Raw genomic sequence first — 72,089 nt, 5'->3', positions numbered from 1 at the left:
TAACTAATAATTCGAACATTTCAAACCATTACTACATTGGAAATGAACAACATGCAGAACAAACAAATGTGACAATAAAAAAATATCTACTGTGTCTCCCCCGAAAATAAGACCTAGCCGAACAATCAGCTCTAATGCATCTTTTGGAACAAAAATTAATATAAGACCCGGTCTTCTTTTACTATAATATAAGACCAGGTATAGTATAATATAATATAATTTATAATATAATTTATAATATAATACAGTAACCGAGTCTTATATTAATTTTTGCTCCAAAAGACGCATTAGAGCTGATTGTCCAGCTAGGGCTTATTTTCAGGGAAACACGGTAGTAGTTATTAAGAACTCGGTGTGTACTTTACATGCAGTTTCTCATTTCAACTGTCCCGCCATCTGGTGAAATAGATACTCCCATTCACATCTTCATTTTGCAGAAGAAGGAACAGAAAAGCGGTGAACTAGTTTGGCCAGGGTCATAGAGCCAACAGGGGCCAATCCTGGATCCCAGTCCAGACTCTGAACCACTGGTCCTGCTGCCTCTCTGGTGCTGGGAGATTCAAGCCAAGATGTGAACACAATTTTAGTGACCAAGCATTAAATGTCCTCCGTGAGTTTATTTTTGGCATTTTGGGTGAGACAGTTCTTTACTGTGCTGGACTGTTCTGCGCGGTAGCACCTGCAGGTCCAGCTCACCAACGGCCAGGTACTCCCCAGTCACTGTGACCACATAACAGGTGTACCCACATCTACTCCCCAGTGCCCAGCTGGCTAATATTGGTGGTAGGCTCCCAAGGCAGGACCTGAACCAATCAATCCTGGAAAGAAATCTGACCTTGGACAAGAGCTTGGGATAACCTGCTGACACTGGGCAAGTTTTTCAAGTTCGCCAAGCCTTAGTTTTCTTCATCAGGAGAACGCGATTGGTTTCCAGATGCCATAGGATTGTGGTGAGGAGCCAATAGCCTTCTCTGATTTTGAGCATGCTTCCAAATAATTAAAGTAGAATTTTGCATTAAGCGTAGAGATGAATGAGAAAGAGCTGCTGCCCACAAGGAACTCACGGTCTAGCAAGATGAGTGGGGCCTTCAGCCGACCCTCATACCCGATGAAGTGATGTAGAGCTTTGCTTTCCTCATTGTGGTCCATGGCCAAGACCAGGGCATCCCAGGGATGTTAAAAATATAGAATCTCAGGCCCCGTTCCAGCCCTAAAGCATCAGAATCTGTCACAGGATCCCAAGGTGGTTGGGATGCCCATGAAAGTTGGACGAGGTGTGCTTGTAGAGAACACAGGAGGGAAAAACTAAGTCCATTTCAATGTGATCAGGTACACCTTTCAGAGAGGGGGATACCAGACTTTGAAATAACAAGTAGGCTTTCAAGAGAGAAAAGAGTATAAGAACCTGTTAGGTAGCGTGGAATTATTCTCCTTGGAATTATTTCTTAGATTGAGACACTGCAGCTCCAAAAGGGATGAAAATTTATGTGTAATCAGGAAATAAGAGAGTCTTTGAATATCTAGGTTCATGTCTGATAATATTAATTCAGTTTAACAAACATTATTGGACATCAGTTATTGATTATCACATGTGTTTTCCAGGTATGTGACTGAAGGCTGAACAAAACAGGTGTGTCCTCTCTCTGAGTTCTGAACCCAGAAGAGCCCAGGTAAGAACCCTGGGAGAAACCATATACCAACTGTCTGGACATTTAGCGTATCTATTTCTCAGTTTCCACATCTGTAAATGGGATCGTAATGGTCCATCACTGGGTTCGTGTGAGGCTTACATGAGTAATACATCTAGAGCACTGAGAATAGTAAAAGGAACATAGAGAAGTTTATTATGCACTTTCTATAATTTGTGGTTAGTGGGGGCAGATTAACTGAAAATTTTGGAATAGGTTAAATGTTTCTGAAGAAATTTTGAGAGTCCCTGGATCGCCAAATTGCCTGTGTTTCCTGCCACCTGGCCTCAGAGAACATTAAACAAGAGGGTAGAAGATATTCAGCATGGTACTTAGTTATAAGCCTGTTTACTTTCCTTTTTGGCTGTTTCATCCTGGTTTGGTCCTTGGTAATCGTGCGACCATGAGCTAGTCATTTAACTCCCCATTCCTCAGTTTCCTAACGATGATAATCATTTTACTAGCACATAGGGTTGTTACCAGAATTAAATATATTACTCTAATTAAAGTACTTAGCACAGTGCCTGATCCATATTAAGCAGTTGCTGAGTCTTAGCTGTCATCATTACCATGCTCATCCTCTTTTAATTATTTCCCTCAAAGCTATCTGAAAATTAAGCCCCATCTAGGGCATCACTCCCAGGTCAAGTCAAGGCTGGCTTAAAGAGTACTAAGGGTCTTTCTTTCTTCTCAAATCCTTGGCTGTTCCACCTCTCTGGCTTGATAAGAATTTGACTGGGTTGGTTTTTAGGCCACATAGAGTACTGTTAGTCCATACCTGCCATGTGAGCAAAAAGGAAAGCAGGGTACACATCTTCAACATAGTCTATCATTAAGAATTCCCTTGCTATCACACACATTTTCTCTCCAGTTTGTGAACTTGGACATTCTTTTTAATGTTTCCATTCTTAGCCTTGGCAGTTTCTTTCAAGGGGAGATAGACTAAGTGCATCTATAGAGGTGTGTACCTACCCTTTAAAATACGGCAGCTGCTCTGAAACTGCCAATCAGCCAAGTCACATGATTTTTATCCTGCTAGGTTGGGTATTTCATTGTGTTACCTTTGTCATTCCCTTTTCATTGCTACACAATATGCTGTTTCACTCTGAGGAGAAAACAAAACACCTGTTGTAAATCTTCGAGGATTTTTGTTCTGTATTTTCCTGTGAAGCCGAACCAGAAACCCCCACTGGTAAAACCAGCTGTGTCTCACATTTGAACACAAACTATAACGTGTCGAGGGAAAGAAAAAGTGACTTAGCCAGTGAAAGCTGTACACAGGGGGCCAGAATCTGTTCTCAAGATTTATGAGCTGAAAACAAGTCACAGTTTAATGAATATTAAATGAAAGCCATCCCATTTGTGGAAGACAGGCTATATATCTTATGGACATTTACATGGAACGCCTCTTTTCTGAAACTTCAGTTGTGTCCTTAAAATGATATGCATGTCAGCATATTACAGTAAATCTTCTGAAAATTAAAATATATATGATGGTTTGGTCCTATGGAAATTATATATTTTTCCTCTATAATGTGTCAGGTTTTTATCTATGGGGACATGTTATGAGTGAAGAGTAGGGAAAGAAAGCAGGGTCTTACTTACATTTCAACTTATTTTACCCTTGGTTCGAGGGCCTTGTGATTTGAAAATGAGGCCCAGATTTGTTACAGGGAGTTGGATGCTGGCAACGTCTATCTTTGGTGTCTTTGGTACTTTTTTCCTATACTTCAAATTCTCCTTTAATCCTGGCTGCTACAAAGAACTCCACCCCCACTTCCCTACCACTCCCACCCTCAAATGTCACCAGAAAAAGACCAACTTAGTGAATATGACCTTTTAGAAGAGTATTTGCATTTAAAATGTTCTCAGTAAGTGAGGAAGGAAAGGCTGGTGCGTTTCGGGGCATTTGGGGTATGTAACGAATTAAGAGGGTTTTGCGAGGAGTCTTCCATCTGAGGGGCATCTGTCATACTCTCTGTGCTTCTGGCGATACACAGTGCAGAGGCCCTGGAGAAAACGATTGTTGCATTAGCTTCTCGGTGTTTCTAAAATCACGTTATAATGCCAGCTACCTAGGAGCCTACATTTGGGCTGGCTGTGTATGGGAGAGACAAATATAGAAAAATCCTAGAAGTGAGGCAAAGGCAGCCTGACAACGAATGAAGTATCTGTTAGAAATGCCTTCCCTCAGGCAAGGTGGAACCCTGTGCTAGAAAAGGGAGTGGGGTCAACTGTGTATGAAAGACACTTAAAGACCTCGACTGCTAGTGCTGTATTCAGATGGAGCAGAACCGGAACATAAGGTCTCAGACCTCTAGAGTGGCACTTCCAGTATGTATTCTGAATTTTCCAGAACTATGTACAAGAGCTTCCTTTTCCTTGTGAAGGGTGAGCATTTGGTATATCAGGCTCTAGTTTCCAGGTAAGTCAGTCAGGTTACGGGTTCTAGTCCAGGGTAAGGCATATTATACTATGCCAGGACAACTCTTTGTTCTCTAATTTAGGAGGCAATGTATTTAGTGGTTAAGAAATCAGGATTTGGGAGGTAGTAAAAAAAAAAAAAAAAAGAAATCAGGATTTGGTGTCAGAATGAAGACAAGTCCCTCTAGGGTAGGAAAGGCATCCATCTTGTTTGTTGATGTACCAAAACCTTGGTCTGTTCCTGGCAGAGTATATCCTCAATAACGGTGGGATGAATGTTGAGGAACTGAATTAATATGTTTGGGAAGGAATGAGCTAACCTGTTTGAAATCCCAGAGCTGCTATATTTTAGATTTATGGCCTTGGGCAGGCTACCTGAGCTCTCTGAGTCTCAGTTTTCTTATTTGCAAAATTGGAAAAATAATACTTACTTTACAATCGGAAGAAATAAAATGATCTAATATATCTATAGCCCTTAGCACGGTGCTTTAATAAAGATAAGCTATCAGTATAGCGGTAGCAGCAGGATTAACATCAATAGCTCCCTTTCTCACAGAACGGAGCTGTTTTCCAGTGGGGGAGGAAGTAGAATCTCAGTAGAGATTCTTGTGGAAGCCACTGAGAGAACTGACAGGGAAGAATTGTGCTGGAGGGGAGAGTCTGGACCGCAGGTATTTTAATAGGTTTAGATGAGAGGCGGTACAAGCTCTGGCCTTGATGAAGAAGGTAGAGATGGCTGGGGTTGAATCTTAGAAATATTGGGTCAGTTTGAACAGGAGATTGGCCTTTGGGAAGTCACAGATGTGTCTGGCCTCAAAGCTCAGGCCATTTCTACCATCCGGTGCCTCATATACTATAAATAAATACATATTTGTTTCTGTATAAAGAAGAGGGGGGATAGATCCAAGAATGCACGTGTGTGTGTGTGTGTGTGTGTGTGTGTGTGTGTGTGTGTGTGTGTGTAAGGGCTTGGAAGGCAATGGAGATGAAGAAAGTCATGGGAGAAGACTGGGAGAAAGCGAAGGGTGTGTGTTATTAAAATAAATTCCTGCCATTTTTCCATTCTGGTTGGGGTCGGTCTTACATATGGGATGAATGGCTGACATGCTCACACACTGGGTTTTCTAACCCTATGTGTGCTCATTCTTTCTGGTGAAAAACAATGATGTTTGCCGCCATGTGAGCTTATGCTTCTTTTGCAGGCAATTTTCATGGCCCTTCTAATTTACAAAGCACTTGCTCAAAGGGAATATATAAAATGCACAAAGGGAGAGGCAACAGAGAAAGCGGATGCCACGAATGTGTCTCATTAGGCACGGTCAACCAGGCATTGGGCTAGGTATTTTTACATGTGTTACGTCTAATTTTTACAACGCCTCTCCCCACTCTGTAGGTGAGACTTAGAGAGGTTAACGAACTTGGTTAGTAGGTTGTGAAGTCAGTTAGGATTCAAACTCAAGTGTTTCCGAATTCCAAGTGAAGGCTTTTTCCAATATTCTGTAACGCATGTGAGGATCCAAAGCGAAACACGCCCCTTACTCTCTGCCTTTGTCTTCTTCCCTCTACAGTAATCTTTCGAGATGTGGCTGGGCTAGCGCAGTGATGTGAATGGGTATGTTGATGGAAAATAATCACCTGCTGTTCCAGGGACAGTGGCTGTGTTTCATTCAGTAAGAGCAGTGAACACCGAGTCCTTAATACGTGCCAGACACTCGGCTAAGAACATCGCATTCAGGATCTGATTTCACCCTTACAACAAGCCCATGAGCTAAGCACTCTGCATGCAGTGGGCTGCGGTTAGTACAAACACCTTCCCGACTCCCTGCCAGGCCTCACCAGGGTGGGGTCCATTTCACTCACTTCCAGGCCGGATGTCTTAGGAAAATTACAGTGGGGACGCTGGTTACTCAGTTCGCAGCATTCTCCGCCAGACCACATACAATTTGTGTAGGCCCTTTCTTCCCCCAGAAACAAGTGAATTATGAGAACAGGTAAGGTTCCTTGCCAGCGTGACCCCTAAGCTGGGTGGCACAGTGGGTTTTGTGGAGTCACATCCCACCTTATTACCTGCTTCCCTGCAATAGCAGTAAAAATAGTAGCTAATATTTGTTGAGCTGTTGCTAAGTGCCGGGCACCATCCTACTCATGCTACATGTATTCGCTCATTTAATCCTCACAACTACTCTCAGAGGGTGGAACTGAGACAGAAAGGTCAAGGCCATTTGCCCAATGTCTCACAGTGAGCAAATGGAAAGGCTCTGATTCAAACACAGGATGTCTGTTTTTAGAAGCCAAATGCCTGACAAGGTCCACAGCTGACAATCTTTACCAAACTGTGCATTTTTTGAGGAGTATTGTGTTTTCATCACCGTCTTGTCTTAACGGTAGTAAGGACTTGATAACTCTTGGTACTCAGGAGGGCCACTGAAAGCTGATGCTTTAGGTGATTGAGAATGACCCGGAGCATAATGTATGTGCTAAGTGCTTTTTAAAAAACTTGGACTGAGGCCAGGGTTATTTTCCTTTTCTAGAGCTGACCTCAGTGTGTTCGCTTTGGCCAGTTGGCTTCAATTACGGTTGTTTCACACTCACCTTTCTCAGCAGTGTTAACTTCCTTGGCATTCTCCTCACATTTTCAGTTTTAACTAAGTTTCCCTGCTCAGACTTCTCGCCAGTGTGAATGAAGTTTGGATACAAAGGACATTTTCCAGTCAAAATACCATACGTGCTGCTTTCTGAGCTGTTTAGATTGACCTGCGTGGAGGAGGCATTATTTGCTCAGAAAAGGACTATGCTCGAAGCTCCTGATTCATCTCAGTGCCCAGCTCTCTCCACTCTTCTCTCTGCTGGTGCCGTTGTCAGTTGATGTGCTTCATTGGAGAGGTCCTGGGCTGGTTCTTAGGGGCTTCCTGTCGGCCAGCTGCTGTTGGGGGTTGGTAAGTACCAGGTGCGGCTGGCAAACCTACCTACCTCAGGGGCCAGGGCCTTTTGAAGTGCCGTAAGAATGTCACACTTCAAAGAAATCTACCTGCAGCTGTCACCTGGCTATCTAGCAGAGGTCAGAGAGTTAATATGCAACCACAAAACCCAGTTCTCCCACCTCCCACCAACACCTGGGCAGCTGAATCATATTTTCCTCTGGTGCAGAGGATTTGAAAGCACTGTTCCTAAATCCTCTCAGCAAGAGCTCAGTGCCCTGTGTCTTTAGATAAAGATCCATTGTACCTACTATCTGTGCAACAATAAAATAAGTAAATGAGCTGCATTTTTCTTTTCTGAATAGGAATTTGTAATGAAGTAAGTATTTGCAATTACTACTAGCAGGAGTTTAATTATAGCACTAATTTGTGAAAAAAAATAGGCTTTGTACAAATGTGGCACCTTTTATCTAAGGATCACAATGCATTGTATGCAAATTAATGAACTTGCCTGTAGGCTCAGTATGCACTCAGTTACTGTTTTAAAGTTTCCTTGGACATCCACCATTCTGGAGCTAGGGTGGGAAGCCAAAATATATTTATAAATTGCAGCAAGATGGATGTAGATTAGATCTAAAAAAGGACTTCCTGGTCATGATGTTATTAAATGCTGCCTGAATTACTGTGGCTGTTTTTAAAGACTTGTATGATGAAAGCTTCCTGTTGCTTTGACGGGCCTTTTCGCCACCAAAACAAACTCGCCTCCTCTAGTAGAACAAGCTAATTCTTCAACTTAAACACAAATAGTCAAGTATCAAAGAACTGCAAAACAAGATTCGAGTGGGTGACGAGTGGGTGACGTAGGAAAACTCAAATCCTGGGAGGCTCTGCCTTTTGACTCAGGACCCTGCTGAGACGAGGGCAGCAAGAAAGTGTTGCTGCCTCAGTAACATCATAAAGAACAAATTTTGCATGGAGTAGCCTTTGTTGCTGTTACTATTCACAAATTCAGACTTTAGTCCCTTCTACTCCACCCTTACCCTATATATTCTAATAAAGACTATAGACTTTTAAAAATAGTCTTTGCAAAATAGGATAGACAAATATCTGCATACATGTGTTTAGGGGGGAGTTTCACTTCTAATGTCTGTCTAGTGCTGACAGATAAATCAGCCATGATGTCTTAACATTCATCCTGCTCTTGGTTTATACAGGGTTTCTTCAAGTTTATATGTTTCTACTACCTACTTCTCCTTGGGCTGGGAAGAAATGATTTTGGAACATAACAGGTTCTTGGCAAATTGTCCACAGCTACCGTGTTTCCCCGAAAATAAGACCTAGCTGGACAATCAGCTCTAATGTGTTTTTTGGAGCAAAAATTAATAAAAGATCTGGTCTTTATAAGACCCAGTCTTATATTTATATTCTATTCTATTGTATTACATTAGATTATATACCGGGTCTTATAGTAAAATAAGACCGGTCTTATATTAATTTTTGCTCCAAAAGATGCATTAGAGCTGATTATCTGGCTAGGTCTTATTTTCGGGGAAATGGTATGATGGTAGAAACTTATTCACCTCTCACTCTCTTCCCCATCTTCTTTCTCTCCCAGGCTTCTGAGAACCATCAGTAGTTTCCATAGCTTTGATTCTAAACTTTGCATTTCCGTAGTTTTCTTCCACCGGGGGTTTAGTGAGCCCCTGGACTTACATCGGCTACAGCGGAATGAGTAAAGGGCCAGAGGAGTTGAAAAGAAGGGTTTGTAGAATTTGGCTGCTTAGTTCAAAATCTGGCTCTACTATACACTAGCCATGGGAACTTGAGCAATTTTTTAATCTCTCTGCCTCAGTTTCCTCATCTGTCAAAGGGGGACAGTAATAATCCCTAGCTTACTGAAAAGTTGAGTCTCAAATGATAAGCACATGCTAAGCACTTAAGAATGCTATGAACATAATAATCCTTACTTACTGTTCATTAATTGGACTTGAAAAACATAAGGACGAGTCTTCCAAGGGAAGACTTATACTATATCTCTTCTTAGATCCAGAGCATCTTCAATTATTAGGGCGTTGCTCCAGCTATGGGTTGGATCTTATTAATGGTTCATGAAATCCATTTAATTGGGTGTCAGCTAGCACCCAATAATAGCAGTGTACAGGCAGCTATTAAGGATAGTACTGTTTTATAAAACTTCTGTTTCTACTATACATGTATACTTATATGTTATGTATGTTTACTTACATACTTACATATGTATGTTTACATACATACTCACAGAAAGTGCATTGGATTACAATGTAAAATCTTATTTCAGTGGCAGAAAATGAAATGAAAGAAATGAAAAACACAAGACTAAAATATACAAATTGAAAAGGATTGCTTGTTGACACCCTGTGACTACTCTCCATCATGGGTTATGTATTCAGCTCTTTCAAGATGATATGGTCTTTTAGAAATATTGATGTAGAATCTGCTAGCAGTTTCTGAGTGTGGGCCAGGATCATGTCTTGTGAGACCGAAGAATGGACACACGGACCAGGGAGAGGCAAGGAGTTGTAAAGGAAGGTAATTTATTAGAGACAGGAGAAGAGGTTGCAGCTCCCAAGTGGGAGGGGGTCCCGAAAGGGGGTGCCCCATGACTGAGGCAAAAGCTCTTACTTTTATACCTTCCCTTGCCTGCTTGGGGAAGGGAGCTGGAGCTTTCTAATGGAATTCATCTATCAGGTTTGTCCTGTTTGCCCATCCTGAAGGGATTAATGAAATAACCCATTTCTATCTATCAGATCTGTTCCTTTGTCCGGCCAAAAGGGATTTGAGATAATTTATTAACCTCAAGGTGTGTTCTCATATCTTTGTCCTGGAGTGAAGGAGACATTCCACAACCTGGAGTTTCAGGATATGGCTGCTTTTTGTTTATTCCACCAGGGACCTTCCTGTCTACCTAACGATATACTAACTAACCTGTCTCAGTATGATTAGAAAGTCATAAATGCAGCCACTGAGGGAAGAACAAAAACATTTAAATGACTTACAGGGCAAAAAGGACAGAAATGATTAGGTGTACATAGTATGTAAATTATAAAAGCTTATTTTTTGCAAAGTAGACACATGCAAAGGATTAATATCCTTACTGTATAAAGAACACTTAGAAAGCATATGAATAGCTAATTCACACAAAAAAAGTGAATAGCAAACAAGTATTTAAAAAATATCTTCAGCCTCGTTGGTAGTAAAGGAATACAAAGGAAAGCAGTGAAATTATTTTTTCACATATCAAATTAGCAATTTTGTTTTATGGTAATACCCAATGTAGAGAGAGTTACAGGGAAGTAAATACCTCTATGCAAGACTAGTGAGAATAAAGATTCGTATAACTTCTCTGAGGGAAGAATTTGGTGATTTGATTGCAAAAGTCATAAAAATGTGGATATCCTTTGAGTTGACAATTCTACTTGAAAGAATTTGTCCTAAGGCCATAATACAAATGAACAAATGTTTAGCAACCAGATGTTCATTATAGGAATGTTACAGCAAAAAACTTGCAGGATAAAACATTTTTTTCCAAAGAAAGACAATTGATAAAATAAACCTTGACACATGGATAAAATGGAATGAGTTAGTCATTAAAAATGATGCTATGGTTGGTTTCTGGAATAATTCGCCTTTGTGTGGGCCCCGTGCCCTCAAGAAAATCCCAGTGTGAAAGGAGGCTTTCTTTCTTTGGGCACCAGACTTCTCTTAAATTATCTAAAGACTTAGACCTTAAGTTTTGCAACATTGCCAAGGTGCAACAAATTGAATTTAGGCATAAGTGTTAAGTTGAACAATAAGCATGTGATTGGCTTTCGGTAATATATAATGTAAAAGAAATTGCAGGTTACTCATGCATGGGCCAAGTAGCCCACGCCTACCCTGCTATTTTCCAGAAGAGCTCTGAACACACCCAGTTAAACTTTGGCCTCCATCCCGGGTAACCTGATGCAAGGTCAAGCATTCCGAACTGTGTGTTGTTGTTACACCCAGTGATGGAACTGCGGTCCCTCCTCTACCTGGACCAGGTGAACCCAGGCTATAAACCGTGGCCTGTAGGTACTGGCAGCTCTATGAATGCTGCCCACTTGCCTTCCTGCTGGCAACTGGGAACTGTGGGAGTTTAGCACTTACTCTCTCCTGGCTAAGTAGCCAGAGGCGGGGATGGTTTGGGGAGCCTTTTACTCTTTGTTTTCCTCATATCTATTGAGTCTAGCTCACTGGTTAGAGTAACAATAACAACAAAAATATTCCTACTCCTACTTTTGAAATGAGGAAATTAGCCTTCAATCAGACTGCAACATAAGAAAATATGGCTAACGATAGGGCAAAAAAAAAGCAGTTACGACACAATATTCTGTGCATTATAGTATTATATTATTCTGTGCATTATATTATTTTGGAAAAGAGTATGTACGTATGGATTTATACACGTTGAAAACAGATTGAAAATGAGAATATATATCCCATAAAGTTAACGGTATTTTTTTCTGATAAGAGGACTCGTGCCTTTTCTTTTCAGTTTATTTCCATTTTATAATTTTTATCTAATAAGCATATATCACTTTAATAAGAAAGATAAAACAAGCTTTTTGCCATTGTCTTGTTCACTGTGGCCTGGGTCCTAGAATGTTATCTAGCGTATAGCAGCCTCTTAATAACTATCTGTTGGATGAATGAATGCTGAAATTTAGGAATGGAGAGCAGTACAGAGGGCTTTTAATTTATTATTTCCGTCAAGTTCTTCCAATATCCTTGGCTTGCTAGGTTCACAGGTTAGAGCTTTGTTAGCATGTGTCAAAAAACATATTCTCTTCTTCAGAAACACATATGGCTTTGGAGCTCCCTGTTTGCTGTCTTTCCTCCAGGTCAGATGGTTGGTTCCTGGCTGCTAACCCAAGAAGGCTGGCTACTGCACCCCAGCTAACCCAGTCACCTTCCCCTGGGGGTAAAGGCCGTGGGTGTGACCAAGGTCCTTGGTGCTCAACGCAAGTCTGGTCGGAGGTTGGAGATGAAAAAAAACAATCTCTTCGTGAGCCTCAGCTGTCTGTGTATCAGTGCCCTTAGGCACTTGGGGGAGATGGGACTCACCATTCATCCTCTAAGAATGCTACCCAGCCCTTTACAGGTGTCATTTCCTGTGCGGTGAATTTCTGTCCCTACTAATGAGCTTGTAATGGGAGTCAAGTGCAAAGGAAGAGTTAAATCTGGTTTTATTCAAATTATATATTAATAATTAATTCTGGTCCTGTTTTACACGCTGCTTCGGTTTGTCACTTGAATTAAAGGTGAGGGTGGGGATTGACAAGGCAGTGTCTACTGGGTTCTTGTTCCCTCGTCTTCATGGAATTGATGTGAAGAATAAATTAGGGAAAGCACCAGGTGCAGGAAGATGGTCAGTGATCAGCGAATGAAAGTTCCTGTCCACTGCCCTCTCTCTGTCCCATCAGTATCCTACACTGGAGGCTTTCCTTTGGAGGCTGGGGTGGCTAATTATCCAAAGCTGGTGTGGGAATTGAGCTCTGGAGATTGACTCGTAGATCAAAACCTGGATTGTTTTGAGCAAAAGGATCATGGCTCTAGACCCCATGAAATGTCTTTGTGGCATTTTTGTCTTTCTCTTTCCTTCTGGCTACTCTTCTGCTCACACCCTTTCTGGACGCTGCCGCTGATGAATCTCAAGTTTTCAAAGTACATGGGGTTTCTGGGAACTGCATAAATTTCTTCAAGATCTAACATAACAATAAGTCCTGGACTCAAGCCTAAAAGAAGTCACTGGGAACCTAATCAGAGCTGGGCAGCTAGCCCAGGCTAATGAGAAATTTACATTCTAAGCCTTTCCTTTCAGTTTGGTCTTTACGGAATTCAAGTCCAGAGAGCGTGTGTGTACTGCAGGCTCAGGCCATGCTTAGCTTGGTGCCATGGGTTCCTACAGCAAAGCTGGAGCATTATTAAAACATCCAAAAATCCAACACATTCAACAAATGACAATTCCCTAGCCCAAAGCAATTAGGACTTATTTGCAATTGCTTGGTGTTTTTTATTTTTATTTCAATTCTCTTCTTAGTCTTTGCATCTTTCACCTATGTTCAATCGGTTTACTGCTAACGTCTAATCTTTCAGTCTAAGAGGCAGTGGGATTAGGCAAAAGAAATGTAATCTCATTTGTTTCAATATTTGTGGGACCACGTGATCCTGGGTTCCATTATTTATTGGAGCTTTAGGAGAGTGTTTCAGATTCAGGAAAATTTAAATGTGACCGCCAAGAAAATTGAGGATTGGAAAATAAGACCGAGGAGAAAGTTAAAGGTACAGTGATCATTTTGTTTGGAGAATAGTATTGGCTTTTCAATAAAACGAGAGTGATTACTAAGGAAGGTAGGCAACTGGTCATTAATGTACAGGGAAGACGAGAGAGTACAGACTTCCGTTTGCTTAAAAGAAGCAGTTTTCTCTCAGGTGAAAGCTGTTGGATGCCACTGTGGCAGAGTGTGGTATTTCTTCTAAATATAGGAATTCAGTTTATGTAATGCATGTCAGTGTGCAGAGGGGAAACCAGATGGCTTTGCCAGTAAACTTTCAGGTCTCTGTTAGAATAGGGAGAAACAAATGCGAGGCCCACACAGTGGCTCACGTGATAGAGAATCGTTGTTTCAAATCAGGGGTGAGAAGAAATAAAGTTAAAGTTCATTTCCAGAAATTTCGTGTTCCCAGATATGGGAATTCAATAATGACTCTTTTGACCTGTAGTACTAGAATCTCAGTTTTATTTTTTTTAAGCACAACTTCAGAGATGTCAAGAAAAGTAATCCTAAAGTTGGGAATAGGGAAAAAAGAGGATCACCTGTCCTATCAATATCACATTTGGCGAGGTGTTACGGAGGCCACAGAGGATTATATAATTACCCAATGGAAAGTACCTTTTTGTTTGATACATTACTTACTACCAACAAGGCCTAGACCCTGTGAAGTTATATGTTGATTTGTAGATTTATGTCTGGTAGAAAAGATAACCCCCAAAATTATGGTTTCATTGCCCTGTAGAGCATTAGCCAGTTTTGTACTTAATCTAGCAATTTTATTTATACATTCTATTTACCAAGTTTTGTAAATACCCAGGTCCCCATGTGTCCTTGAAACCACTTTTATCATTCTGCTGGCTCCCCCATCAATGAGTTGAATGTGAGTCAATGTGTATTTATTCTATATTTGTATGAGTCAGTTTTAACTACTTAAAAATTGCTCTTTGACAGTGGAATGTCATCTCTTATTGTTTGCTGAGTAATATTTCTCATAACTTCTCTTCTGCTCTTTGATTAATGATGAATGGAGTCATGATTTTACCAACATTTACTTTGGAAGCCTCATGTATAATCCCATCTATATTCTTCAAAAGCATTTGTAAACCACCAACAAAAGTATTTCCTGATGAAGGGTGGCCAGTTAGCTCAGTTGGTTGGAGTGCGGTGCTCTTAACAACAAGGTTGCCAGTTCGATCCCTGCATGGGCCACTGTGAGCTGCGCCTTCCACAACTAGATTGAAACAACTACTTGACTTGTAGCTGATGGGTCCTGGAAAAACACACTTAAAATAAATAAAAGTTAAAAGAAAAAAACTATTTCCTGATGAAAATCAGTGCACAAAATCTGTTCTTGTTCTTAAAGGAAGTTAGAGTGAAGGAGATTTCTTCACAGTAATTTTATCTTAATGGAAAAATCAGTGTTCACTGTAGTTCAATGCTGATTGTCAATGAACAGGTCTTGTATATATACAGTTCTTGCTGGCTTTTGTGTTAAAAGTTCTATCTACCCATATAAATTGTTTGGAGAAAAAAGACTGAGTTGATTTGAAAAAACTCAGCTCTTTAGAAAAGAAAAGAAACGGAACCATAAACAGTTGAATTCAGTCAGAATTGTTTGTTCATTGCCTGAATGAATTTGACCTCTTGTCCTTGAATAATGAGCCACTTGAATTCAGTTACTTTTGTGCGATTCAGTTGCATCTTCGAAATTTTGGAGATACAGAATGATCTCAAATAGTCTAAATTGTTCATAAGGAAAAACAGGCATGAGAAACTGCCACTTTAAAGCAAACAAATACACAGATCTGGGACTGTGGCAATTCTATCTGTCTCTTGCAATCAGACAGGTAAGATTCCTTTATAGAAATAAGTACCTGATACCCAGAAAGGAAATACATTTGTACTGGTTATACGAAACTATCTGGAAGCTGGAAATAAAACTCATGACAAATGAGCACCAAATGCTTGTCTTTTTGTTTCAATATGTAAAATCAGAATAAAAGTACTAATAATCTTTACAGACAGAGAAATAATTTACTTCTTTAGAATACCCATTATGTAGTTAAGTACTTAAATTCTTGCTTAGAAATGTGCATAAATGGACTATCAGGTAGCTTTTTTTGGTGGGTAATGATAGAAAATAACAAGTGGATTGTTTATTTTAGAAAGAAGTATTCATCACTTTTGCTCTCCAATCTATTTCATAAATAGCACTTAGCCGTTCTTTAAAAATTGGGGTAAGTGTGATGCTTCTCATTGTACTAGTTTCTTTAACAGATTGTTTCTAACATGGAGTATCAACTAATAGTTGACAGGAGGGAATGCTTAATTTTTTTTATGTTAAAATATTGAAAATTTAAGAGCAAGAGGGAAATTCTATACTCCTATGAATGACAAATTAGAGTTCGTTAAAAGTAAAATAGAATCGAGGTATAATATTTTTAACATGGTTTTACTAACAAATATGGCAATTACTGGTATTTTTAAGGCTGAATTCCTGACATTGTATGTTTGCAGGCATTTATATGATAATAATTAGAAATGGACAAACATATAAACTTCTCAGATTTACTTTTTTTTAAAGCACCCTAAAGATAAAGATGTTGATTATTTGTTTCTTTTTTGACTAGTTAGGAATTATAAATAAGATGATATTAATAACTTTGATCTCAAAATATCTTCAAATTTTAAAGAAATTGGGGTTTGAAATTGTTTCAACAATTGTTAAAATTGTTGACCAACTGATAAGTGCTCTTAAAACCTTTCTCTTCAGATTATTTTCTTCTGATGAACAAAATGACACTAAATTTTCAATAGAAAAATAATGATAAAGTTAAGTTATAGTTCTCATTTCTTTAGACATTTCAGCATTTTGTTCATGTAGTAGCATATGGCGTATAACTGTTATCTTACAAAATTTGCTTAAGCCACTTCAGCACACTGTGTCAGTTTCTAGAATCACTCCTACCCCCAAGCTACTCCTACTGTTTCTTTGTCTTTGTCAAACTGCATAAAACCAATTGATAAAGGACAATCGCTGGCTGCTCTACCAGTCTTCTGGTAGGGCTGCTTCTCTCTAGTGAAGGTTCTACGCGTTCTTTAGGGGTTATTTAATGTTAGCCCAGAGGTTGGACTATCTTTAACAAGCAATGTTTCTATAGTTCTGCACTGAGTGTGCTCATCGAGATTTGATCTACAGTATTTGGGAAAAATAGAAATGGCAATATGAGAACTGTCGACTCCTAGGCACAAGAAAGTTGGTCACGGTTTTCTTTTCAACAACTACAACTTGAAAAAAATAATTATAACAACAATATGTATTCCTAGCTGAATATACAGAAAAGAAATAAACACTCATAAGGACTCTAGTCAACCCACAAGCCTAGATGTTACCATCAGCCAAAGCAGCCCCTGCTTCTCTTTGTTCAGCAACTTTGAAGAGGAGTTTCTGTTATTTGCAGTCAAAAACAAACGGAGAAGTAATCTTAAAACGTTTCTCTTCAGATTGTTTTTTTCTAATGAATAGAAGGATGCTAAATTTTCAATAGAAAAATAAGGATAAAGTTACAGTTCTTGTTTCTTTAGACATTTCAGCATATGGTTTACAACTGGTACCTTACAAAGGTTTGTTCCATCTTTGCTCTATTTTCCTGTAGAGAGGCAGATAAATTTTCAACTTAGAATACTTTTTACTACAGAAAAAAAAATTTAAAAACCTTTCCTTGAAGTCATTCTTTTGAGTAGTACACATATTTTAAAATGGCTTTCTCACAGTGCAAACCAGTCAGTTTAATTTCTCCAAGTAAAGATATTTTGCCACTTCAGCAAACTCCGTGTCAGGAAACTGATGAATGTAATCATGGTCATCCTGAAGCAACAGTCCCCATGACCAAAATATTGCTTTTCTCTATGAAAGGATATAGGGATCCGCCAAAGGACATAACATGGCTTGAAGCATTTGGGGAGGAGTCTGGACAGTTCAGGCATTTTTAGCCTTCAGGATTTACCAGGTGGAACACACAATATCAGGCATGCCAAAAAAATGTACACATTTTAAGAGATGTTATCTATGTATTACTTTTCGAAGTTGAATTACGGTAAGCAATGTGTAGTATGTTCACTCAATAGATGGCGTTAATCAAATGACCGCTAGCGTCATTCATTGTATTACAATTTTAATACAGTTTTTTCCTTTCTTAAAATGTGTATACATTTTTTTGGCATCCTCTGTAGTTTGTGTTGCTTGGTGTACCTGTTAGAAAGTTTTGCAGTTTAGCTTCAGCCCATGCAGAACTGGCCTGAGCAGAACTGTGAGGCAAGGTTTTTTCCATCTTTGCCCTCATTTGGCTATAGCATTGCAGATAAGCTCATGGACTCAGGTCAGACTTCCTGAGCTCAAATCCTGACTACGTTTTTGTTAGCTGTGTGACTTTGGGCAAGTTGCTTAAACTGTCTGTGCCACAGTTAACACAGCTATAAAATAGATAACAGTAGACCCTACTATTGTGTGAATGAATTGACTCACAAAGAATTTAGAAAAAGTGCCTGCTGCAGAGTAAGCACTTAATAAATGTTAGCTGTTATTATTTTAATAATTCTGCCTCTGGTAGTCTAGGACTCTCTGTTAACCTTATTTCAGTTGTTCCTATGTATGTGCTTTTAAACTGATTTTGTGTGTGTAATAATCACGTATCTAGTCCTAACAGTATATTAAAAAACATTAGTGAGTAAGCCAGGCAGAATTTTAGGGATGGACAAGTCTTTCCCAATACTCTGAAATCTAATCACCTAAATGCAGTCTCCTTAAGTCAGGCTCACAAATTACCTGATAAACAAAGTGAGGGAAAATTCCTGATTAGAGAGCAAATACTAGGGTTTTCCTCATAAGGCATGAGGAGGACTCATTGATAAAATGCTAACAGAGAAAAATACCATGTTCATGTGTTTTGTTTCTTTTATGAAATGGATTGAAGGCATTCCAATTCCTCTGTATACCCATTCAAAGCTATCTCTTCTCCATATTTCCTTCCCTGATTCCTTTCTTTGCTGCCACTTATCCTTGAGATCTCAGCTTGGACCTTCTGAGCATTACAAGACTCTCTCCTTTCCTTGAACTCCCATAGAACCTGTTACATCTCCCACCTCCCCAATCGTAGTACATAGCATGCTGCACTGGAACCACCTGTCAACTTGTCAGCCTGTCCCGTTGGGCCATAGATCCACGAGAACGGAGAAATGATGTATTTTGCTTATTGTTGTAACCTTGGCACCTAGCATAGCACTTTATTTGTACATAGCAGATACTCAGTAAAATTCTGTTTGTTATGTAGGTCATCTCAAAGCTTTTAAACTTTGATGGTGATGGCTGCTCTTAGCTTTGAGCATTAGTAAATGTGACCCTGGAGGGACCGGGTGAGTCTGACATTTGCTGGACACATTTTCATGTGCAGTGTGTAGGAGCTCCTAAGGCATGAGAATGTGCTTCACTTTCTACTTACTTGCTTTCTTCACTCCTCAAATCAAATCTTTAACTTCTGAAAAATGAATCATCCCTTATAAATCTATCGCAGGGGCTGGACAAGACCCACAGGAGGCATTGGGATGGGAAAGAGGCCAGTCACCTTCTGGTTCACTTTTTGTACCATCCCAGAAAACACTATATTTGTTTTTCAGTGAAAGGTCAAGTCTCTGCACAGAACCCTCATCTGTGGATGAGGCTGTGGCTTGTGTCCTTTCCATTTTCTGGCCCTAGGCTATTCTGAGACTTGTGTAAAGGTTTATGAATATCTTTGCTGGAGTGGATAACTTGGGGTTAAACTTCCTTTTTGGAGGAGAGTCATTCAAAAGCTTCTTGTTATTCAGATTTCTTTGTAGGTGTCAGGTTAACCCAACTGGACCTCTGGCCTCCCTTCTATCATTTCATCTGCTTGTTTATCTCACTCGTTCATTTCCCTCTGCTGAATGAGAATATTAACTAGTCTAACTGTGTATACAGTATATGCAAAATGATGTTGCTGTTTTGTCAAAGGAGGAGCCCTTCACCTTCTTGCTATTTGAATGAGAAGAAAAGGTCTATTAAGAAGGTTTCTGCTGGCTAATGATTATGTGCCTCTATCTCTTTTAATTTCTGCTTGAAAAAGGAAGTGACTCATACTGTAGATAAACTGGACTTGAAAGAATGTCTGGCTTATGCAAAGCTCTTATTTACATACTAGTCTCTTTCATTTTCAGGCAAATAGGAACTCAAGGACTTTTGGACTGAAATTCCTCCCTTTTTATTCCTGTTCTTTGAAAGGCAGTGGCCTAAATGATCTCTGGGAGGTTTTTCTCTGCCCTTAACACATCCACCACCCAGGCTTTCCTTTCTCTGTTGAAAATAGGAATTCCATGAATGTAAGAGCAGAGACCAGAGAGATATTATAAAAAGTTCCTCTGTCTTACATTCCTGACTCCTCAGAAGCTCAGACCTTCCACCACTAGTATTTCATGTTATCTTGTCTGTCTGGATGAGGCTACACTCACACTGTACTATGTCCTTCATAGGGTTTAATAAAGCCCTTTAGAGCACAGGTTAAGAGCATATATGCTTTAGCATCAGCTAGACCTGGCTCAGTTTACTAGCTGTGTAGTCTCCGAAAAGTCATTTAATCTCGTAGCCTATTTCCTCACTTGTAAATGGGAACCCTAATAATAGCTGGGTCCCAGGACTGCGATAATGGTGACAGGAGAACTTACATAAAGCTCATGGCTTACTCTGGCTGGCCAGTGGTAAACTCACCCAATATTGGAGATTATCATTAATAAGAATTTTATTTGTAACTTTAGTCTCTAATTCTTTTTGGATTAAAAAGAATTGTATGCCTTTTCTAAATCATTTCTTCAATTTAAGTAATTTTATTTCTGAGTATTTGTTGAATAAATGAATCAACAATGAACGAATGGTTTATGTTCCTGATTATAAAAGCCTACCACATATACCATGTTTCCCCGAAAATAAGACCTAGCTGGACAATCAGCTCTAATGTGTCTTTTGGAGCAAAAATTAATATAAGACCCAGTATTATATTATATAATATGTTATAATGTTGCAGAAAAACGGCAAGGACGGAGAAACTCAAGTGGCACGCAGAGATTAGGGAGAACACAGCTTTATTAAACCGGCAGGCTCAGCGGGATCCTTCCCAAAAGACTGAGCCCCTAGCAAGGTTTTGAGCAGGATTTTATGGGTTGGGGACTTCCTTGAGTCAGGGAAGGGGTAGGTGTCATCTGGTGATTGGCTCAAGGTGTGGCTTGGAGGGGGTTATGTGGAAGTGGGCTGGGCTTAGGCTTGGGACTTCTCTCTCCACTGGGGTCACAATTTTAGCTCAGTTCCACGTGGCAGGGAACCATTTTAAGGTCAGTTTCCCCATCAATATTTATTATACTAATATTATATTATATTATATTATTATATAAGACCCAGTTCTATATTATAGTAAAATAGGAGCAGGTCTTATATTTTTGCTCCAAAAGACGCATTAGAGCTGATTATCTGGCTAGGTCTTATTTTTGGGGAAACACGGTATATATATATATATATATATTTAAATATATATATGTTTATATATATTTATATATGTTTATATATATATATGTATATATATTTATATATATATAATTTATTGGGGTGATAATGAAGAGCCTACTATATTCTTAAAAGTTCTACTTTGTTGCTGAAATTCCTGGCCCGGCAGACAGGCTTCAGGGTGAAGAGTTTATTTTATTCACAGAGTTACCGGGGCTCCTGGAAGCCATGATGCCTTGCCCTGCCCACTGGCTTCTGAACCACAGTTGACCTCAGGATGGTGTGATCCAGGACAACTCCCATTCAGGCCTGGCCCAGCCCTCTCAGCAACACAGCATCCGGGCAGGGCACTAGGCAAACAATCCTCTCTTGTTTTCCTCTCTTAAAATAACCCTTCGTATATTCAAAAACAGTTACCGTATTAACTTGGTGGCAGCTCACACATCAGTTCAGGTATAAATGACTAAGAAAGTGAACTCCTTTGAGTTTTTTTCTCATAGATTCTACTTTTTATTCCTTTAATATTTCTCTTGCCCCATGAATCTGCTTTGGGGCATATTCATTCATTTGTTCTCTCCATTCCTTTCTTCCACTCCCAACTTACCAGCTAACTGGTGGTGAATACAGGAACTTAAGATTTGAAGTTAAAGCTGTAGTGACATAGTCCTTCCTTTTAAGCATTTAAAACCAGTTAGAAACATCTTCTCTGTGCCAAACACTGTACTAGATGTGGAATGTATATTAATTTAAAAAAGAGAGAGAGAGACATAATCCTTGTCTTTATGGTACTTATAATCTATCCTCATCTTTATTGGAGATTTTAGGGTTCCTTGAGGACGCATCCAGCATCCTACCTCACAATTTCATAGTCGTCTTAACTCTATTTGACTTTCACCTCCATTCCACTTTAGCCATCCTTTTGCATAGGCACTTCATAGGCATTTACAATTACACTTAACCTTGTCATCGCTCAGAACTGAAGTCTTAAACTCCATAGACTGGCTTGCTAACCACAGCCTCCTATTCTTCTAGCTTTCTCACCCCCATTTTCCAGCTATGCATTTTCTTTGCATTCTCCAGTTCCATTTTCTCCTCGTCTACCAGTCTTTTCCATATTTTCACATGCCTCCCTAGACAGGAGGACGACTTAATGCTTTGCTTTTTCTCTAGTCAATGCCGTCATGTTCCTGGTACCTCTTCTGCTGTCATATCCTTCAAGATCCTTTCCCTGTACCAATGCAACTTCTTCACTTTCACATCAAGGCCTCTGAATGCTGCTAGGAAAAAAGTCATTTAACTTTGTCACAACAATGGACCCTGAGAAAATAAGATTCATTTGATGTGAACTCCAACAAGGAATTTTTCTGATGAGATGGGGACGCCCCATGGTCAACCAAGGTCCCAAATTTTATGACTAATCAGAGCCTGATGGCCATTTGCTGATAAGGACTTCACATGTATTATTCTGTGTACCGGGGAGAACTTCAGACTAAACTCTCAGTTTCCTGCACTGTGCCCTATGTGTTTATACCATCTGAGCTAGCCACTACAGGGAAACCGTGGTTTCCTTTTGTTTTTTTACCAACAGGATGAAGATCTGCCCCCTCCAAATTGTATCCTTTTTTGCCTCTATACTGACCAATCAGAACTGCACAATTTGGATACCGCACTTATATAAAATGGAGCTAGGCAGGAACTTTCACTATAAAGAGATAGACTCACTGTTCCACCCCGTCCTCCTTCATGTACTGATGCTTCTGCGATAAGTCGAGGTCCTGGCCAGGGCTCGTTTACAGGGCTCCCCAAGCCATGCTATGTTCCGGGTGGAAAGATCACCTCCTTATTTTGCAGATAAAGATTTGTCTTTTTCCGGTTTGCTGTCTTTAAAAAGGGAATCCAAACTTCTGTTTTGGCAATTCAAAAACTGTATACCAAGGACCGGTCACTGACAAGGCTCTTTGGGAGACATCTCGGGGGTGCATAGAAACCCCTCCCTCAGGTTGCTTAGTGAGGTAGAGGAGATAACATATCTACTCCCCTTTGGCTTGGCAGAACACAATTTATGTTGCTGCCTGAGTCTGTGTCTCTTGGAGTGCAGCTCGTTTTGCTCGAATAAATGCTTTTTATTCTTTATTACAGTCTAAAATTAATTTTGGTTTATACAACAAATTTATTGTCTTCAACTTTAGGTAGGCTTGCAGTGCTGCATAGTAATGTTTCTATGTGTCTTTGGTTATCTCTTTTTTTCATTCCCCATAATTGCCTTATTTTTTCTTCTGGCTTTAAAAAATATGTGTTTGTGGTTCAAAATATTTTATTATGGAAAATTTCAAACATACACAACAATGGAGACAGTAGTATCATAAACCTCCATATATCTATTACTTGGCACATCACCAATCTTGTTTCATCTAAAGCCTTTATCTCATCCTCAGATGATTTTAAAGCAAATCCTTGACATTATTTCACCTGTGAATACCAAATATACTCTAAAAGATAAGGACACTTTAAAAAATTAAGCACAATAGCATTATCTCAGTATAAAAGTTAATAGTAATTCTCTAATATCATTAGACATATAAGCAGTTTTCACATTTCACTGTTGCCCTTTGACTTTTTTAAAAGTTTTTTTCTTTTTTATGTATGAATTAGAATCCAAATAAGGTCAATATTATGTGATTGGTTGACACATTTGATAAGTCTCTCTCTTTTTTTAAATTTAGCTTTTTATTTTATTTTTTTAAATTGAAGTTTATTGGGGTGACAGTTGTTAGTAAAGTTACATAGATTTCAGGTGTACAATTCTGTATTACATTAAGTCTCTTTTACGGTAAAGGTTTTCTCTCCTTTTCTCTTTTTTCTTGCAATTTTTTATTTTTGGTTGAAGAAACCATGTCCTATGACTGCTTCTTAAATTTTTTTTTTGATCTATCTATCTAAATTTAGTGAGGTGACATTGATGAATAACATTGTATATTTTTTGGGTATATAAGATTATAATTCAACATCTGTGTACTCTATTGCATACTCCCCACTCAAAGTCTAGTTTGAACCCATTACCATGTTACTATGACCAACTCTCTCATTCCTGACAGCTGCGATTTGTAGTAAGAGTCCCTTACCTATCTGTCCTATTAGTTAAGAGTCCCTTAAATACCTCCTTTAATTACCTATAACCCTGTTAGCATTTGCATCTGTCATTCCCTTCACTGCTTGTCTCTGAGGAAAGTTGTCCTTTCTCCCTCCTATTTCAGGCTAATTCTTCCATCAGTGCCCTGGTTCCCTCTCCACTTGCTTCCTTAAGTAAAATGCCCTCCAGTTTTTATTCTCCCTCTCCTGGATCTTTAACCTCTCCCTGACTCTTTTCCTTTCAGGATATAAACATGTTCAAGGCTCTCTCAACTGTACAAACAAACTAAGCAACCAAATCTCTCTCTCTCTCTCTCCCCCTCTCTCCCTCTCTCCCTCTCTGTCTTTCTCTCTCTCTCTCTCTCTCTCTCTCTCTCTCTCTCTCTCTCTCTCTCTCTCTCTCTCTCTCTCTCTCTCTCTCTCATACATACACACACACACACACACACACACACACACACACACACACTCCAAAACTTCTCTCAGCCTTGTATCTTATTCTAATTTTGGGTCCCATCTCTTACCTTCCTTTCAAAACCAAGTTTCTGAAAAATTCTCTACATTCAGTGTTTTCCATACTTTCAACTTCCATTTACTCCCTAACTCACTGCCTAGTTTCAGTTTTTCTCACTGTTTGGAAATAGTGCTTTGCTTTCCAACGTCACGAAAACTTCCTGCTGGCTGAGTGCAACGGCCTTTGTCTGAGTCTTTATATCATTTAATATCTCTGCAGCATTTTACAGTGTTGGCCACTTGCTGCTTCTTGAAACATTTTTAGCTTCCATGAACTAGTCTCTTGGTTTTCTTCCTACCTCTTGGATTGCAATTTTTTCTTCCTCTGCACTTAAATGTAAGCATCTCATGAATTCTACATAATCTCCTGGATGATCTCATCTATTGCAGTGAATTCAGCCATCACTTTTCTGAGGATTCCCAAATGTGTATCTCTGCCTCTGCAATCTCTCTTCTGAGAGCTGGATCTATGTGACCAACTGCCTATGGGATAGACAATTTGATGTTGGTCAGAGGACTCAGACTCAGCACAGCTTAAACTTGATCCATTATCTTTCCACTTCCTCTACTTTCTACATTGTCTGTCTTGTCAATGAAATCACCACATACCCAGTTGTTCATGGTAGAAATTTGGTAATTATTTTTGACCCTTTCCTCTAGCTTTTTGCTCCCCTCCTGACCCCCCTTCTAATAAATCATCAACTGATATTAATATTACTCTTCATGTTCTCTTCTCTAAAGCTCCTCACACATTTTATATAAAATACTGCAGTGGCCATAATGGGTCATCGTGACCCTTGCTAGAGCCCTTCAATCCACTTCCTACACGGCTACCTGAGTGATCGTACTACTCTACGTGGAATCCTTCAATGGGTTTGCATTCCAGGAAAAGAAAGAACCTTGCAATAGTCTACGTATAGAGCCCTGCATGACTTGATTAGATTTTACCTCTTCATCCTCCTCTTCACTCATTCCGCATTTCCTATGCTATGCTTCAACTTCTTGCATTTCAAAAAAAGGTCTATTTTCTTACCTCTAGGCTGTGCCCATGCTGCCCACTCTGATTAGAATACCCTTCCTTCTCTTAGTTTAACCCAACCTTCCATTCTCACGTCAGGGGTCACCTCTGCTAGGAAGTCTTCTCTGATCTCTAGCCCAGGTCAGGCACCCGTCTCTTCTGTCTGCCTCAACAATGCCTCTTGATAGGCTCACTGCTCCACCCTGTCCTTCTTCATGTACTGATCTATCTGTGATAAGCTGACTGCCTTAGAGGTCCTGGCCAGGGCTCTGTTCCAGCTGGAAAGGATCACCTCCTCATTTTGCAGATAAAGATGTGTCTGTTTGCAGCTTGCTGTCTTTAAGAAGGGAATCTAACCTTTTGTTTTGGCAATTCAAAAACTGTGTACCAAGGACCTGTCATGGACAAGGCTCTGTGGGAGACATCTCCAGGGTGCCTAGAAACCCCTCCCTCAGGTTTTTCAGTGAGGTAGAGGAGATAACATATCTACTTAAATAAGTAGAATACAATCACTAAGGAGATACAGATAAAATGCTGTGAGACTTCATAAGAGGGTATGATAAAGACCCCTGAGGTCACCAGATGATAAAGGAAAGCCCTGTGGGGGCTCACAGTTGAGCTAAGATTTGAACATGAATGGGCAGGGAGTAAAATTGGGGGAAAGGCCTTGAGGGCAGAGAGGCCATGAGAGGAGAGGTAGAGACGATTTTGAATTTTGAACCACAGACATAATTTGCTATGTCGGAGAGTTAGGTCCTTCCACGGTCCTTTAAAAAAAAAAGTATATACATATATACTTTTTTCCATATATATAAAAAATATATATTTTATAATATATATTTAATATTTATATTTATATAATATTAATATCTATAGTTAATATTATAAATATATTTAATATTTATATTTATAATATATACATAAATATATTATATATATAATTTATATATATAATATATATTTTTATATATATAAAAAAGTATATATATACTATATATATATGAATTGTATAGCACCAAATCATGCATATTTTATAATTTGAAATATATTTATATAGCATGGCCATATTATCCTGCAGCATCATTTTACTTTGGCTGTCTGCTTTTTTCTAACGTTCAGAGAGGCAAAAATTGGGTAACATTTATTAATTTGTTCAATGAACAGTTACTGATCTTTGCTAAGGCCTAGGTGCATAATGGTATCTACAATGATAAATAAGACAAAATCACTGCTTCCAAGAAATCACAGTGTTGTAGGCATGGCAAGAAATACAAAGGTTATCAGATGGTTAAAACACAGCAAGGTGATACTGCAGCACAGGTTTGAATAAGCTGCTATAGGAAATGAGCCAAGGGAACCCCTCACTCTTGTTTGTGGGAAGAGTAGGAGAAACCATCAAAGAAGATACAAAACTGGTAAAGTAGAGCAGGCAGGGATGGAAAAGCGTCTGAACTTTAAAAGTATCTCTACAATATTTAAGAAGTGAATGGGAGGTGAGGAAATGGAACCAGGGTGGATAACTTTTTGTACTTTTGCAGATTTGCAGCAGGGCATCAGAAACATTTTCCCCCTGACCTATTTGTTTTTAAAAGAAGAGGAGAAATAGAACCAGGAGGAAGAGAAAGGAGAAGCCCTGGTTCCACAGATCAGACTCTGCAATTCATGTGCTGTGTAACTGAGGCAAGTTACTGAGTATCTCTGGGCATCTGTTGGTTTGGGCATGGGCCAGATGGTCTTCAGACTCTTCCAGCTGAAATGATGTAGGACCGTTTTCCATGACTCCCTCTGATGATGAAGCTGGACATGTGTATATTGATGGACACTGGATCAGGATCTTTGGCTCAGTATTTGCTCAGAAACAAAACCTGTTTTCAGACATTTTTTCCCCATGACTGAGCAGTGTTAGGTTTTTCGCTGTCAGCTGTGGCTGGTCATCAGCTATTTCCTTAGAGGGAGAGAGGGAGGGAAGGATTGATTTTTTTTTTTTTTAAACATTCTAACACCTTTCCTTGCCTCAATATCAGCACTGTTCATGAACTACATATAATATTGTGATAAGAACTGAAATTACTCATTGACATTATCATGGAGCTATTTTGAAAATGTTAATCTCATGTTCATTTCCTAGAATATCATCAAGTCTCTACAATATCAGTTCCTTAAAGAGCATGTTGTTTTTTGTTCCAACTGAAGCCAAAATATTTTCATGAATTTTGCCTTCAGTACTAATCTAACTTCCTTCTCTGATACTGTGGCCAAAAGCATGGATTTTAGTAAACTCTTTTGCCATAACAGAATCTGATATTGTTTGCTGAATTTGACTGTTTTCAGTAGTTTATCTTTACTCTTTATGTCGATTATTTGTATTGTAGATTACTTGGGGCATATTTCAAATCCTGGACTGAATTTCTTTCGTCATTACCCATAGTTTTGTCCTGTTTTCCCCCATCACCACCCTCCAGCTCGTCATCATGTCAAGAGAACTATTAATAATTATTCCTAATGTTAGACAAAACATCATTTCATAGCTGAATTCACCACAAACTGGTATTTTATATATTCCCAAAGGTAGAAAAAGAGTTTTCGTGTTATCTAAGAGTTTAGTTTGAATTGTTTCCATGAATATGGAAAAGTGGTCTACCAGACACTTCTCTTGTCTAAATTTGAATCCTTATTTCTGAGACCAGATGAAATGAGCTTTCATTAGAGTTTCTATGGAAGGATTCTTTTAAAAACTTTAAAGAGTTCCAGTTTTATTTACCTTTTCTGGTATATTAATATTTTCATGTATTCACTTATTCAAAATATTTAATTCATTTTTTTATTGTCCTGTCAATCACTATACACAAAGCTAATTTTAGGCAGCATCCTTAAATAAGTTTGCAGCAATAATATTTAAGCAGGAAGAGTGTCAGCAGCATTTTATGATGTCCAGAGGCAGCAGCACACACAATAAGAAAATTTGGAGCTTCTGGGAGGCCCAGGGGCTTGATGGCTTAGGTTTCAACCATCAGAACTGTGTCAGCAACAGTCTTGCCTCCTATATGAGTAAGAAACATTAGAATAGGTAATCCCTTCAGCTAGATGCAATGAAAAAGAGTTTGTTAATAGGGAAAATATGGGGTGGCTGTATAACATACAGGACTCCCAGAACTGAGTCTTTTTGGCTTGCTAATTACTTTTTAAGTGAATTAATGTATATGAGTAAACGAAGGTTAGGGTGTTGCTAGAGCATTATTAGCCAGTGAACAGGATTCATTGCAAGACAGATTGAAACAGACTGAAATTCATCAGCTACGGTAGCTGATGCATTTATTTACAGGATCATTTATGAAGCTGCTACACAGAGAATTTAGCAATGAACAAATATGCTAACTATTGTCCTTTTACGCTACAACCATTTTTCTGTCTTTCTTTGGCATAACACCTGATAGGCAGTGATCAAGATTTTGCTTATCACTTAATATAGCACTTTCTGAAAGTACCTTTGCATATCAAACAGTGCTTTTAAAGCTTATGTGAAGACAGTGCCTCAGATGCCACACTTCTTTGTTACTTTTCAGATCATCTGCGTAGAAGAGGGGTGGGAATAAATGCAGAGATTTTTATTGAACACTGACTTGTGTCTAGGTAGTTTTATATTTAATGTATTGTATTTCCTCATTTAGGAGGAAAAAGTATTCTTTGTATTTGTCTTTAGTGTAGGTTTTTATACTTGCCGTTTTCTGGATCTAGAGTGTACAAAAAAACTGATAAAATAGGTAATAGCAATGGATGTGATTGTGATGTGGGGAAATACAAATAAAAGTTCCTCCCATCTTTCTAAGTTCTTTTGGCTTGGCGAATGATAAAATTAACACGAGACATATTAACAGGAGAACATAGCCAAATTAATTATGTACGTACATGAAGGGGACCAAAATTTTGCCACCCTAAAACTGCCTTATGGGATATTGATTTTTAAGCTGGTTATTAAGAAACAGCAGATTCAGAAAGAATATTTGACCCTCCCTCTTTCCTGCCTAAGAAGTGCAGATAGAAAGACCTGTTCCAGGAAGGAAATCTTAGCATATTAACCTAATTTGAATTCAGAATGGTAGATAGGAAAGCTCCAGGCAGGGGCCTGTTAACGGTATCACCCCTGGTATCCGACTGTTTCTGGGTTGCCTCGCAAGAGCTGGCCTGCCTTGTGTGTTCTACTGTTTCTCAACTACCTGTAAATTATGTATTTCCTTTGAAATCTCAGATCCCTGCCCTTTTTTCCTTTGTCCATAATGACATGTAAACCTCAATTGCCCAATGTCTGTTGGGGGCTCATATCTTATGATAACCTCCCAGCGTGTACATTTATAATCCTTAGGACATTTTTCTCTGGTTCATCTGTCTCTATTAATTTGAATATTAGCCCAGCTAGAAAAATGTAGAAGGTGGGAGGAAAAGTACTTTTTTAGCCCTACGTACGTAATGGGGATTCCACAAGAATATGGGACTTGAGGACAGATCAGACAGTTAAGGCTTATATGATATCTCGAACTAAGGAGAAGCGGGGTTGTGGTTTGGGATCTCAAAGGGCAGGAATACAATCCACATGCAGATGGGAAAGCAAGTGTTTGTTTGGTCACCTCTATTCAAAGCTGATTTCCGAGTTACCTGCTACATGCTGAGACTGGTAATATTTATTAACCGGTAGTCTCAATATCTCCATCTGAATAATGGCGCTAAGAAGACTTAGGCCATAGGGTTGTTTTGAGTATAAGACAATTTATATAAAAGCTCCTGCCACAGTGCAAGGCAGATAATATCACTCAATAACTGTTGGTTGAATCTGAATCAGCAGCCTCACAGAGCACTGGCTTGGTCTTTTCACGTGGACATTCATGACAAGCTTAGGAGGAACCAGTGGTTGCCTCTGCTGTATGATTTCACAATGGCTTCCCTCCCCAAGTCTCTCGACCTTTGCCTGCCAAGGTACATATTTGAGATACATTTTTACAGCCATAGGCAGATCTCTATTAAATATTAATTCTCCCCAACTCAGGGACGGGTGGGCGTGGGAATGGGTGGTGGTAGAAACTGTGTGGATTGCATAAACATAGCTATTACAACTGTGGCTTTCTGCCTTGTGGTCCCACAATCTACCCCTTTAGAGATTAGTTACCCTGGAGCTTACTTTCAACCATCAACCACACACCTGAGACACTTCAGACAACGAGTGTTCTGAGTATAATTAAACATAAACCCAGTTACCTCCACGAATGAGGGATGGCAAATTAAGAACAGGTTTGCTCTTTCTGTGTTTAGGGACCATGTAGCTTTCCTTTCAGAAAAGTGCAGGAAAAGTCTGCCTTTGTCTTGCTTATTTTACTTTTCTTGCTAGTTTTCCTCAAATATTTCCTGCAACCATTTCCTTGCTAAGATACATAGTAGAGAGCCATTCCTTAGTGTTCAGAAGGTGAGGCTCCTGGGGGCAGATGGAGAAGTAGCTTCAACTTGCCAATTAGCTGTAGGTGTTGGATTGCCCTGCATATCATGTTGGGAAGAATTTGAAGGCCTACCAGGCTGGGTGTGGAATGGTGTTCCAACCCGTTAGTGATGTATTCCATAGTCCCATAAGGAAGGAGTAGAACTACCTGCTAATCCTGTACCTAGAAAATCATTTAATATTGATTTGGGAACGAGGAAAGGGAAATACATTTGCCTATATCTGAACCTGAGTTTGTTATTCACATGTTAAAAACTAATGGGCAGAGGCCATATTTTTAGTGGACTTTACTACACACTTCCATGTCATTTTCAACAAGTATAATGAATCTTCATTTTTTAAGTCATTAATAAGGTGATTATTCCTTGTCCTCTATAAATATTGCTGCTTCTTCCATTTCCCTTCCTTTGCTGTCATTATTCTTCCTTAACTTCCATGTGTAGAAAAGGAGTGATGTTTCATCTAGCTAAGTAAGTCCATGTTGTAGATAAAGTGCAGGTTTTGTCTGTGAAGATTATTGAAACATAAAAAGATCTGGAACTTTGGGTTCCACGTTCCTCATGGTATTTCTGGTGACACTTTGCAGAAAGCCAGTCTTGGTCTGTATAGATCACATACACTTTTCTGAGATAAATTCAAAATCATCCCATGATAGAGATAACTGGGGTGGAAACTTGAAAAGATTCTAGGGGTCAGGCAGAGTGTAAAGGGGGCTTGCTATGGGAAGGCAGTAGCCCAGATGGGATACTAAATGGCACCTGCTCCTGGACTGGACCTTGTGGAGAGCTCGAGGGCAGATGTCCATTTACACTCAGCTCCTGTTGATCACTGCAGTGAACTTGGGGCCCAGAGCTTCAAGAGCAGACATTTGAACATGTCTGTGGATATTCAAGCATGGTGGGGGCAGGTATTATATGTCTGTAGACTGGATTTAGCCTCAGGGCCTTCAATTCCTGATATCTGAGCTAAATTAGGAAGTGATATTACAAGCAGATTGTCTGTGATCTTTACTTGTGGAACAAGAAGTATGTATGTGTTGGAGGGTAGGAGTGGGTAGGCAGTGCAGAGAAGTGAAGTGTTAGACTCAGTCAGTGCAGTATCTTGAGCCAAGCCCACTGCAAGAAAGCTTCCTAGAAGAGAATATACGGAGGGTGCCCAAAATATGTATACACATTTTAAGAAAGGAAAACTGTATTAAAATTGTAATACTCAATATATACCAATAACAAAACATGAATACAAGTCACGTTTGACTTCTGCAATTACAAGAGGTGCTCAAAGTGGTTACCATCAGCGTCCAGACACTTCTGATTATGGCGAACTATTGCTTGAGCAACATTGACCAAAGTGTCCACTTGTATACATTTTTTTGCCAGCCCCGGTATATGCAGGGACCCAGTATCAGCAAGCTTAACACTATGCATGGCATGCATAAATGCAGGGGAAACATACAAAAGATAAAAGAAAGCAGATAGGAAAAGAAGAGCATGGGGAAAAGGAAGAGAGCTTATAAAAGTTTGCACCTAGCATAGTAGAGGCTTTTTAGAAAGCTACTGTAGAATGCAGTGTCGTTGAATGCCCTTTAGGATATACAAGGACACGACTGACAGTGAACCAGGAAAGAGAAAGGACAGGACTGAGAAACAGACTACCCCAAATTGACTAGAGCATTAACTCGCTTCTAAGAAGGGATGGATAGTCAGAACCAAAACTGTAGGTAAAGTATGCCTATAATTTGTTGTTTAGGATAGTATACATACATATTTGTTGATTATAAGTAATTCTCTAGAAGATTCCTTAGTATTAAAAGCCCCAGGTTGGTGTACCAGTGGACTTGGCTACGCCAAACATCCAGATCACGAGATAGGGCTGGAAGGAACCTTAGAGATCACACAGTACCTCGTTTTTGCAGATGAGGGTTCTGTACCCTGAGGAGTAAAGACTTAAGCGATGTCACAAAGCTTGTTATCTACAACCTACTCTCCTGCTTTGGACCCAGTTCTGAGCTCTGAGCTCAGATCCTGACTACAGTTACTGTCCCCAGTAGGTCTCCCTGGCCCCTACCTACCCACCCAGTAGAGGGAAAATTTATGTAGAGCAGAGAGAGTAGAGTTGGAATTACAAGCTAGCATTTGAAAGAAGACCAGGCATAATTTGTCATTTCTTCTTTTTTTCATTCTTCACTTAGTGATGTCCCGTAAATAGAGTCTTTGCTGGCATTCTTCCTGATGAATAAAGCAAAGTTCTTCTGTGTAGGTGGAGTCTAGCAAAAAAAAAAAAAAAAAAAGGTGTTTTTATTCATGATATAAATTCTTGGCTCCTTGAATGCAGGAGCCAGTATTCCCTGCATTTAAGGATCTAACCAGAGCATAGTCATCGTATTAGAACATAATTATTATGCTATGTTTGTGTGGTTTTAACTTAATATCTAGACTTAATTTTAATTAAAGTATTTTGGTTAGGATAAGTAGTGAGATCCATGAAGAGGCATTGCTAACTTATTTTCATTCTCTACCTTTGTATTGTGGCTAATTATCTTCTAGTATAGGGATTCTTAACCTGTGATTCCATGCTGGCATACTTCACCTAACTTCTAGGCTTCACCTAAAAGCCTAGAATCATGGCCTAAATTAGTATTACTAAGGAATTAAAAAGATTGTTCCCAAACTCCTGGTCAAAGAAATATCTTATGGATGCTTTATGAGTTAGAACGATAGTGTGTGTCTGTGTGTGTGTGTAAGGGAAGGAGTTAGGGGAAGAATACCCTAAAGTAGCCAAGGACTCCAAGAGCAGTCGGCACAGGTAACGGGGGAGTTTTCCTCCTCTGGTTGTGAGCCTCCGTGGTTTACTAGCTGCTCACCCGGCTTTCAGAAGCACCTTGGGTCTTATTTAGCTACTCTCTGGTTCCTTAAGGGTTGAGAGGTTAGTTTATAAAGAAGGAAACAGATTAATCAAACATCCTAAAGATTAAGTGGTGGTTTTGTATTTTGATTATCAGTGCTATAGGCAAATTTCATCTGTTGCAAAAATAAAGTAAGCCCTCCATGTCCCTGGTTCTACCTCTGCAGATTTAACTAGCCACAGATTAAAAACATTCACAATAAAAAGTTACATCAATGCTGATGTGTCCTATGTAGTTAGCTTTAGAAAGGTTGCTTGCGTCTGTACTGAACATGTACTCGTATAGAGGTGTTTTTTTTCTTGTTATTGTCCCCTAAACAATGCAGTATAACAACTGTTAGCATTTACATCCTATTCGGCATTATAAGTTATCCAGAGATTCCTAGTTTATAGGCGGATGTGCGTAGGTTATTTGCAAATGCTACATCGTTTCATATAAAGGACTTGAACATCCACAGATTTTGGTAGCAGAGTGGGGTCTTGGAACCAATCCCCCATGGATACTGAGGGATGAGTGTAAGTACAGTAATGTGTCAGTGTAGGTTCATCACTTGTAACAAATGTGCCGCTCTTGTGAGGATGTCGATCGTGGGGGAGGCTGTGCATTTGGGGGCAGGGAGTGTGGGAATCCTCTGGACTTTCCTCTCAATTTGGCTGTGAACCTAAAACTGCTTTAAAAAATTAAGTCTATTTTTTAAAAAATGAGTACACCTTCTCCTAGTGTCCTATAACTTTGTAGATATTTATGGTGAGAAAGAGTTGGGACCCTTGTGCTGGAAGGGGTATGCTGACACATTCCTTTTCTCTTTCTTCCCTACTCTGCCCACCATCTCCCACCTCCTTATAGAGCTGCTGGCTTTAAAATCTTTTGCCCTCTCACTGAGGTTCACTGACGCTCAAGAGAATTCCTGGTATGTAGCAGATGGTCCATCCGTTTTATTGACTGTCTGAATAAAGGAAGGAAAGAGTGAGCCTGGCTTGGAAGTTATGAGCCTTGGTGTGACATTAACCTCCAAACTCAAGGTGCATATTTTATGTGTTAGGGGAATTCGGGCAATCTGGGAACTTTTTACCCATATATATTTGTTAGGAGTTAAAATGATTCCTATTTTTAGGATGTTATAAATGGAAAATGATTTTACAGATTATCTGATCAAGTACTGGCATTTCTTAGATGAGATTTCATGTATCTGTGCTCCTGTGTGCCGGAGGAAACAAGCCAAGAGACGTTTACGGATGTGTTCAAAGTCCCAAAGCTAGTAGAGGGCAAAGCTGGTGTTTGGAAGCCCAGTTCTTCTGACTTGTAGTAGCACATTTGGGACATAGCTATTCTCAGAGAAAACCTAACCTAGAGAAGTGCTCTGGGAAGTGAAAAATGTCACATTGGTGGTAGCCTGCTTCTACGGGAACATGGATGTAACTTGTAATTTTTCTTTATCATCAAGCTCATTTTTATTTCAGAGAATACTTTAACTTCTAGGGAGGACTATGTGGCTTCATTTTGATCCTGAGCTTTTAATGAACTTCTAATGCACATGCACACACACTTTTTTTTTTTTCCCCACTTAGTTTGCTGGCATCAAGGAATTCTGGACATGATCTTGTGGGAATTCAGATTCCTGCTGAGAGAAGAAAATCCCCTAAATTGCAACCTGCTGATAAACTATCAAACATTACTTTTTATCTGCATGATTGAAATGTGGCGTAAGTGCAACCCTTGTCTTAGATTCACCTCAAGTTAAGCACTTTCCTCATGATTGGCTCGAAAACATTGCATGCCTGGTGGTGAGAGTCTGCTAGCACATATGTTGGCAACAGAAACAGAGCAGACAATCAGCTTGATGCTTCAAAAGCATCAAGATGTCATTAAAAGGAAACTTGAAGGCCTTTGGAATTAAATGGAGAGAGGGTGAGATCACGTTAGGTCTAATTCGCTAGAAAATATTTTTAGTCTTGGCTTGCCATCCTTGCTACATCACTGTTTTCCTGGTTGCCTACTGCCCCCCACCCAACCAACATCATAAAGTGGTTTTACAAAGGAAATAATTAACTCTAATGTCACTTGTGGATGCTTTTGGATGTTTGGATTGATTGAAAGAAGAGGCAAAAATTGAGCCAATGGGGTGTCTGACCCATGAAAATGATTTAAAAAGTAGGAAATCCATTGGGGCTGTATTAGACAAAATGGTAATGGTCGGGTGGTCTTCATACCTTTTATTAATTACTCCTTATCACTTCTAGAAAGACATTGAGGATGCACTTTACACTTTAGTATAAGTTAGTTTCACCTTATTTTTTGCATTTTAAAAAAGAACTAGCTAAGAGTCCAAATATGTTTTGGTCGCATGTAGCTTTGTAAGATCCACTGTAAAAGTACAAGAAAAATTTTTCTGGGTTTAATTGAATTGAGATCTGATTAGATCCTAGATTTACTATTTTCCTTTTCCTTCCTTCTTTTTCCCCTTCCTTCTTTCTTTCCTTCCTTTCTTCCTTCCTTCCTTCCTTCCTTCCTTCCTTCCTTCCTTCCTTCCTTCCTTCCTTCCTTCCTTCTTTCCTTCCTTCCTGTGTATAGCCTATTCCTTCTAGTAGGCTACAAGCCTGTACAACATGTTACTGTACAATACAGCAGGAGATTAAATTAAGCATAAGAGAAAACTGTGCAATCAAAAGATGTGGTAATAGGAGATGTAAGAGGCTGCTGCTGGTGTAACATGGCATACTGCTTTACAGCAAACACTTTTTATAAGTAGAAAGAGTATACTCTAAAATAATGATAAAAAAGCATAGTATAAAGTAAGTATATAAGCCAGTAACAGTCACTTACCATTATCAAGTATTCTGTACTGTACACAGTTGTATGTGCTATACTTGTATACGAATAGCAGTGCAGTAGGTTTGTTTACATGAGCATCATCACAAACATTTAATTACGTAAAGGGTGGTGCACTGCACCATGGTGTTATGATGTTACCACTTTACAACATCACTAGGTGATAGGAATTTTTCAGCTCCATCCTTGACTAAAACGTTGTAATGAGGCGCATGACTGGGGTGGGTTTCAACTTGCAGCAGCATTTTTTTTTTTTAAAGGAAAATATTGAATAGAAAATATTCAGGGTGAGTACTGTTTTGTGAAGCTTCTGTTTCTGTTACACGTCCATGTGAGAGCATGTACTGGGGTGTGATATGTAGTGTGTTTCTTATAGTGGTCCACAGAGTTTGAAGCTATTGATTTAAGGAATTCATGCTTATTTGGGTCAATGTAAAGTAGTAAATCCTGTCTTTACAAGATCTTAAATCACTGAGCTTACAATTCCAGAGAAACTACTTCACTTGATCAAAAGTAAAAACTTTGTAGATAAAAGCGCTAAAGTAAGTAGTTTAAATATCTATTTGTACCAACTGTATTAACACTGAGCCAGTGGGTTTATATGGTCAGTTCTCCACTGCTCCAAATTAAGAGTTAGCTGATCACATTTTGCAAAAATGTCATCTGCCTATTAAAAAAATCCATCTGTATTGTATTGGGAAGATGTGAGGACATACTAATATGGTTGTCAGTGGACACGGAAGGGTCTTTTTACTTACCCAGGAGAGCCCTGGAACAAAGTTTTATCTGGACCAGTGTATTCAATTATTGGATACATGTGTTAGGAGGCAGAATAGAATTTGAGAGTATAAGAGTCAGCCTGCTGGTGACATCCTCTGTTCCTTTTGCAGCGGCTCAGCTGACTTGTTTGCAGGGCCCAGGACAGGTGACCCCCTGACGTGCTTATCTGGTCAGCTTGTTATCTGAATGGGGTCTCTCCAGAGCTCCTAGAACTCGTGGAGTGGGGTTCTGTCCTAGGAAATGCATGCTGGGCTGGTGTTCACAGCTAGAGAGGAGGGTGGCAGAGGTGTGCCTGGCTCTGCTGGAAAGCTCATCTCAGGTTGCTGCTGACGCATGAAGCTGCGCTGGAATGGTTGGAAAGGCTGTAAAAGCACCACACATGGCTGCCCCCTTTCTAGTGTGCGGTGCCCAGACCCAAGCTGCTATTTGGTCTGACAAGGATGGCGGTTTGTTTCCCCTTTGGGCAGTCTGCCCTGTATTGTACAGAGGAAGGCACAAAGAAGCCGATTGATTTACAGACTCCTTTTAGGGAAAACACAACAAAGCAAAATAAAACAAAATAACCCAATGAAATTTCAGCTATTTTACATCTGAACCTAGGGTTTGCCTTTTCTGGAAAGAGTGTTTCTTGTCTGGATTCATAGCTTTGGAAATTCCTCCTGTCATCCAAGGGCCTGTCTTTAGGCAGGTCAGTGAGTAAAGATCGTTGAAGCTGTTTGTATTTTTATTCTGTCCAAGAACCAGGCCATTTGCTCTCTCAGACAACAGAATGGATCCCCAGACTCAGGAGTCGGCAGACGGTTTATGACAATATGTTGAAGTCCCATTCAGAAATTGACTTTTTAATTTCGTCCTTGTTCTCCCTCTTACCCTCCTCTTCCCCCAATCTGTCATTTGAGAGGGAAGGGACAAAGAAAAGCAAGAAGAACGCCATGGCTTGTTGGTGATCTCCGCCACCTCCTGCAAGTGACAGGGCACCCCTCTGTGCCTAGTCTAGAGCCTTCAAATACCCTGTCTGCCGGTCCAGCTCCTTTTTTATGTGCAGATCTTAAAAAATAAATACATAAACTGACATCTCGTTATGGGAGGAATTCACCTCAAGTATGGACTTCAGAGACAAGGCTGTGACAGGAAAATGCCTCTTATCTTCTCTCCCCAGGATCCCAGCCTTCATTCCGGGACCTTAGAACTCTCATTGTTGCTGACTGTGGTTAGTGAGAAAGTGGGAAGAGAAGCGGCACATGAAATGCTATGGATGGTCCCATAGTACTTTTCATTTGGTAGAAAAAAACTGGACCCTCACGAAGGAGAAGGGGATGGATCAGTTTTGCTTTGATCGTGAAGTTGCTGGAATAACTAGGCCTTTGTTTTTTGCCATCCTGTATTTTGGTCATTAATCCCACTACTCGGGAATTGAGTGGGGGAAGAACAAGGGGATAAAATTAAAACAAGTGAGGGCAAAATGGGTGAAAAGACATGAACTTCCAGTTATAAGGTAAATAAGTCCTGGGAATGTAATGTACTATAAACTATAAAAAAAAAAAAAACCCAAAAAAACAACCACAAGTGGACATTTCCATTGGAGAGTAGATAAATCTGATTCTGCTTAATGAAAGAGAGGTTGGTCCATCTTTGTCCTTCACATACTATAAGGAGGAGGCATCCCTTTATTGTGTTCTTTTCTTTCTAGCCAGTGCATTCTAGTGATCTGACTTCTCAGGGTATTTGACTAGTCAAGCATGTTCTGCTGCCAGTTACTGAGGCTAATTGAGAGTTAATTGTACTGCTCATTATTTTGCTTACTTCCTATTCTAAAAGCAAGAGCAGTTGTTTACACTCCAAACTTGGGCCAGGAAGTAGCATCAGAGGGTGCGATTCAAGGTATGAGGAAGGCTCCCTCCTCGCTATCTTTCCCAACACTCAGTCGCATCACCTGAAATTGTATTAGGTTGGTGCAAAAGTAATTGTGGTTTTTGCAGTTATTTTTAACCTTTCAAAAGTTATTAATTTGGGCTAAAACAGAGCTTTATTTTTCCCAGTAGGAGTTGTAATAGCATATTTTTTGTAAAAAAAGTTTTTCATTTTTCTACATTTTTGAAATTGGTATACAAGTGATAAATATAGTGTTTTTTCCCCCGGCAAAGTTTTATTAAATTAATAATGCATTTTCTGTGGATGGTAGTTTAGAATGTTATAAATATGATACATTGAGCCATTCTTAATTAATCATATCTGGGTATAAAGTATTTCAGATTTTTTGTTTCTGGAAAGTCACCTGAGAAAAGTGCTTTGTGGAATTAGGAATGCTAATATAGTTTTTAAGTTAGTGTTTGTTGAACAGCTTACAATGTGTCAGGCTCTACTTTTATTAATATGATTTTACTTGATCTTTAAAACAATCCTATGAGGCAGATATTATCACTTATTATTACTGCTAGTATTGTTATTACAGAACTTCGGCTCAAATAATTTGAATGGCTTTCATTTATTTACGTAACCACTATTTATTGAGTATCTACTTAGTACCAGGCAGCCTTTTAACCAAAGATTCAGAGATGAATAAGGCAGGCACAGTTTCTGTTCTCAGGACACCAACTGTGATAAACAAAAAGCACACGAATAATTGAGTTAATTTCAAATATTAAGTGCTATGAAGAAAATAAAATGCAACGCACCTGGGAATCACTGACTGTTGTGTGTGTGGGGTTGGTCATAGTTATATAGGTGGAGGGAAGAGCAGGTGCAAAGCACAGAAGCTTTGCTTAAGGCTTTGTGACTTTTCAAGGTCAGCCAACTAGTGAGTGGCTCTGGGTTTTAATTCATTTCTGGAATAGCAAGTGGCACTGGCGTGCATGGAAAGTTTTGCTTATTCAAGGTGAAGCCATGTGAGTTATCAGAGCGTGTTATTTGCAGATATTTGCAGAGCTGGATTGGTGCCAGGACACCTGGGCTGCAAGGTCCACCCCCCCATACTGGGAACACTAGGGACTTCAGAGGAAGTACTTAATCATTTCTGGAAATGGGATTGTGCTTTGATGTTTTCTCATTCTGTTTGCCTGACGACCACACCAGAATCAGATTTTTTAAAGGCCTCTCTTGCCTAATGAACTAGATGCTTTGGAAAAATCTGCCAAATAATAGAAATATTTCTCTTTCAGTTTAACTGCTGACCCAGACTAGTCAGAGAACTGGCCTTTCAAAGGATAAATCTATGAAATTCCATTCCTGGGGGCAAGTGCCTTGATTTGCATTGTTGTAAATGTCAGCTGTCCAGCTCCCACTGTCAGCTTGAATGGCTGGCAGTGTTTATCCTCCCAAGAAAATTGCACCGACTTATTCAGCACATGGTTGGAGGCTGTGAGGCCATACTGTTTCTTGTTCATCTCAATCATGCCCCTTTTATCTGTCCTTCCTTTTCTCCTGTGAGCCACCTCCAAATTTTCCAAAGTTATGATGAGATGCTGACTTCTTTAGTTAGCTGGGCTGTTAGTTTTCCTGGGTTGCTCTGCTGAGCCGGCATTCCTATGGCAGATCCTACAGATGGGCTGGGGAAGGGAGGTGGCAGAAGGGAGGGTAGGATAATGTGAGCTGATGGGAGAATGTGAAGCAGTTGAAGAGACTGAACAACGGGACAAGCTGTGGCAATTTCCTTTCCTTGCAACTGGAAGTAGATGTGAGGAACCCAGGGCACAAAATTATTCCAAATGAAAAATACCAGAATGTATGTGCTGTCTTGTTTACCACTGTACCCACAAGACCTAGAACATAGTAGGTGTTGAATAAATACTTCAAGAATGGCTGTCATGGCAACTTGTGTCTCCTAGCTTACCAATACCTGCCATGGCCTCCTGGGTTCCTTTCTCATTGCACGCTGCTGGGCTTTGGCCAGTGGTTTGTGCTTGAGGAAGGGGTTGAGACCAGAAAGAGAAAAATGGCTGGTCCTATAGCTGGACTGGATTGGCTGCAGCTATCATGACTCTTTTTCCAGCAGCAGAGCACTTTGTGTGTGATAAATGATACAGAAACATGCCCCTGGCAGCCAACTGGCCCCTTACCAGTTCTTTGTAAATACCAGCCAGAGGCGGCTCTGGTCTTGTGCCAGGCTAGAGATGGCAAGAGCAAATCTCGGAAGTTCTTAATCCTCACGGGGGCTCATCATACCTCTACAGCTGTTGTCTCAGCTCCAGGTCCTGGTTGATGAATTCTTTGCAATGTTCCTTCAGAGAATCTACGAAGGAAATGTCATTCTTTCACTTCCCTTTGCCTGTGTGTTTGCCTTGGCAGAGAATTGCTTTGCGTTCCTCTCTCTCCACTTTCATCTCTTTGATTCAAAATTTTCTCTCCCGCTGGTTACTTCTTGTTCCTGGAAGTACAGAACATAAGCTTGGTTTGATAGAAACATCAGTAGGATGTGTTAGGTCGCTTGAGGGGTCTAGATTAACAATTCTGGGTGTCTTAAAGTCTGTTTTACCTATCCTTCCACCAAGCTGCGATATACTGAGCCAGTCTAGAAAAGAGAATTTATATAAATAAAATGCTTAGTTCAGTGACTGAGGGGGTGTGCTATCATGTTTTGTGGCTTTTGAGACTCAGACACTGTCACACTTGAACACCTCATATTTTGTGAAGTATCTTTCTTAAAATGTAGGCGCACATTAATTGGCCGGTTTTTTCTTTTCTAGTGGTAGATAAAATAATGGTGCCTCTTACAATAATGAAATATTAGATTTGATTAAATAAAGTAGTTAATTTGGGCCAGAAATGTCTCAATTTTTGATAAGACTGTTTTTTTAAGAGCAGTTTTAGGTTTCTAACAAACTCAAGAGGGAGGTACAGAGATTTCCTATGTGCCCCCGGCCCCCACACAAGCATAGCTTTCCCTCATTATCAATATCACTCACCAGAATGGCACATTTTTTACCAAGAATGAAGCTATATTGACACATAATTCACTCAAAGTCCATAGTTTCCCTTAGGGTTCTTGGTGGTGTACATTCTATGGGTTTAGACAGATGTATAATGACATACATCCATCACTATAATATCGTACAGAGTATTTTCACTACCCTATTCATCTCCCCCCCTCCCCCCAGGCAACCACTGATCTTTTTATTTTCTCCATAGTTTTGCCTTTTCCAGAATGTCATATAATTGGAACCATACAGATTGGCTTCTTTCACTTAGCAATATGCATTTAAGTTTCCTCCATGTCTTTTCATGTCTTGATAGCTGAATAAAATTCTATTGTCTGGATGTAGCACAGTGTATTTATTCATTCACCTACTGAAGGACATCTGGTTGCTTCCAGATCTTCTTTGGCACTTATAAAGCTGATATGCATATCAACGTGCAGGTTTTTGTGTGGACATAAGTTTTCAACTCCTTTGGGCAAATAGCAAGGAATGTGATTGTGGTATCATACGGTAAAGATTATATGTAGTTTTATAAGAAACCACCAAACTGTCTTCCAAAGTGGTGGTACCACTTTGCATGCCCACCAGCAATGTAAGCGAGTTTTTGTTCCACGTTCTCGCTAGCCTTCGGTGTTCCAGATTTTAGCCAGTTTAATAGGTAGGTAGTGGTATCTCATTGTTTTAATTTGCATTCCCTGATGACAAATGATATGGAGCATCTTTTCATATGCTTCTTTGCCATCTGTATATGTTCTTTGGTGAGGTGTCTGTGTAGGTCTTTGGCCCACTTTCTAATCACATTATTTGTTTTCTTATTGTTGAGTTTTAAGAGTTCTTTGTATATTATAGAGAACACTCCTTTATCAAATGTTTGTTTTGCAAACATTTCCTTCCAGTCCGTGGCTTGTCTTCTAATTGTCTTGGTCATATCTTCTGCAGAGCAGAAGTTTTCAATTTTAATGAAGTCAGCGTGTCAGTTATTTCTTTCATGGTTAATGTCTTGGATGTTGTATCTAGGAAGGCATCACCATACTCAAGGTCATCTTGGTTTTGTCCTACATTATCTTCCAGGAGTTTTATAGCTTTGTGTTTTACTTTTAGGACTATTACTTATTTTGAGTTAATTTTTGTGAAGTGTGTCTGTATTTATGTTCATTTTTTTTTACATCCAGTTGTTACACACAATTTATTGAAGACACTATCTTTGCTTCACTGTATAGCCTTTGCTCCTTTGTCAAACATTAATTGCCTATTTATGGATCAATTTGTTGTTCCAGTCAAAATTTTTCATCTGGAGTTAACCAGTCAGACTAATTTATGAGCAAAATTTCTATAATCAACCTATTTTTGAATGTGTCCATGATCATAATTATTATTTTAAATATATAGATAGAGTTATATAAAGGAGGAAAGGCACGAAGAGTGAGAAAGCCTGAGTTCTAGTCCAGCTTTTCCTTTAATTAATTATAAGACCTCAAAGCAGTCATCGCCTTTTAGCCTCTTTTTTTTTATTGGCTGTAAAATAATGGGTTTGCAATGATGGCAAAAGCTTTGATTTCATAGCTGCCTTTTCTCCCCATGGGCCATTACTCAGAGTCAAAGGCATGGGGGGGGGGCACAGAAACTCTGATTAATATCTCCCCAGAGACAGGTTATGTATGTCATAGTGACTTGCAAGAACCTGTCATGCTAGACCAAATTAGTTTTCTGTGTAAGATGGGATCCCATAATGTGGATATGTAAGAAGAGCTAAGAGTTATAGAGTGCCAGCAGAATGCTGGCACTATGCCATCTGCTTATTGGGGGTTGAATTGTGTCTTCCCCAAAAATGCTGAAGTCCTAACCCCCGATACTTATGGATGTAACCTTATTTGGAAATAGAATCTTTGCAGATGATCAAGTTAAGATGAGGTCATTGGAGTGGGCCCTCATCCAATATGACTGTGTCCTTATCTGAAGTGGGGAAATTTGGACACAGAGACCAACACACATCCAGGGAGAACAGCATGTACAGATGAAGGCCGAGACTGGGGTAATGCATCTGCAAGCCAAGGGATCCCGGTGATTGCGAGAAAAGCACTAGAAACTAGGACAGAGGCATGTAACGGAGTCTCCCTCACAACCCTGCAGAGGAACCAATCCTGCCACCACCTTGTGCTTCTAGGTTCTAGAACTGTGAGACAATAAATTTCTGTTAAGTCAATCAGTTTATGGTTTGTTATGGCAACCCTAGGAAACTAATACATTTCTATAGACACGTTGAAACATTCAGTCTTCACAGTGACCCTATTTACTTATTCCCCAAGGCGCTAGCATGAAAGTGCAGAATAAAAGAAAAAGTCCTACTCTTTTGTGAGAGTAGGCCAAATGAAAAATAAACAAATCCATCAGATAATGAGACCTAATGGAAAGAAGTTAGGCATGGAAAGGGAGATAGTGTATTTGGAGGAGAGCAGCATGAAGTTAATGTTTCATACAGGAGAGTCCACAAATCTTGTGTAGAAAGAATACTGCAACTTCTCAACAACTCACATGAAGGCCACACCTGGTGTACTCATTGAGCAAGTGCCTTTATCAGTCTGTTTAACATCTGGTGATGCTAACACCCATATGGAGGTATTTGCCCAAGGTTATACAGACAGCAACTGGGAGAGTTAGGATTTAAAACCAAGATCTCTAACTGCAAGAGCTTACCCTCTTATTCACCACCAGGGTCTACTTAAAAAAAAAAAAATTATTGGGGAACAGTGTGTTTCTCCAGGGCCCCATCAGCTCCAAGTCATTGTCCTTCAGTCTAGTTGTGGAGGGCGCAGCTCAGCTCCAAGTCCAGTCACCGTTTTCAATCTTTAGTTGCAGGGGGCGCAGCCCACCATCCCATGTGGGAATTGAACCTGCAACCTTGTTGTTGAGAGCTCGCGCTCTAACCAACTGAGCCATCTGGCCACCCCACCACCAGGGTCTTCTGGTCACTCTTATCTCTATTGATTTCAGTGTGATTTTACGTCTCTTCTGACAAGATTATCAGCCAGAGTCTAATTTCAGGTTTCTACAATTAGGTAGAAAATTTATTAGGGTGGTGCAAAAGTAATTGTGGTTTAAAAGTTTAAAAATAATTGCGAAAATTATTTTTTGCAATTACTTTTTACCAACCTAATACTTGACAGTCCTCACCTAAGGAGTTTTCAATGATCTGGCGTCTGTGTGAGGGTCGTATGTCAAGTGGTCTTAGCATCCTTGAAGTCACTGATATCTCACCAAGACACTGAGGATGTGCTTATTTAGCCTGTAGATGATGCTACATCCAACAAAACAATCAATAATATTAAATAGGAAGCACAGTCATAGACAAGCAGGACAAAACACAATTATACAAGGGTGACAGTAGGCACTAAGGAAGCCAAAACCATAAAAATCATTACAAGATTGGCTAGTGGCAGTCATTATATTAAGAGACCTGTGGCTCGGAGCTGGTCATTAGATGACTCAGCAATGTCACGTCATGGTGGGAGTAGAGCTAAGACCAGCCAGGACAGATGTAATTCTTTCACTATTCTCTGAGTACCTCAAACACTTACCAGTGTGTTACAGATAATACTGCCCCCCACCCCGAACCTAAAAAGGAGAAGATTTAAACATTAGTATTTTAGTTTAGACAATAAAATTGGAAGAGTTAAAAAATAAGAGTCAGTGTTAATGCTTGTTTGAAAATAGGGAAGTTTTCATGTACTTCTGTTGGGACTCTGAATGATACTACCTTTGTACAGGGCAATTTGATAGCATGCCTTAAAAGCCTTCAACTGTGCATATTCTTGGAGCAATCTAACTACAGGATTTTTTTTTTTTCCCTAAAGAAATCATTGAAAAGATTTAGTTATACAAGTGTTTATTGCAGTATAATTTATAACAGTAAGATTGGTTAACATGGTGGAATATTATGTGGCCATTAAAAATATTGTTGCTAAATGATATTTTTAGAACTATTTTTGGGACATCCTTTTGGGAATCTGATGTAAGCAGCCAACTCCCTACTTGGGAAGAAAGCACATATGCACCTATATAAACTTTTGTAGATAATTTCACAGAATTCATGGACTATGTGAAGTCTTTGGACAGACTTAAAGGCTAGTACTCTGTAGTAAAAAGGAGTAATTAGTGACATGGGAAATCAGTCCCCAAAGCACATATGTGTTGGCATATGAGACTGTAAACATACATATCAAAATAGCTGTTTGCTCTGAAGAGTGAGATAATGAGTTTTAAAACATTTCTTCTTTGGGCTTTTCAGTATTTCTCTAATTTCCCACCACAAAAATGTATTATTTCAATATTATTTTAAAACATTATTGAATATGGACTAAAAAAAAATTACACAAGAGCCTTACAGAAGTCCCCAAGAAATGTAGCAAAAATGAAAATTGATGAAAAGTACAGAGGAATAATATGTTGCCAAAGGTAATAGGCACCCCTCTGAGGAGGGCACAAAACAGTTCTCTGTGCTCATGAAACAGTCAAGGGAAATGGATTTATTTAAACTAAAGGTTATGCTTGGGCAGAAAATAGAATTGCTTTTCTATCGGGGCTGTAAACTACTTAGATGGGTCACCCAAGGACAAGGTGAAAACTCTGTTCATGGAAATGTCAAAAGTGTAGCAAAAAATTATTGGTGTTGTTGATTTAAGCATCCATCTCTCTGAAGGTATGCAGCAGAATCAGGTGATTTATCTAGAGCCCTTCTGCTCAATGTGTTTTGGAAGCAGGGATACTGGTCACAGGAGGGTTGCCAGTACTCAGCGATCTGCTCCATCCCCACCTGCTTCTCTGACGCCCCTTGAGTAGTGCTTCCCTAATACGGGAAGATTTGGATCTCCTAGTAATAAATATTGGCTACCAGGGAAATTGGTGACCCAATTTCCATAAAGTTGAAATTCATTTTTGTGCCTTGGTCCAATCCACATCACTAAATGAATTACACAGTAGAGAGACTGGTCAAGTAAAATTATCCTGCATGCTCACAGTTATTAATGTCAATAAGTCCTCTGGAGGAAAGTATTCTGTTTATCGGGCAGATTGAATCCTCCGGAGATCTGCTGAATCTCTAATCCACTCTGTGGCCTGGCAATCCTTTGACCTTGTTATTTCTTGTTTCTGATCTTGCTTGCCGTTCTTTTGATGACCCCAAAGTGCTGCTGCTAAAAGTATATACCTTAGAACCATTCACTTTCTGTGGATTGAATATAATTGTACTATACACACATGCACACACAAACATACACGCATATGTACTGCATGTATAGATGTAGAAATGTGTAATACAATGTCATGCATGAGAGCATGGGTCTGTGGACAGACTTTCTGAGTTGTGCACCGCAGCTTTGTGCACAACTTCGAGCAACTTACTTAAACTTGGTAAACTTTTTAATCACAAAGGGGATAATAATGGTTACCTTCTGGATAGGCTAGCAGTGATGATTAAATGTATTAATACAAGTACAATGGTTATACTACTGCCTGTGTATAGCGCCGATTACTGGCAATGTAACACTTGGTGAGTGTCAAAAGGTTTGTGAGTGGCTATCTAATTTATTGTCCCTCCCAGCCCCAGATCATGCAACTCTTGCTTATTTCCAAGGCCACAGGAACCAGGATCTCCTTTGGATATTATATCCTTTCCAGCATTAGCTTCTCCAGAATAGATATGTCCCATTTGCCCCTACTAGTGCTAGGTTATTATGTAGACAAGATTATCCAAAGGAGGTTCATGATGTAGATTGAGCTCTCTCAGTTTTGGGCGCCTGTGGAAATGGAATCCTGCCAGTTATCCCTAAGTTAACCTACTTGCAACCTGAGGAAGAGGTGCCATCTCACTTAGTCCCTTGTATTTTTACTGGTCTTCAAGGCTGAGTACCACAGACAATGTTGGTTTATAGACTGTCCTTTCTAATCCATAACTTCAGTCTAGTTGATTATCTCTTTACGTGTTCTCTGCCTTCCAATAGTAGGAAACCTGAATTCTTCTGGGATTCTTGTTTCCTGGGATCCCAAACTTTCTGACTCTTCCAGCTGAGACAGAACTAAGTATATTGAGATGGTGAGAAGGACAGCTCACAGAATCGTGGATAGGTATATCTACCTTCACACAGAAGGAAAATTTCTAAAGTTGTATATAAATAAAAAAATCTGTAGCAACTACAAACTTCTTGGAAAGTTCTTTTTTGGGTAAAGATTTAGCCCTATTCTCAAATTCTCAGTACTGTCTATTGCGTAAAACAGTGTCAGAAATCCTGGAAGTTATCAAAGAAATAGAAATTTTATTTGTCTTTGTAGAGTCCATATTTTAATTGAGAGTCAGGGCAAATATAAATTATGTTCCCCCCGCCCAATGTCTATGATTCTGTTTTGATTGCTCTATCATCACGGGAACTAGAAACAGTTTCTACTAAACTTTACAGTTCAGACTTCAGAGAGGCAAATCTGAAATATTTTCACTATTTTGATTTCCTAAAGGCTTGTGCTCGATTTACTGGACTTCATGTTATCTACTTCATGTGATTTCATTCTGTTCAATACAAGTGATTTATTCAGTCCACAACCAGTGAAACTTAGTTAGCCTTCCAGAACTTTCATGCAAATCAAAAGCAAAACAACACACCTTTGATGGACCTCTAGTTCTGACGTTTGGTTCTGAAAATATGGTCTTTTGGGCTTAGAGCCCTTTCAATTTCATGGGCTTCTCAAAAGTGTTCCTTAGAAAAGGAGGCCAGCATAGTCTGAGAATCTGACAGTCTCCTTTGAGGTGAAGACAATGCTTTACTATTCACGCAGGGCATCTCGGATTGAACGGAGCCTTTGGCACAGTCCATCGGGGTGCATTGTGACCTCCTAACATGATTGTTGGCCTGTCAGCTTTTCCATCTGTCAGAGAGAACTGGGAACAAAGTTTGAGTGATCCTTCCATTGTTTACCCCTGGCTCCTGCTTCCTCTTTTCTTTGCTTCCCACAGCTGCTCCATTGTCCTCCACTGGTCAGCTTCCTCACCTGGGACACTGAAAACTGGATAGTCCAAGGATGGGGCGAGTCATTATTGAATGTCTGCCTCTAGTCAAAGGAAGATGCTAGACAGCCTCTGCTCTTTTTCCTTTTAAAGGAGATGGAGAGGACATTGCTGTTCATTGTGTCACAATGTAGGTTTGGCCTGTTGTGCCCCAGTTGTCTAATCTGAGAGGCAGAGAGTTCATTGTTTGTATTCTTTGTGTCTTTGGGCTGACAATTCTTTAGCTGGCCATTTATGTATGTATGTATTTATATATATGGTTCTGATTTGGGGCCAGAAAGTATATGTTACATATAAAGCTCAAAAGAATTTTCCTGCTTAGAATTGAATAGTGAAAATAATAACTTGACTGCCACATAGAAAGGACAATTCGATGGCTGAAAGAAAAGCTTTAGGGCCGACTTGATCCCTGAAGTTAGAAGAGATGGGGAGAAGGAGCAGGTCAAGTGTTTTTAATCTCTCCAGATCAGAGTTCAAGGTCTGTGAACTCTTTTATGGTTCACAAGCTGTATCTGCTCTGAAACATTTTAGAAATCTTACCACAAATTCTCTAACAGGCTTCAGAGTCATCTAGAAATAATTTCCCTTAATTAGATATAATGGATTGTCTGATGAACTGTGTGACTTTCTATTTGGTCTGGAAGAGGTAATTGGCCATGAACAATTGCACTTGGCCGTTTTTTATTATGCCCGTGTGAGAATTATGCATTTATTTTTTACAGTTGCCATGTGAAGAAACCTAAAGACTTTACTAAATCGTGTATTTATTTTTCTTTTAAAGCAAATGTCTAAAATCAGAACACCTTCATCTGAGATCTACCACATCTTCCCACTTCCAGCCCCAGCACTCACTGACTGGATGATCCTGACAAATCACTCACACAAGACTGTTTTCTCAGCTATACCTTGGGGTTAATGATATTCACAGGGTTAAGGAAAATAGCATCACGATTGCACTTAATAAATAATGATGTTATTTTGTTTATAAAAAATAATAATGAGACTTGTCAGAGGCTTGAATAAGCAATGTTTTTCAAACAGTGGGTTGCAACCCATTACTGGGTCCTGAAACCAGGACAAACAGTTAAAAATAGAGTGAAACAGAATGGGATAAAAAAACGTAAGTATGTTAACAAGTAGTGAGGGCAAGTGTTCTGTCACTGAAGGCTGTGAAGTGTATGTGTATGCATAAGGTTGTGATATGTAATGTGTTTCTTACTGTGGATCAAGGACAATGTTTGAGAGCCTTATAAAATGGCGTGCTTTATAAAACGGAAACAACCCTGACTTTTGAGCAAAGCAGTTTTATCCACTCGATAAGTTTCATATAATTTTTCTAGCTGCTCTCCTCTGACTTTGTACTGAAGATAAAAATAATGTTCTGAAGTCTTAGACCCACAGAATCTTAATCAGATGCATTAAATAACAATTTTGGAAGCACACTATTTTCCCTCTTTAGCGGACACTATCGCTCACCTAATTGCCAGGCTTTTACATCTCTTTCTTCTTTACTGCCATCTCTGGTGCTCTCCCATAAAACTCAGGAAAGGCTGGCCTTATCTTCGGTTCCAGGGGTCAATCCTGACAGGTTTAAGCCAATCATAATGGTTTAATTTTCCTTGAGAGTGTTTAGTTTGGGAACGGACATGTGTCATAATTCCCGCCCATGAAAGGTGAGGAGAGTTCTCCTGAGGTGCTTCTGGAATGGCTTCCTTGCTGATAAAAGTGAGTCACAGGAAAAGATTCCCCATTCTCTTTCTTCCTCTAGCTGTATCATTCACTGATGCCTTGTTCTGTGGCAGAGATCTTTTAACTCTGAGAGGAACCATCTGAGGATGTCCCAGGGGTTGGCAGAGCTGACAGAAGGAAATAGCTTGGGGTCTTTGATGATGGTGCTGAGTCCCAAATACCCACCCTGAAGCTGTCTACCTCTACTCTGACTTCTTTCTGAGATAACACATATTCTTTGTTGTCTAAGCTATTTTATATCAGAGTTTTCTGTTGCTTACAACTGGAAATATCATAGCTCATGTACCCAGAATAACATCTTGATTATGTTTCTAAATGTAACCCCTGTCACTAAATATCCTTGGAATATTTTGAGCTCTAACACATGGCTGTTTCGAACCTGAGAGCCAGATGTGTGTCAGAAGGTTCTATATCATCCTGTTCTAAATCATTATGCCTCATATTTTTTGAGTCATCTCTCTACAGAGGTTGTTGGTAAAGGTGTGTAAGGGAAAGAGATTCTTAAGGCCTCATATATGCATAGATATTATGCTTTGTACTTTTGGAAATAATTTGACATGTATTTTTATTGAGCATTCACTAATTGAAAATCATTTATTGAACACTTACAAATGCCAGAGTGTTAGGCATTTGGAAATACAGTGGTTACAATGATCAACATAGTTTTCTTCACTGCGAGCCTAAAACCAAGTTATTCTCAGTAACTTTGTAAAGTAGGGCAACTATTATGAAATTTATTATTTTGTGCATTTATTTATTAATTTGCCATGTTTTTGAAGAGATTGTGCTATATACAGGGCACTGTGCCAGGGAATGCAATGGTAAACGAAACAGACATGAGTCTTGCCTACTCCACTTGGAGCCTAAAACCTAGCTCTTCATGATCATCTTACAAGGTAGTATTATTAATTCATTCACTCAACAAATATTTATAAAACATCCTCTATGTGCCAAGTACTCATGAGAAAACTAAAGCTGGAGAGGTGAAATGACTTAACTAACATAATACAAGTTGGTGAGTAAGCTCAATCTAGAACACAAAATCTTTGGTGATCTAAATGACCTTCTCACTTGATCACATTTTTTTTTTTTGTCTGTTGAGAATTGCTTTATTAATAGATACACGCAAACTGTGAAGCACTAAGAAACTTAAATATCTAAGTCATAACAAATAGGTGCCAATTCAATATCCAGTGTGGACAGATTGCTTGAGGGAGACTGCAACAGACTGGACTCCCACGGTGGAGAGAGCATCTTCAGAGGAGAAGAGGGGCCTATGTGTAACAGCTTTTCAAATTCCCATCCTCCTCATCGAGGAGGATGAGGGGGGCATTCCACTTAAGGGAAGCTGTGCTCTTCAGGCAGATCGAAACTTTCAATATCTAGAGGATTGAAGGGAAATAATTTTTCTATTTTTGGATAGGTGTCATCCAAGACAGGAACCTAGATTTTTGCTTTAACAGTCTTCTCCGTCACCTTTTTGGCAGAGAAGATAGTCTGTTTCTGTTTGCAAGGTCCATTCGTCTTTACTGACTTTTCTGTAGCTCTGTTGACAGTTCCCAAAGCCTTTCTGGCAGCTTTAGGTGGAGCATCAAACATTTGCCAACACGTGGTGTTGAATCCTGAGGTCTCCCATCTAAAACTTTGATGAAAGGCCCAGACCCCAGCTTCAGCTGGTCCTTAGGAGACACATGGGTGCCTGGTTCTCCGTTTTCCTTATCAACAAAGATCACAGTAGCCATTCTGGATTAACCTCGTTAGGATCAACAGCCAAAATCATCCACTCTTCAGCCTCCAGCGGTCATGCCACGCTTGGCATTTGAGATCACATGGTCTTTTAAACCATGCAAAGGATGGGCAATGGGCAATGAGAATTACTTCCTAAGCACACCTTACCAAGTCTGTAAAGGAATTAGCATCAACATTGTCCTCTCAAACAAGGCATAGAAAGTTAAGTGGGAAAATTCCTCTACAGTTTAAATGTAACATTTACTTTCATATCCCGGGGGCGGGGGCAGGTGGCAAACAAACAAATAAACAAAAACTAGACCAAATATTTTTATCTCAAAAGACTGGGGCTCCATCAGAATGTACGTTTGCAAATGAATAAATAGGACTGTTAGGGTGCTTAAGGAAAAGTAAAAATTGTAGAAATTGTGGAGGGAAGAACACGGATCAGTGCTTTTGTAACTAGTCACTTCAAGTAGATTTTTGTCTATAGTATATTTTCCCCCAAAGTCCCAGTATCTTATCTGTCTGTGCTGTTGGAGTTCCTGAGATTGTTTAATTGTTTCTGCCTTTCTTTTTTAGATTCCTTACTTTTACTAAAGTCATTCTTGACTTGGCTTTATCCAACATCTTTGACTCAGATTCTGATTCAGAAGGACAAGAAAGGATGTGATAAGGCCATCAAATATAGAACATTTAACGCTTAGAGGGCTTTAAGTTTCTAAGTAGCATAAATTCTCATAATTTGGAATCAGGGTTGGAAAATACCACTTTCTAAAGTGGTAACTAACAAGCATAAACATAATATGACATTAGTTACCTAGTTGAAATATTCCTAAGAAATGACATACCTTAAGAGAAGTAGGACAATAAGAAAGAAGACAAAAAAGTTTGAACAAATCAAAGAATAAAGCTGAGAGAAAGTGGTAGGGAGGTCACCTCTGTACCATGAGGTAACTTGGTCCCGGGAAGTCTTGCTTTTCTGATCTGCACGTGAATTCCAGGTGGCTATGGGAGTGTTCAAGAGCCCTTGGGAGAGTTGACAGGGAGGTTTCCTATCAGATCCCTGGTTCTCTTGGAGTCATCTCTCCCTCTCAGATCATGTATAGAATTGTGTCCCTCCAGTGGTGTTGATGATAACATTCTACCTTACAATGGAGTTATTAATTGAGTGAATGGCCTGCCTGGAATCTCTTAGACTATAATCTAAAAGGAATGGTGTATTCTTAGTTCTATTCCCATATTTATAGCTTCAAACATAATTCCTGGTACATGGCAGAGAGTCAATGAGGATTCTTGAATGTTCAATGAGTGAAATAGAACATGGGTGTGAGTGTGAATATTACTCAAGTATAGAGGTGAAAATGTAAAATGTATCATTCTATTTTTATTGCATTTAACTTCTTTAGCAGTTGTTGCTTCTGTTTTTGTGGTTGTTGTTACCTTTCAATTTAGTGTAATAAATAATCAAATACCGTGTTTCCCTGAAAATAAGACCTAGCCTGATAATCAGCTCTAATGTGTCTTTTGGAGCAAAAATTAATATAAGACCCGGTCTTACTATAATAAAAAACCGGGTATATAATATAATATAATATAATATAATATAATATAATATAATATAATATAATATAATACAGTACAATATAATATAGTGTAATACTAGGTCTTATATTAATTTTTGCTCCAAAAAACGCATTACAGCTGATTTTCCAGCTAGGTCTTATTTTCAGGGAAACACGCTAGTGCAATATTGGAAAGCTCGTTTCCTAATGGAGGCAGAGAAAGCAATAAGATAATAACAAAATGATCATTGAAGGAAATGCCATGAACGGAAACTCACTCTGGACAATGTGACCTCTTTGGGCAAGAGCATATATGGGCAGACCAGGCAGCATGAAATGTTTTCATTATTAATATTTTGTGTTTGAATTAATTTATTGTTCTTTTCATAAAACAGTTACCATAGATTTCTCAGATTTTGTTCCTGGTTGAATATAAGTCAGAATATACACATACGTTTTGGTTTGTACCCACTTAGAAATATGCCCATTTTCATAGAAAATGAAATCAATGTTGAGATCACAAATAATTTTCTGATTGAAAACAGTGTTACCAATATATTAGTGAATAGCTAAGTTCTCAGCTGATTGAGTGTGAAAATAAAGAGCTTGGTTCCATTCTCTGGAACCAGAATGCCTGAACTTGAATTTCAGTTCTGCCTCCTGCTAGCTCTGCGACTAGTTACTCAACCTCTCTGTGCCTCAGTTTCCTAATATACAAATTGGAAATAATAATAGTTCTGTATTATAGGGTCATTGAGAGGATTTAATGACTATATATTAAGTTGTTAGAATGGTGCCTGACACATAATAAGTATTGGCTATTATTATTAACAATCAAATGTTGCTAATAATATTAATATCAAGGTATAATAAAATATTAATAATATTAAATTAAAAAATTTAGAACCACTGTATGTTGTAATATTAGCAAATTTTGACTGAAAAAATAATACGATGATAAAAACTTTTACAAATTGTCATACTTTTAAATAAGTTTATATTTTGTTAATCAACAGCATTTATATATACTTTTGAAAAATAACAATGCTGGGTATTTAAAAATGTATGTGAATGTATCTGTTTGCATTTTGGGTGTGCAAAAAAAGAATTTTCCTTCCACCTTTCTAAGTTCTTATAGCTGCGCTAGCAATCCAATGAATGTGAGACAGGGGAAAATGTCCAGAATTTATTCCAGATGTGTATGCGGGTGTACCATAAGGATATGAGACATCCAAGGACACTTCGGGCAGTTGAGGCTTACATGCCACTCTGGAGCTAAGGCGAGGAGGAGGGGGTGTGGTTTGGGACTTCAAAGGGCAGGACCAGGAAGGCAATTCACACGGAGGTGGAAAAGCAAATGTTTGGTAAATAAATGTTTGCTGGGCCATTTTTAACAATGGGACCCAGAGAGGACTTTGATCAAATGGGCCTGCTAGGTTCCCCTCTGTCTATCACACGCTAGTTTATATTAAACTCCAGGTATTTGTGATGATATCTCCCTTCCTGGAACAGGTTCTCTATTAATTCCTTCAGGCAGGTAAAGACATAAAGGTTCTTCCTGAGTCTTTTGTTTCTTAAAAATAACCAGCTAAAAAATCAATATCCCAAAAGGTATATTTTTGGTGGCAAACTCTGCTTCCCTTTAGTATATACATATATACTAGTGTATTCATATGTATGTATATGTATATGTATATGTATACAGAGCAGTGTTCATTCAGTCTTCACGTGAAGCATAGTGAGTGTATGAATCTATGGCTCTTGACGCATCCGTGGTGTGTGCAGCCCTCAGTTTGGGAACCACTGGCTCCCTAAATCTTTATGCTCATTCTATGTATCAGCCATATAAATTAGTACCAACATTTTTCCTGAAAGAAATTCCACTGATGCTGAAAGAAATCAGGCTACATACAGTTGATCGAATACACTTAAACATGGTTTAAAAACCCCAACAGAACTTGTACAGTGTCTCACTTAGGCTAGTGGAATTCACACCGATACCAGGGATTTCATGGATCTGATGGAGATAAGTGAAGGAAGAACCAAGGGGAATTTGGGATTGGAGGTAGTGTGGACAGCAGAGTCGTTAAAAGCCCACAGCAACTCTGTGAGGAAGGTGGTATTATTGTCTCTTTTCACAGATAAGAAAATGGAGATGCAGAGCACTTCAGTAACTTGCTCGAAGTCTTACAATGGAGCTGAGATTCAAATCTAAGACTGGCTGACCTCAGAGCACTATACTTTTATGCTATCATCCTTCCAATAATGGCTCTCATTTTAAGATAGCCTCAGGATTGTGCATGTTTTTGTGTTATATTTTTTATTTTGCCTGACCCCCAGAGCAAACCACATCAGTATAATGCAGATAGACAACAGAAGAAGAGACGAAGCTATTCATCATGACACCCAGCAACAAGGAAGAGTCTGGGATCTTCCCTGAAATTCCTTATAGGCCAGAGACTAAAATCTAGGTTATCTGAATCCGTTACTTGGGTATAGCTAGACAGCAAAGATTAGGCCTATAGATTAGGCCTGCTTAAATGCCTGTGGGCAGGGAGGTAAAACAAGCAGGGTAGACCTAAGTCTTCACTGCAGAGGTGGAGGTCGAGGAGCTGATGAAGAGAGTGGTAAGAAAGAGACCATTCTAAATGATTGGTTATTTTTTAAAGGAGGGAATGCAGTGGACAAGGGAAGACCCTATCGAGAGCAAGGAACATATGTCCAAAGGGAGGGGAAGGAAAGCAGTCTCACTTAGACACAAGGAAAAGAAGGAGGCCGATAGCTGGTATCCATCAATCACCCAGGAGGCCTGTGATGTAGGGTAGAGTGGGAGGTAGAGGTGGGGAGGAAGGGTGATCTGTAATGAGAAAGTCTATTCTGGATTATTTTTAGCTGCTCTGTGCTATAAGATGGCATTTGACTGTCTGGTCTTGTCTTAGGCCAGTACTTTCTAAGATATTTTCCTCTTATTTCTGATATCTGGCTCATGCTTTCCCCTCTCTTCCAGCATCCTTTTCTCTTTCCAGACTGTCTCAGGGTTTTCTTCCTTTGATGATTCCAGGGAACACTCTTCTATTGCCTTATTTTGTCAAATATTATTCTTGTGAGTGAGGTTTGTCAAGCTCCTTCCCTTGGTCTCAAGTCCCCATGCCGAGTTCCTGATGACCCTGTAAAGAAGCCACAATGAGTAAAGAGTTATTTACTTTTTAAGTAAACAGGTATTGAGGCTGTAGTATGTATAAGGCACTGGGAAAACCATGATCAATGAAACATAGTCTTTCCTTTAACGAGATGACATTCCTTTATGACAATGACCTTTTCAGATGTGGAAACACAATAACAAACATATGTATGTAATCCAGTGTAAGAATATAATATTAAGAATACGTTCAAAGCTGAATGTGAGCCAGTCTTTCTGAAGGGCACCACCACGTCAGTGGAGCCCATTCCATCTCAGGGGAATTCCACCTGCTGCAAAGGTCAGTGTCGGTCATTACCTGGCAATCGGGCAGGGGTAAGAACACAGGAATGGAGACTGAGGGGATGAGTTATGGACTGTGACCAGATACATTTTCCGAGGGCTGTATTGGCCTAGAGTTGGCCTCTGAGTCTCCCTGATCAGCTTTATGGAAGTCTGGAAGAAACACAGCTACAACATGTAAGTTAATGTTGCTTTCCTATCATAAAGACAAAATTTCTTGACATGATCTCTTCTTCCTCTCCTTATTTAGATTAAAATTGGGTGGGTTAGTCTCAAATATATATATATATATATATATATATATATATATATATATATATATACACACATATAAAACAGGACTTTAGTAGGGTACAGTGTGTACTTCCAGGACTTTTTTCCAAGTCAAGTTGTTGTCCTTTCAATCTTAGTTGTGGAGGGTGCAGCTCAGCTCCAGGTCCAGTTGCCGTTTCTAGTTGCAGGGGGCGCAGCCCACCATCCCTTGCAGGAGTGGAGCCGGCAACCTTGTGGTTGAGAGGACGCGCTCCAATCAACTGAGCCATCCAGGAGCTCAGCGGCAGCTCAGCTCAAGGCGCTGTGTTCAATCTTAGTTGCAGGGGGCGGAGCCCACCGTCCCTTGTGGGACTTGAGGAATTGAACCGGCAACCTTGTGGTTGAGAGCCCTTTGGCCCATGTGGGAATCGAACTGGCAGCCTTTGGAGTTAGGAGCACGGAGCTCCAACTGCCTGAGCCACCGGGCCGGCCCCTCAAATAGTTTTTTTGAAGAGGGTTTAAGAAGAAATTGGATGAAACCTGTCTGGTAGCTGGTTACATGAATCGGAAGAGATGATAGTGCCTGGGGCCTGAGTCCTGAGTGCTCAGGGAAGTCTCTGAGAATAGCGAGCAACTATTTGGGTGCAGAAGGGACGCTCACCACAGGGTTCTTTGGCAGGGAAGTGTTGCTGGGAGAGCCTGGATCCTCCCCACCCCAGAAACAGCTGACTCAGGGAGAAGATAATTTTGTAAACAGGAGGAACCAAAACTTGGCATCCACCTTTGGAAACACAGTTTAACTGACACCAGTAGATAAAGATGGGACTGCTTCATAATAAAAATTTGCTAAAAAAAAGAGGAAGAATCAACCTACCTTTGGGAAGTTATCTAAATATGACCTATTAAAGTATCTTCATTCCTTACAAAGTTAATAACACAAAAGAGGGACATTAAAATATTGTGTACATATCCTCCTGTTAGAGAAGGGTTTCAGTGAAAAATAACCAAAACATCAACAGAAAAGAAATATGAAGTGTGATAAAAAAATACGGTGAATATTTAAATTAAAAAAAATTTATTACAGTAAAAACACATTGCCATTAATTCCCCTCAGAATTCTCTCCCTCGCTTTGAACACACTTATCCCATTGTTCTTTGCCACTTTCTGAAGCAGTTCTGGAAGTCCTCTTTCATCAGTATCTTTACTTCATTCTCCATCACGACAACACTCCATAACACACATCACTTCTGGTATATGGTAACTTCTATCAAATAAAAACATTACAGTGTGTCCTCATCCACTTTATTCACCAGATCTGGCACATGTGCCTTCTGGCTTTTCCCCAAAGTCAAAACCGTGAAAGGAAAATTTTTTGAATTGATTTAGGACATCGAGGCAGCCACAGCAGTGCAACTTAAGACATGAAAGAGGACTTCCAGAACTGCTTCAGAAAGTGGCAAGAACAATGGGATGAGTGTGTTCAAAGCGAGAGGGAGTATTTTGGAGGGGATTAATGGCCATGTGTTTTTTACTGTAATAATTTTTTTAATTTAATCATTTACCGTATTTTGTGATCACACTTCGTAGTTCTTGAGAAGACTGAGGATCTTCCTTTCCTTTAGCTATTCTCTTCTTTTTTTTCTAGGAGAGATAACTATAAATGGAAATGAAATTTCCTGAAATGAAAGCTTGCATAAGTCGCTGAACTCCCCAAGGAAGAGGGTTGACTCAGGATAGAGTTGATTCAGAAATAGCAGGGAGGAGAAAGTGGCTTCAGAAAGCCCTTGGTCCACTTGTGTATAGACAGTAGACTTGCTTCTAGGCTGTCTTAATAAGAGGAACTCTATAAAATATGAATCAGTAAAAACACAACCAGCTAGGGGCCAGGAACTCTTCTTTGCTTGTTGTTCACCTGGAAGGAACTAGAAGAAACTGGGATTTAAACTTTTGGGGTGGAGTTCCCAGCATTGCGAATGGTGTCATTTCAATTCAATAAATATTTTATGAATATCTGCCCATCAGCACTGTGGAGGTACACTAAAAATTCTAAGATTCGATACTTGTATTCTTCAGCCAGAGCTGGGTCATGATTCGTTTGTGGGATGAAATGCATTGGGATTTTTGGATAAATAAATAAATAAATAAATAAATAAATAAAGCATCCTGTAAGACAGTGCGATCATAAAATTATTCACAGGTAATTGATACTTGATCTGATTTTTGAGAACCCAGAGCTTGCTTGTTGCAAACAGAATATATCTAAGCCTCCAAACCTCATCTCTGAAAGGTTGTATATTTTTCTCTGTGCTGTTACTCAAATAGCGACTGGAATTTGGATGTGGTGTAGGAAAGTGGGTCCACTTGAAGACATGTATCAGGAAGAGAAGCCATTTCCAAATTGAGGTCTTTGTTTGCTGCATATCTCGCTTTGAAGGAGAGAGTAATCCAAAGTGAAATTGGTGAATTTCACAGATGTATTTATCCCTCTATAATTAAAAGATCAGTCTGGTACAGTTCTGTTCTTTAAAGATTATTCTATAATGTGAATAAACCATTCTCAGAAATGACAGCGTCTCTTCCGAAAGCTTTCATCTCTTCCACAGCTGATTAAAAGGGCTGCTCGTGGTCTTTTTCAGCTGCTTATAAGGAATATAAAGCAAAGCAGTGCAGCAGAAAGAGATGAATAAAGATTCCTTTGTTCCTGATCACGTGTCTGAAGAGAGAACACCACTGCCCTTGAGGCGCTCTGTTGAGTGGGTTCAGGACCTTCCCCCTTCCTGGAGCAGTGTGTGCAGTTCTCTCACAGTGCTGCATGAAAAAGCAGCACTGTTCCCTCTGGGCCATGCCCCCGCCATCGAAGCTGCCACTGCCACCTCCATTCCCCTGTACCCAGACAACGGAGAGAAACTGCTAACAGCACAGTGTGTTTGTTTTTCCCCTCTGCCCAGTGGACACTTGTTTCAAAGAAAGGAACAGGGATTGCGTAGCATAGTGTTAGAAGGCTCCAAAAATGGAAATACATTTTGTAAAATAATTTGACTATATTTTATGAATGTAAATGGTGTCTGTTTGGGGGAGTGGCGAAGGAATGGATCAGCATATTTGTCAGGGAGGCAGAGGAAAAGAGATCCGTGTATCTTCTCCCTTTGTGAGGCATCCCGTGACTTTAGTTGGCATATCTCATCTGAGTATCTGCCCAATCAATGGGATATGTTTGTTTTGATTTCCTGAGCTTATAAATTTCCTGGGAAAATGGGGCATCTGGTGTTTGGAATATTTTTCTCTCATAATCTTAAAATTCTGATTTCTGTAATTTCTCACTCTTTTCTCAGAAATCCCTCACGATCTAGCTTCCTGGTGGACTCCTTATTCCTTTTTAATATACGGATGATTTATTAGCATTTGTAGCCCTTGCCCCTATGCAAACAGTAGATGCTCATTAAATGTTTCCTGAAGAAGAAGTGAATGAATAGAAAAACGAAGAGGTCAAAATATTGAACTGTTTAGTGAAAATCTGATGAGTAAGTTTTTCTCCTTAGGAATATTGTGGTCTTGATACCAGGCTCAAATGTTAGGTTTCTTTGGAAAAGGGGTTGATTTCCCTTGGGTTATTACTGACTTGAACCCTTGGAACATAAGCTTTGGGAAAACATCCAGTACAATGGCCATTGGGGGGTAAGATTAGGGAAAAGACGGCCAGAGTAAATTTGGTTTCACCTTTCCTCAGAAAAACTTTGGATATTTAGCTGCCTACCTGAAACTTACTAGGCTGTTAATAATTTTTTGAGCATGAAGAAGAAAATAAGGGGAAGCATTAAAAATCGAATTTAATTTACTGAAGAATGTGCTTCTCTTCTCATGAAAGTCCTGAATCTGTCCTCCTCTATCAATGGGACTAGGCATGATGGTGAAGACGGTGTAAAACTGTGTTAGCCATCGATATTGTTTGTGTGTGCTGCAATGAGGTGCACTCACCACCTTTCTCTTCCTTATGGTGGCAGTGGCATGGAGGGTCGATCAGCAATGTCGTTCTCTCCTTCAAGGTCATAACCAGGAGAGGGGCCTGTATTGGCTTTCTATGGCTGCTGTAACAAAGTACCAAAGACTGGGTGGCTTAAACAACAAAAATTTGTTTCTTCACAGTTCTGGAGGTTAGAAGTCTGAGGTCAAAGTGTAAGCAGGATTGGTTTCTTCTGAAGTGTCTCTCCTTGGCATATAGATGGCCATCTTCTTCCTGTGTCTTCACATGGTCTTTCCTCTGTGTATGTCTGTGTCCAAATTTCCTCTTCCTATAAGGATACCAGTCATATTGGGTAGGGCCCACTGTAATGACCTTATAACCTTAATCACCCCCTTAAAGACTCTATGTCTAAATGTAGTCACATTATGAGGTACTGGGAGGGGATAAGGCTTCAACATATGAATTTCAGGGGGACATAATTCAGTTCATAACAGGGTGATAGTGGCCAGATCCTTGTTCCACCGTTGGATATACATTATTTTACCTCTGGAGGAAAATGAAGCTATAAAAATGGAGAACAGGTAACTACTGAATAGAGACAAGAGTAAGCAGAAAGAGCTGGAGATATTGAAATGAAGCTGACAGTAATATAGCTGAGTATCATGAATTAAAACAAAACAAAACAACCACCTTCCCTACATTGGGATGAAAAGGAGATTCCTAGCATGTAGGAAGAACAAGAGAATTTTCCACTCAAACAATATAAATCAGGCTTCCATATTATTGTGCCACTCGAGGCTGTCAAAAAAATGAGCAATTTGAAGGGTGAAGAAAATTATAAAAGTGTAGGCAAGCAAACTATGGAGATAAGACAAGAAGAATCAGCATTATTTAGCTCAGAGAAAGCTGAGAGGTGATAGAGGAAAGCTTCACCATATGAAGCATGGTAGGTTCTTTGACTGCTCAGAACACCCCATGCAATTGTGCTTTCATTGCAGCTATCTGATCTTCTAACATGGAAGCGGAAACCATAGGGTTATTTATTGCTTTAGTCAGCTCAGGCTGCTGTTACAAATTACCACAGACTGGATGGCTTAAACAGCAAACATTTATTTCTCTGGAGGCTGGGAAGTCTCGGATCAAGGTGCCAGCAGATGTGGTGTCTGGTGAGGCCTACTTCCTGCAGATGGCTGTCTTCTTGTTGTATCCTCACATGGCAGAGAAAGAGAGAAAGATAGAGAGAGATATCTCATGTTCCCTCTTTTAAATGACCTAATTACCTCTTAAAGGTAATTACAAGGCCCCATCTCCTAATACCATCACATTGGGGGGGGTAGGGTTTTAACATGAATTGTTTTGGGGGTGACACAAATATTCAATCCGTAACAGTAGGGTTATACTATGGGTTATTGGGTAGTGTGGACAGGGAGGGTGTCCATTTTCACTCATGTCAAACGATTCTTCCAAGAAATTGTAAAAGCAATAAGCACTCATATGAATGGAGTTTTTAGTTGATAATAAAAACTCTAAGGGCTTATCCTCCAGATGCCTTTAGAGAGAACAAATGACACTGAATTTTGAGAGTCTTAAATTGAAGCACAAGAGAGAAAAAATTCAAGGTTAAAATCAAGAATAGGCGGTCATTGACTATTAGGGCTGAAAGAGATGCTGTGATCTTCTGGGCCCACAGAAGTTTGGATTCCAAAGTCACTCAGCAAGTATGCAGAACTGCTGTTGTAGGTCTCATTTTTGTTCTTTTAAAAACTTCTCAAGTGGTATTAGGCTAGTTACTTGAACACATCATATTAAATATAGATTGGGCAGCATGTGAACTGCAGGAGGGTGTAATGAGAATTTAATGATTTAAAATATTGAGTCCTATGTTATTCAAAATGTACATGACTCCCATGTGGCCCCCAAATCTTAGCATTTTAAAGAGGTAATTAAAATGAAAATGTGAACGTACATGTGGCCTTTTATTTAATGTCCTTCTTGTAGTGCTAGAACTCGAGGGAAAAATCTGCGATTTGACTGCTCAGAAAACCTCGTGTAATTGTGCTCTTATTGCAGCTATCTGATTTTCTAGGATGGAAGCAGAAACCTTAGGGTTATTTATTGCAAAAGGACCTCCTATTGTTTCCTACTTCTTTTTCTTCCAACATAGCTTTGTTTTCCCATTTTGAGAGTTTTGTAAGAAAATAAATTCTTGTTTTTTCTTCCCATGCAGAAGCGCCAGTATTTAACAACTTTTGTGCCATAGAACTTTGTCTATTTTAATAATTCATCTTGTTTTCATTCTCTTCTTCCTCAACTCTTACTGTTGTTATTAAATAGCAGGATTATGCTCTGTGATCTACTGGATATACGAGTATTTTAAAATATAGAGGACAATTTTATTGGTATAGAATTTGAAAGTATATAATAACATGCTCATCCAATTAAATTTTTGAATCATAATTTTAAAAGTAAGCTTATCTGAAAGTCACATGCTGAATTTATTTGGTATTTGCTGAGGTTTGATCATGGTTCAAAATTTCCCTCCTTAGAAATAATAAATCAAGTTAAATCTTTAAAACTGGTACATTGATTTTGGCAAAGCAGGAGTCTACGTAACACACATATTCATGAACATTTAAAAAATAATCCCTCTTAGCATCTGGGAGAGTTTCCTTTTCATTTGTACTCTTTTTTTAAGTGACTGAATTCTGCAAGTTTTACCACTTTCTATTTTTTCCAACCACTTAGTCACACTTTCTTAGTATCTTTAATTATTCAGTGAGGAAGATGGTGCTTTATTTTTCTAGTGAGGAAGCTGAGTATCTAAAATTCTGAGATCAGTGTTAATTTAATTAAGATTGTTCCTTCCTGAATTTGTTGATGGGTAGGGTGAGGTTGCCTGCGAGAGTTTATTTTTTATCATTTTATTTTCTTGTTTGTTTGATGAGGTTCCCTGAGGAGAACTAAGGCAAGAGATTTCAGCTGATCATCATGTCTTATCATCACGATGACCTGATGGCTGGCCTGGGAGAGAATACGAAGAAGATGGTGACTGAAATTTGGGTCCAGAACTGTGAGGTTAAGACTCGAATGAGTTCCCTCAGCTTCTTGGGATGTACCCTTCAAAGGCAAGGACTTCAACCTGAGGTAAGAGATTTGAAGAAACTGGACTACATCCTAGGATGCTGGTTGACTGTCTTTGAGAGTAACTCTCCAAGTTGTGTCAGTCTGAGAGATAGTGTTCATTTTTTTGTTGTTGTTTTTTTATAAGAGGGGGAAGAACTGAGAGAGCAAGAACACTTCTTTGAAAGCCTTATAAGAATCGTAGTTCTGATGGGGAGAGGAACCTCTTCCACCTAAGGGATGGTGGAAGAAGTGTTAATTTAATTAATTAATTAATTAATTCATTCATTCATTCACACATAAAACTATGTGGCAGGCACTGAGATGCTAACAAGCTTAGCAGAACAAAACGTCAACTCTCATGGAGCTTGCATTCTACTATGGGAAGTAGAAAATGAATGTGTATCGTACAGAAGAAGGTTTATAGACAAAAGGAAAGCAGCATAAGGGACTAGGAAGCATGGTAGTGTGCAGTGGGCAGGAATTGTATTATCTCAGTGCTCAGGGCAGATCCCTCTGAAAAGGTGGGACCTGAAAGAAGTGTGGGAATGAGCTACAAAGACACGTGGGGAGAGCATCCAAATGAGTAAGAATAAGCATGGCTTGGTGTGTGCAAGGAGCAACAAGGAAGCCAGTTTTTCTGAATCAAAACGATTCAGGGGTGGTGGTGGTGTAAGAGATGAGAAAAGAAAGATAAAGTTGTGGGGCAGATCATGAAGGATCTTGTAGATTCTTCAAAGGAATCCTGCTTTGACTCTTGAGAGAGATGAAAGCCATTTGAGGGTTTTTTTTTTGTTTTGTTTTGATTTTTTTTTTTTTTAAATTGGTAAATCCTGAGGCATACTCCAATCCAGCATTATTCCTGGACAGTTAAGATTACCTTTTTTTTTTTTTTTTTTAAAGATTTTATTGAGGAAGGGGAACAGGACTTTATTGGGGAACAGTGTGTACTTCCAGGACTTTTTTCCAAGTCAAGTTGTTGTCCTTTCAATCTTAGTTGTGGAGGGTGCTGTTCAGCTTCAAGTTGTTGTCCTTTCAGTCTTAGTTATGGAGGGCGCAGCTCAGCTCTAGGTCCAGTTGCTGTTTTCTAGTTGCAGGGGACACAGCCCACCATCCCTGTGGTTGAGAGAATGCATTCCAACCGACTGAGCCACCTGGGAGCTCAGCGGCAGCTCAGCTCAAGGTGCTGTGTTCAATTTTAGTTGCAGGGGGCGCTGCCCACCATCCCTTGTGGGACTCGAGGAATTGAACTGGCAACCTTGTGGTTGAGAGCCCGCTGGCCCATGTGGGAATCGAACTGGCAGCCTGTGGAGTTACGAGCACGGAGCTCCATCCGCCTGAGCCACCGGCCCGGCCCTGATTTGAGGGTTTTGATAAGAAGACTGACATAACTTGACTTTTGAAAGAACTACTCTAATGACAGAGTGAGAGAATAACTCTAGAGAGGTTAGGGTGGAAACAGGAAGCCTTATGGGAGGTGACGGCAATAATCCAGCAAGAGGTGATGGTGGCTTGGACCAGGGTGGTAATTGTGGTGGTGAGGAGTGGTGGGAGTCTGGGTCTACCTGAAGGAGGAGTCAAAAAGATTAGCTAACGGGTTGGAGAGAAAGAGGAGGCAAGGATGACTAGCAGGTTTGCGACTGCCTATCACTGAGATAGGGAAATGGTCTGAGGAGCTGGTTTGGGTTGACCTTAGGAAATAAAATATGATAGGACTATCAGATACCTAAGAGGAGATGCTGACAGGGCAGTTAGGTAGATGAGTGTGGGGTCCAGGGGAGAAGCTGGTGCTGAAAACCTTAATTTGGGAGTTGTCAGTGTATAGTTGGTATTTAAAGGCAAGGGGCAGTGATGAGAGGAACAACAGGGCATTTGGCAATAGCATGGAAGTAGCAGCTGGTGCAGGATCAGAAACAGCTATCGGTTAAGGCTTTTGGCAGCAGATCGGGGGGGAACAAAGTCAAAAGCTGCAGAAGAAAAATGTTGACGGCTATCAAGGAGATTGGGTGACCTTGCAAAGGGAAGGCAGTCAGGCCAGTTTGTGGAAGTAGGGGGCCACAGACCCAGCTTGGCGAAGGCTCACATCCAAAGATACTTTCTGTTGCAATTGTGAATTTTTACCCAAAATACATGCCTGTTTTGCCAGGCAGGTGTGCCTTCCTAAGGGAACAGGTACACCTTTGCAGGCTTTGAATTACAAAGCTACTTGGGTTTTGGATTATTAGTTTCAAATCTTCTATTTCCTGATTGATTGTAAGTTCCTTAAGAGAAAATACCATGTTCTAATTAATTTTTATATTCTTAGAACTGAATACCTTGTATATGGTTGGTGTTTAGCAAATACTTGTTGAGTGAATTAATTAGAAAATTACCCAAAGCTTCAGAAATCTCCTAGGGTGCTTAGAGAACAGTCATCATGAGGATTATCTGAGCTGGGCTTCTCTGGACAGATGGCCTGTTTGTTTGGAAAATGCCCTGAGCATATACATCTAGAAGTGTGAGACTCTTCTGAAGTTAATTACTTTGGGGGTGGCTTCTAAGATATGATCTTTATAGAACTAAAAATTATAGGGTGTTTGGCTTCTTGCTTAAAAGTATTTGTCCCAAGTAAAAGTTTCTCTGTGTGTTATGGCAGAATTATTAAAACAAAAATATATGCTTAAGTTGAAGTTTTTAAGTAAGCTCTTGAAAACACAGGCAATTACTTGCTCAAAGCAGTTAATTGCATGCACAGATGGGTACTTGTGTTACCAATACTCATTTGCACTTGTGATTACCACTTGCATCAATTCATGAAATTTAGGGGAATTCTTAGGTACTAAGAAAGGTTTTAGGCATTTAAAAAACATATTACTGCCATAAGAGGAGACCAGAATGGAACAAACATCTAGATAATAAACCCTATTTCAATGGCTATATTTAAAGAACATTTTTTTGAATCTCGTGGTTGCTGTGGATAAAAGGTTTATCTTGCTGTCTTGCTTGAGTTGTTTCTGTTCAGGATGTCAGCTTAAAAAAAAAAAAAGGAAAGAAACCAGTGTTATCAGCATTTTACATTTTCTGTTTTTCATGTAACTTTCTGTTAATAGTGGTTTCTGAAACTGTTTCCACTTGTTTGATAGAATAACTTTTTTTTGAAAGAAATGCACGTAATGTTCTTTGAAATAACTTGAAATCATAGATGGGGGAAAGAGTGGGTAAAAATCCCAAATCCCCCAAGGTTATGGGAGATGTCAAGGAGACCTCTATTTGAGGTGGTTATGATGACAACCCACTGCTATGATAAATGAACAGTGAATATAAACAGAAAATGAGAGGAATTCCCCTCCCTATCAAAATAATTTCAAAATAATCACTGAATATTCTGCTGTGAACAGCTTGAAATAAAAGCTTTGTGAGGAAAACTATCCTACGTTAAGATGTTATCATGTGATATGTCAATTTTTAGTACTAAAAAGGGAATTAACCTGTCAAACTTTCTATTCTATGAAAGCTACAAGGAACTTTTACTCTGAAGTCCCTTAAGGCACGTTGCAGGATTTGTTTTATTCTTGTAGTTGAATCTATTGTCCAAGACATTTTGGGGAAAGAAGACAGGGAGTAAACCCATCCCACGGAAGTAGTTTAGTTGATGGGACAATAGTTTGAAAGCCTAGAGATCCTGTAATGTACCTTTGGCTTAAGAGAACTGTTTGGGAATGTGGGTTTGAAGAGTGAGGGTATTCAGCCTGAGACTCTCTGAGAGATCTAGCATAATCATGGGTTTGGAGGATTCCCAGGTGATGATGGGCCAGTTCTTGGAGTCTTTCGATGTGGTCCATGCTTGTGCATATTCCTCCTGAACTGAGGAGATCCAAACCTATGGAGCATTATATCAGATAGGGTAGGCTAAGTAATGCTGCAGCAACAAACAATCCCCAAATCCCAGACGCCTAAAATAACAAAGGTTTACTTCTTTCTTTGTTGTGCCATATATTCATTGTGTGTCTACACCTGGAGGAGAGGTCTGTTCATCAGAAATACTCTGAGACCTAGCTAGATGGAGCAGTCTCCGTCACTAACACTTCTGGTCGCTGTGCCAGAGGGACGGGAGAGGTCTTCAAGTTATCAATTATCAATTACACGCTCCTTCTTGGAAGTGACTTATTTCCCTGTGCTCACAAGTCATCTACCCTAGCTTGTCACGTGGCTCCATCCACCATAACGGGGCTAGGAAAGGCAGCCCTATCTTGCGTCTGGCAAGAGGCTGAACCAGAAATATTTGGCAAACAGCACTGACAACTATGTCACGTGACTTTAGATTTAAATGGACTCCTTAGGATGTTCTTTAATTGGTTCCAGGAGCCACAGAACTGTCATCTGTAGCCAGACTTGTGCCCATGTACTGCTTGCTTTCTGGTGATTTTCTTTCATCAGGTGCTCTCTTAGTAGGATGGCTCTACAATACCGAATGCTACATGGTGCACATTTTTTTTTTAAACCTTTCATGATGGATGACAGGTTTTAAATAACTATAGGACCTCCTCTTAGGAATTTCTGTGACATTTGTAAAGAAATCCAATTGTATCATTTGTGGATATATATAAGATTATCAGAATTCTAAAGCCCTGCACTAACGCACTCAAAATTATCTGAACGCTAGAGTACCTGGGCCATTTCTCTTTGTCAGAAGGAAACTTTTTCTTGAGCTGTTTGGGCATTTTGTTTTGGGAAATGTCAACAGACCAAGAATTATGCTGAATCTGAAGACTCAGAGGAGAATTGAATTGCTCAGTTTGTTAGCCAAACCAGCTCACAAAATAGAAAAGGGGAATATAGATAAAAGGAAAAGGAGGGATCGATTAATATTTATTCTTTATAGCTTCTTGATTGTTTTAAAAAGCTGCATTCCAGCCTTGATGACAATGTTTATTCAACAAGGTAGATGGATAACGATATAAAACAGTTGGAGCTGACTTCAATATTGATCTCTGGTTCCTCCTTACAGAGGACCCAGTGATTATACCATCTGGAATGGCTTGGGTAATACGGTCCATTTCTTTTCTTTTTTTTAAAATTCTTTGTGGTCTGGTCTAAGAGATCTCCTTCTTGCTTTATGATCTTGATTGCTAAGTCTTAGTCTTTCCTTAAGTATTTCTCAAAGGGCATTCTGAAGACTGTGTCTCCATCAATTAGTTTCAGTGAAAACCTTTGCTCTCCGACATGAGTTGCAAATTCTGACTGTGGATATGCAATGCTACAGATCTCTATTTTCCACTCGAAGCTCTATTTCCCGTTCTACCCCAGCAGCTGCTTGCTCTTTGAAATGTATAGTCTATGTTCTAGAGTATCAGTGTTCTTTCCTATGTCTGTGGTAATGGATGGTAGGTATTTAGACCCCTTTTCCTGGGAAGAGTCACTCCCACCTGGAATGGCTGCTGAAATCTGGTTACTCATTTTCATAGAGCAATGATATTTTCCTGTTTGGTTCCACAGGAAGGACTTAAACATCCTGTGGCAACAGTGGTTCCAGATGAGACCGTTTAATTGCTTATTGATCATTATGTTTGTGTTATAATAGTATTTTCAAATTTATTATCCATTTCCATTTCTGCCTCTGCTGCTTAATAGATATACCACATTGAAAGAATTATTAAAATTTCTCTTTTCCCAAATCTTCAAAATCACTCAGACTCGCAGATTGAAAAGAAAACTTACCAACTTTGCTTAAACTAGTAAGTAATCCACATGGCACTGTGCATGAATGAATGTCAAATAAATTCATGTTTTTGATAGTGGAGGTGATTATATTGACGAAAACCATCATGCACCAGCCAGTTTCCCATTTTGTACAGTGGTCTTCTTTAATGAACACATGCACTGCAGGAAATTAAAGCTATTGCCAGGGAGAGAAGTTACAGAATGATGGCAGGTGAGGATTGGAAAAGACAGAGATTTTTTTCAAACTTATAAGGCTATGAAATCCTTTTTCTAAGGAAAATCTAATATAGAAATCCAACATATAAACAGAGAAGAACTGACTTGTGTCTAAAGTGTGGGGGCGAGAATGGGGTCCTTGAGACCCATGCATTCTTCTCTAATCTCTATACCCCAAACTTCCATGGTGCAAGTTTGAAAACCAGTGATGCCTAGTCCCCCTTTTGTAGACACAAAACCGCATTCTTCTCTAATCTCTATACCCCAAACTTCCATGGTGCAAGTTTGAAAACCAGTGATGCCTAGTCCCCCTTTTGTAGACACAAAACCGGAGCCCAGAGAAGGTACGAGATATTCCCAGGATGGTGGCAGAGTCAGCATCACATCCAGGTATTCTTATTTGCCTGCTTTTGCCCCTTTCCATTCAAATGTGGTCTCTTTGCAGTCAGGGAGTGTTTTGTATAGATGAGAAGGGAATGGACACTTTGTGTTGTTACTGTTGCTATTGAAAGGAAAAACGTGAAAACACATCGTCTGTGATCATTAAATAAAGATTTTGTATCGAGAAGTTATCTCAGTCATGAAAGAGGAGAAAGAAGGCTTCAGCAGAGTCCCTGTAAAAGCAATGAGGGAGAGAGCTGTGTGTGCAATCAGCCACGGCCCTCTCACTCTCCCCATAGTCAGGCTTCTGTCTTTCTTCTGATTGTGTGTGACCCAGTGTGAAATTGAATGATAATTTGTCAGAACAAGTCAGTGGAGCTTTCTTGCTC

The 72,089-nt window shown here is 39.5% G+C and overlaps 1 pseudogene; it reads right to left on the bottom strand.

Annotated features, from left to right (window-relative positions):
* Positions 1–52,444: 52,444 nt before the first annotated feature.
* LOC117029328 (securin-like) lies at positions 52,445–53,037 on the bottom strand (annotated as a pseudogene).
* Positions 53,038–72,089: the final 19,052 nt, after the last annotated feature.

The sequence above is a fragment of the Rhinolophus ferrumequinum genome, chromosome 10, assembly GCF_004115265.2.
Source record: "Rhinolophus ferrumequinum isolate MPI-CBG mRhiFer1 chromosome 10, mRhiFer1_v1.p, whole genome shotgun sequence".
Classification (NCBI taxonomy): Eukaryota; Metazoa; Chordata; class Mammalia; order Chiroptera; family Rhinolophidae; genus Rhinolophus; species Rhinolophus ferrumequinum.
Note: the sequence above shows the minus strand (reverse complement) of the source record. Positions and strands in the feature narration are given on the sequence as shown.